The following is a 72,089-nucleotide window of genomic DNA, read 5'->3' on the forward strand; positions in this document are numbered from 1 at the left end:
GCCACAATAGGACGTGCATCAATACCCTGCACAATGTTCCATAACCCCTTTGCTACCAATACATGTCGCATCATATATGCCCACAATGGATAGTTGGTGCCATCCAACTTATCCTCAGCAGCCAACATGCGGAATACATCATTGTTGTCAGCCATGGCCAATGACTGTACTACTAGATGTAAATGCTGTCTGTAAGAGGTAAACCTGTATAAAATCGACCTGTGCTATGTAGCACAGCCCAAAACAGACGAATGGGCACCTGTCCTGCAGATTTTAATCTTGACAGAAAATCTGCACAGTAGGACGATTTTGCCTGCGCAGTACTTGGAATGCAAAAACGGAGGGCGAAATGACTTCAGATCAAAATTCTGAAACGAACGAGCCCTACGGGCTCGCCCACGGCATATACTAACCTGCAGACGCTCGTGAAACCTCGTCGCAATCGGAGGAGATGAAGCGGCAGGTGCCGGTGATGCTGCCCGGGAGGAGGAAGCCTGCTCTGATACCAATTGTTGGAATTAGGGTTGCAGGAATGCACACACAACTTCAAGAAGATGAGGAAGCTTGAGCACAACACAGTAGTGTATTATGAGTGCCAAAAATGAAAGATAACAAGCCCTAGAAGATAATGGGCGTATATACAATGCACGGGGGAAAAAACCTCCTAGTGAGGGAAAAAGTGCCCCGGCGGTCCTAAGTGTGTTCACACACATCACTACTATAATATGGTAACATGTTTATCCTAGATGATTGATTATTGCATAAAATCAAGTTTTTCATAATGTTCTCTTAAATAAGTAGAAAATGTTACATTAGAATGATTTAAATACTCTTGGTGAACTTCTAATTAATTTTAGTGAGTTAAAAATTAAAAAATGGTCAGCCATACAAAGGAGGTTATGGTAAATTTTTTTGAAAATTTGTGAAATAAATTTCATCTTTTATTAATCAAAAAGAGTAATCCCCATCGTTAGAGTATTCTAAAAGTGTCCTTTTTCATTCATGCATAGAAAGATGCATATTGATTAATTTTTAAAGAATGATTTTCAATAGAATTAAATTCTATGAAAGATACTTATTGATAATTTTTTATTATGAAAGTGTTACTTTCTTCATTATGGATTTTTATGCATAAAATAATGCATAGAAGTATATTTTGTTATTATTAAAGTGTTACTTTTATATTGATTTCTATGCATAAAGGTATGCATAAAAGAATTTTTTATTATTATAAAAGTATTACTTTTATCATAAATGATTTTTATGCATAAACATATGCATAAAAGAATATTTTTTATTATTATAAAAAAGTTACTTTTATCATTATTGATTTCTATGCATAAAGGTATGCATAAAAGAATATTTTTTTATTATAAAAGTGTTACTTTTATCATATATGATTTTTATGCATAAAAGAATATGTTTTAATTATAAAAGTGTTACTTTTATCATTATTGATTTCTATGCATTAAAAAAATTTTAATTATAAAAGTGTTACTTTTATCATAAATGATTTTTATGCATGAAGGTATGCATAAAAGAATATTTTTTTATTATAAAAGTGTTACTTTTATCATAAATGATTTTTATGCATAAATGGGTGCATAAAAGATAATTTTTTATATTAAAAGTGTGATTTTCATCATAAATGATTTTTATGCATAAAAGATATTTTTTATATTAAAAGTGTGATTTTCATCATAAATGATTTTTGTGCATAAACATATGCATAAAATATATTTTTTCATATTAAAAGTGTGATTTCATCATAAATAATTTGTATGCATAAACATATACATAAAAGATATTTTTTTATATTAAAAGTGTGATTTCATCATAAATGATTTGTATGCATAAACATATGCATAAAAGAAATTCTTTCATGTTAAAAGAGTGATTTTCATCATAAATGATTTTTATGATGATAAAAGTGTGACTTTCATCAGAATTGGATTTTATGCATAATTAGATGCATATAGAATCTTTATAATTGAATAAGGGTTCTCTTAATCCTCTGTTTAATTTCCGTAAAAATTGAAAAAATGAATAAGTAGATAATCTGTGAGAAGAAATGCTACAGTTTCATATTCACTAAGATGGTAATGAGAAAATTCAATTAAAGTATCGAAGTCGAAGATCGAGATAAATGATTATTTTATTCCTCATAAGAAATTCATGTTTTTAGAAATCTTTAAACAAATATTCGTCAAACAAAATTTAGAAAAAAGAGAAAATGAAATAGTACCTTTCGAGAAAGATAGTTTAGAAAGAATCTTTCCAGACCCAAACTCTGATTCAGACTATTGACCAAGACCTAATTCCTTTGTCAGTTTCAATCAATGACGATGTGCCCAGTTCAGGAAAAATGCACTCAAAACACCCATCAAATCCGAAACTAAGTTAACCTTTTGATTTTGATCTGAGGATCAAGTTAACAAAATTTGAAGAATTCTGTCTGGAATTCAGACCTGGATCTAGAAGTATTGGGATACGGATTTAAGATTTATTCATGGTATTCAAATAAAATCAAAATTGAAAACTTGCATAGAAACCCTATTTTCTTAAAGGACTGTCTTATGCCAGAATGCTTGCCAAAATGCTGGAGGGAGCATTTGGCATATGTGTTTAACTAAGGGAAGTTCGGTTGCAATAGCTGGCAGGGAGTGTTCGAGGGATAGCTCATGCGGCAAAAACCTTCCTAGGTCTTGACCAGCCTGGGTATGGTGAAAAATGGTGTGCTTCCGGTACGATGGGCGAGGGCCGACGAAGCGGTCCCTGAGTGAAGTACCACGACACTTAAGGAGGATCCTGGAGGGTTCTGACCAGGAGATACACGGGCTCACAGTGCTTAGGACACCCATACGTATGTCGAGGAAGATATATATATGTATGTGGACGAAGTGATTATTGTAATCTGTTACTGGATCTCGTTGTTTGCTGACCAGCTGATCAACAGAGAGTCCAGAGTGGTACTATTTTTGTGAAACAAGGGATTGAATGGAAATTCTGAATTATGAAATCTATGATCATATCTGTTTGGTCAATGGATTATTTTTATATTAAAGTTTTAAAGAGGAGTGTGTGCGTATCTGTTTTCTAAAGCTAAAGTTAAGAAAGGCATTTCAATTATGGGTGGGTGAGTACTTGTTTGGTTCCACCAATTCCAGTGATACGGTGGTGGCTAACCCATGGGCCGGATGGGGTTAGACTGGAATCAGTGGAGTTTTAATAATCAAACTAAGAAATCTTAGGATTACGCTAGGATTCGAGTAGCTAGTTAATTCCCTGATAAATTTCTCAATTGAGTGGATCAACGGCTATGCCTGATCTTGATTAGGAAAAAAGCGTTGAAATTACTCAGATGATCAAATTATATCAGTGATAGTTTCCTTCTATCTGGTTTATTTAGGTGAAGGATAGTTTAGAATTGATCTCGTTAAAAATTTTAGTTAAGAAAATTCAAAAAGGTGGAATCGTCCCCGCTTTTCGGGCATGGAAAATTTTCCCGGCTTCAACTTTTGAAGTGATCACGAGCCTAGTCTCGTGCCCGAACATTCATGGGCGAGGCCCCGAGTGAGAAACTCTGCCCCGCGCATGAGGGGGCTGCTTCTGCTGTTGTCAGCTACACTGGGAGTCGAGTGTGCGGAGGTGGCAGAGGGATCTCACACAAGCCCTTAGCAAGAGAGTTTAAAAGGGAGTATGTAATTGAGTGGGTAGTAGTGAAAAGGTGAGAGGAATCTACTGATGAGAGAATCAAGGGTAGCATGAGTGAATATAGGGGTGTGGAAAGGTTCTAGGAAAAGGTGTCCCCAAATGTAGGGCAGGTGGCACAAATCAAGGAGAAATCAGTGGGATTAGATTCGTGGCATCTTGTGGATATAAAACCTATAAATTGAGGCATTGGCCTAATGAGAAATTGCTGGTTTTTGAGTATCCATGCCTACATTATCCTATTAGATTAATTGCTCACTAATCTCATCTTAATCGTCATCTTAATCTTATTAGATTAATTACTCACTAATCACTTACTAGTTATGTTGATTCACCTCATTAGCCCATAATCATAATTTTTTGCCAGCCACCAACTTAAAGAATCTGAGAGGAACTACACTACGACTGAGAGAGAGGGATTAGCCATGGTTTACACAGTCAAGAAGTTTTGCCATTACCTTCTGGCTGACTAAGTTTGCTTTCTTCATAGACCATAAAGCCCTTTTGTACCTGGTAAATAAGCCCTGTATGACAGGAAGAATCACCCGATGGTTTCTTATCTTTCTCGAGTTTGACTTCATTGTTATGATGAGGAAAGGCTCTCAACATGTCTTTGCTAACCACCTATCAAGGATCCCCAATGGTGAACAGCCGGTGGGAGTAGATGATGATTTACCAGATGCCACCCTATTCCAACTATGCTTAATTCCTTAATGGGGCAAGGAAGTGGCTCATTTTTTAGCCAATGGCTTACCTGTTGATCCCCTCCTCAACAAATACTATGCTCGTCACTTAATCATACAAGCAACCCCCTACGAACTCATTTTGCGGGCCAGCTTTATAAGCAAGGTAAAGATAAAATCCTATGACACTATGTCCAGGAGGACGAGTATGTCTTCCTTCTTGATTAAGATCACTCTGCCTATGCTAGGGGGAACTTTGCAGCAGATATCACTACTTGTAAGGTCCTCATGGTTGGGTTGGGTTATGGTGGCCCACTCTTATGGCTAATGCTGTAGAATATGTCAAATGGTGTGATGAGTGCTAGCGTACAGTAATCCCCCGCTTCAAAGACCACATGCCCCTACACCCTGTTGTGTTATTACAACCATTCGAGAAATGTGGTGTAGATTTCATTGGACCTATCATTTCGACAGCCAAATACACTCAAGCTCACTACATAATTGTTGCTGGGTAGAAGCTCGTGCAACCCGCAAGGTCGATGTAAGGTCAACTGCTAAATTTCTATGAATCAGTCATCACACGCTTCGGCTGCCCCCTCGAGCTTGTCAGCAAGACAATGGGACACACTCCATTAATGAAGTAATCCAATTCCTCTTTGCAAGAGTTCCTTATCACCCACCATAGAAAGTCCTCCCCATATTACCTGCCCCGCAAGCGAATGGCCAAGCTAAAAGCACAAACAAAATCTTGTGTGCCATTCTAACCAAAATCGTGGAGGCCAGCCACAACGATTGGGAATAGAAGTTGTCGGGTGCACTTTGGGCTTATAGAGCTTTATATAAGGCAATGGCCAATGCTGCCCCTTTCGGTTTAACCTATGGTACTGGAGCGGTCATGCCCATGGAGTTCTTAGTCCCTAGTTTGCGTGTTGTAGTACAAGAAAAACTCGCTGGAAATGCCTTAGGCTATAGTCTTTTTGAGCTAGAAAAGCTCGATGAAACACACCTTTTAGCAGTATACATCATGACCTTTGTCTGTTTGTCCAACTAGATTCTTGGTGAGTTCGGTCAAAGAAAAAACTAGTTTAGTTCCGGTAGTCTATTCTTTGTATTTAGGAACTAGAATTGGTCTCTAAGTTTCAGATCGAGAGATGGACAAGTAGGGTTACTATCCATCCCTCTCGTAGTCTAGCCAAATTCATTCGATTTAGTTTTAACAAGGATTCCCTTCAGATAAACATCTAATTTTGGGTAAATATCAATTTAGTGATTTTTCTAATTAAAATATCCAAAGATGTTCTTTATGCCACATAATTTCTTGACCTTAATTCATTAGGTAGAATTATGGTGGAAATTCATCTTTTTTGACACTAAGATTTAATTCAAATCCATCTTTTCTTAAATATCATAAAAATTCTTCTTTTAACTAAATACCAATACCTATTTTTTTGAATAAACTTAAAATCCCTCTTTTTCTCATTTAATGAGTGCAATCCAATTATCATGGGAATTCCTCTTTTACCATAAATTAAATCTATCTAAATTTCTTCTTAAAAGTTGCATAAAAATATCCATTAATCCCATTAAGCTAGAAATTTCACTTTTCTCATTCAAATGATTGAATTCCAAATATGGTGGGAATTCCTCTTTCATCATTTAAATTTGTCTATGTAAAAAGATAAATTTAACTAAATTTTCTCTTAAAAATTAAGTAAAAATATACGTTAACTCCTTTACACTAGAAATTTCATTTTTCTTATTTAAATGGTTGAATTTCAATTATGGTGGGAATTTCTCTTTCATCATTTAAATTTATCTATGCATAAAAATAAATTTAACTAAAATTCTTCTTTAATTTTTAAATAAAATATCCATTATTTTAGTATTCTAGATTTTTCTCTTTCCTCATTGGAATACATGGATTTCTATTGTCATGGAAATTTCTCTTTTATCATAAAAATGAATTACTAGAAATTTCTCTTTTTTCTAATTAACTATTTATGTATAAACATAAAAATCAAAATTTCCATGGTTATGATGAGAATTATTCAATTAACCTAGGATGATTAATCCTAGAATATGGTAGGAGGTCCTCTTTTCATATTATGTATAAAAATGATTTGTGTTAATTTTTCAAAAATTTTAAAATTTTGCCATAGCTCCGCTGCTATTATTGATAATTTTTAATATTTTTGAAAGCATAAAGTTTTAGTAATACAATATGATAGAATAACTATCATTTGGATCAATATCCAATTATGGACTTGATTCCTAAGTTTTTCATAATTTAAATAACATAAAAGCATTAAAAGGCCACTTCTTTGGCTTCTAATTTCACAAGAATAGAATTTACTTTTAGATTTGAGAATTGCTTCATGAGAAGCATCATTCGAATATAGAATAGGTCATAGGAATGACCATTATTTGGGGGAGAGAGAGATATGCTTTAAAAACATTTTAATTTAAGCATAAATGGAAACATTATGTGTTTAATCACTAAAATTCATTAGAGAGCTTCAATTGCATTAAAGAGCCATTCAATTGAATACTTCTCAAGCTTGAGAGGGATTGAGAAGTGAGAAACATTTAGAGATCAAGAAAAAGACCATAAAGTTACACTTTACCTCTTATTTTGCTTGATTCTTTTGTCTAAGGAGAGGCCCCCAGTCATCAATTGGTTTAGTACGTTGATGAAGACTCCAAAGAAGGTTGAAGAGAGAAAGAGAGAAGCTCCAATCTCTCTAATTTGTAGAGGATTTTTAGAGGATAATAGAAAATATGTTTATTTTAGAGTAATACTGGCATGGTCTAGTTCACATATGAGAATACAAAAGAATGAGGGTCTATTTATAGGTGAGGGAGGCCACTAATTGAGTCCAACTAAGTTTTAGAATTTTTCAGCTTTAGTTTGGACAAGATTTGGACTAGTTTGGCTCCCTTTTTGATTTGGTTTGATCCAGGAGAGAGGAGAGATAAAAATATCTTATTATTTTTTAGTTTAAAACTCCTCCAAACATGTGACTTAGGTGCCTCCTTGACAGCTCCCCGTTTCCTTACCAAGGTGTCAAAAATGAATGATTACTCCAAAATATCTCATTTTTTTAGTAATATTTCATAATTTTTAACTAATAAATCTTGTACTCAGTCAACTCTTCATCTTATGTGGAAATTTACTCATTTTTGGGTATTTTCTTTTATTCATTGGATTTATCTCATCCCAACACTTAGATTAATCTTATTGGTCCATAGGAACCTTAATTGGACCATAATCCAAAATTTTCAAAAAATCTGGACCCTTAGACTAAGGTCTTTTAAATCATTTTTAATTAATTCCAATTGCACCTTGAAAATTTTATTTTGATTTTCTGTTTCTGAGAAACATATTTTTGATATTTGTAGAATTTATATATCTTAATATTGAATTACCACTCTCTAGAAATTTTCATCTCACTAGGCAAAAATGAGAAAAAATAATATTTTCTTGTATTCAAAATTATGGAATGATTACAGGGGATTGAAGTAAAGGCTTATTCATTATTCAAGCCGAGGAGGAATCTTACAGAAGTAAAGTGAATAATTTTGGTTAAACCACGACTGTGAGAATGGTGGTCAATAAACTACTTGCCCATCTCTCGATCTGAATCAAGCAAAAACCTCATGACCAATTCCAATTCTTGACACAAAGAATAGAATACCATTAAATTAGCATAGTTTTTCCTTAACCAAAATCACCAAGAATCTAAGTGGAAATTCAGTCAAATGATGGGTAGATTACCCTGATGAGAGATCAATGACTCTCATTAAGAAAATATGGATTAAGGAAAAAGGGTTTTGTGGAACCAATCTCGAACTGGGAATTCTACTTACATAGAACCTCTGTTTTCTTTTAAAGGACTATTTTACGTGCCAGAATGCTGGAGGAAGCATTTGGTATGTGTTTAACTAAGAAGAGACTCATTGCAACAACAACAGCTGGCGGGGAGTCGTTGAGGGACCTCGCTCGCGGCGGCAAAGCCTGTCGAGGTCTTGACCAGCCTCGGTATGGTTAAAATGGTGTGCTTCTAGTACGATGGGCGAGGACCAACGAAGCGGTCCCTGAGTGAACTGCTAGGACACCTAAGTAGGATCCTAGAGGATTATGATCAGGTGATGCACGGGCTCGCACAGTTGCTAGGACACCCATGCATATGTCGAGGAAGATACAGATGAAGGGAAAAGAATGACTTTTGTGAACTGAATTTTGATATTGGATCTTGTTGGTTGACCAGCTGGTCTTAAACGGAGAGTCCGAATAATATATTTTATAAAACAATGGACTCAATATTTTTGAGGATTATGATCAGTAATACTATGATTTCATTGAAAGATTATTTAAAGACAGTCGAATCTGTTATAATGGCAATTTTATATTGGGTGTGTAAGTGGTATGCCTACCTTAAATTTTGCCTTGAAGCACCGGCTAAGGGGCCTAGGAACTCTTTCTCTCGGTACCCGAGCAAAACATAACCAAATTTTTATAAAGGAATCCCACCAATACAGTGGTTGGACGGTTAGCTAACCCATGGACCGGTTGGTTAGGCTGGATCAGGGGATTCCTGTGATACAAATGGTTACGATTAAATTACGTTAATTAGATTAAGTCCTAGGAAGACCCTTGTTCTGTGTGGGAAGGAATCAGTGGCTTTCAGAGCTCGGTTTTTGGAGGAACCATCGGGCTAATCTCTTGTCCGGATATCTAGTGGCGAGGCCCCGAGTGTGGATCCTTGCCCCGCGTGAGAGACTGACGCTGCTTCCACCGCTAAGGCCCTCGGAGGGGGCATCGCGGAGGGGGCGGGGGTCTCACATGTCCCATTTTCATACTAGTGGCATTGAGCTCTCCATATCTACAGACGGTATTATATGGAGTGGAAGTGTGGGGGGGAGCATCTCCTCATCTACATGGAATGACATTGAGAAGCTGCAAAAAGCTTTTATTCGTAGACATTTAGGCATCAAAAGCACCACACCATATGTACTTATGCTTTTGGAAGCTGGCTGTTGGCCAATTGAGGTACATGCTATGATCCGAGAAGTACTAAGATATGCCACCCGACAGAGTACATCAAATGGATGACAGTAGGCTCCCCAAACGTGCATGGGATGCTAGTACACGCCTACAAAAAATGTAGAAAAGTTAAGTGCTTTCAACAGGATGGGTGCTGGATATGCAAAAATGGTTTAAAGGGTGGGGAATGGATAGATATCTAGATATGGCACCATAAGATATATGCATGGACACATTTCAATCAGACCTCTTACGAGCGTATCAAGCAAAACATCAAAGCAAGGGAGCAAATGGCAAACTTGCTTATTACAGTATGCATATCTATCCTTCATGTTGGGGATGCTACATGCAGGCAGCAGAGGCGCACACACAGCCATACATAGCCAACCCGCTCTCAGTGGTATTTAGACGGAGTATTGCACGACTTCGAACTCGATCACACACTTTATTGAGACAGGTTCATGGAGTGGACAAGCATGAGAGATGAGGTTATGCAAGCTGTGTGGACTACATAGTGTAGAATCAGAGGAGCACATGATTATGACATGCCCAACATCAAGAATGAATAGATACAACATCATGAATGAATAGATACAACGAGCTAAAAAGTGGCAACCCAAATCTATTAACAATCCTAAAATGGGATTGATCATGGTGATAGACATAGATTAAGCAACATAATTAAGGTGGATTAAACCACACTAAGAAATCCATAAGAGAGAGAGAGAGAGAGAGAGAGAGAGAGAGAGAGAGAGATTGCACACTCAACACAAGATCTCTATTTCATATCTCAATTGAAATAGACAATGATATAGGCTTTCTAGCTTTATCCCACTTTACACATCATCATCCATATGACAACTCCTTTTTCCACTCTTTTGGTCAATACTCACACACCATACAATGTTACATGTGGCATTCTTATCTTACCACAATATCTTGCAACTCTAGGGTGCTTTCCCACACACACATCACCATTTACATCTCTCAACACCCTCTCTTAATTGAGATGCTCCACAACTCACCCATCACCCATCACCCATCACTTGTGTCAATGTAGCATTGCACAACCGCAATTGTCGCTACCTCTCAACACCCCCCCTCAATGATACATTGGAGTGTCCATCAAACAATATGTGTGCACTTGTCTACCATCTTAGACACCTAGTCCATTTTGAGCCGACTCGCTCACAACGGAACCACTGAGTCCGATTATTTGAGCATCAAAGTCCGGGTGGGAACCAACCCATGCGCATGCACCTCACACTCAACCAACCAAGAAAGGAGGACCTCAACAAAATAATCAATGCAAGACTTCCAAGTTACAAGCTACCCCAAAATGAATCCCTAAACACTTACTAAAATCTCAAGGCTACTATGAGGGTAACCATTGTATTTGGATACCAAAACATAAAAGTATCTCACTGCTCGCCACTTAAAATTCCCAAACCTCCTCATCAATGATGGATAAAGGATTAAATAGCTTAAACTCCAAGAAAGGAAAAGCTATTTTATAAAATAACCTTCACCACCAATGCTTAAAAAATTCTAGATCCCAAAGAGAAACCCTATCACACAAGACATGGTTATTGATGGTGAAGCATCTACATCACTAAAGGTTACAAACATTGTTGGCTATCCAAGCCCCAACCCGATTCGTCTCCCTAGAGCGAACCACTATGCAAGTGTTAACTCCATTACCCATCTATAAGGGTGAACCCATAAGCTCCATGCAGTCTTCTAAGAGCCCTTTCCCACCATTAAAGCTAGAAGTTGACTTACCATAACAAGGAACAAAGAACGCTTCTAACCAGCAAACATTGATGGAGCAAAGTTGGAAGGGATGGTGGTTTCCAAAAAACCTACAATACCCTCTATGAGTTCAAGGCATGATAGAAAGCAGGAAGGGGAGACTTAATTATGCTAATATGATTACTTTTACTGTCCATGTTTTTCTCCCTAACAAAGTTCATGTCCATATCAAGAGGGAGCTTGTTGGAAAAAATCTAATCCATGACAATATAGCTTGAACCAATAGTGTTTAGCAATATAGCAAATATACACATACTAAAAATCCGACTAACCATACAAATTTTAAAATAAAAATTTTAAAAAAAAGGATGATGATGAGAAGGAGCACATATCAAATAGAAGAATGAAGTACGACTTTGTTGTGACTTCATGCCATGAGCATAGACTTTCATGGACCGACACAAGTGACCCTATCCTGGACCCAGATTGCTAGGAATGGTATTATCAAGGGCAGCTAAGTATTCCTCCTTTTCAGACCCACTCATGCTATTTTTATGCACCACTAGGGGAGAGATGTTGTGGAGCCACCTTTGTGGATTGGTTTTACCTATAGTTACATCCCCCCTTGCACCATGCCTTATCTATAGCCATCACATGTTGTACGCAACATCCTACTTATGTTGGCAATGTAGAACTTATTTTGGGTGCTATAGGACAGGACTATCATAGTCCATTACGAGAGACACCACAACGAAAAAATCACGATAGTGTACGTTCCCCAGTGGGAGGACCCCAACAAGATAGAACTCCACAGGAACAGCTTGTAGAGTAGTGGAGGAGGGTAAGAACTTATCGACTTACACCATCAATTATGGCATATATGTTTCCACTTCCTTGTCCCTTCTTGGGTATAGTGGGTGATTTCTTAGACAACTTAGCTCACAATAGCTACTTAGCTAACTTACCTATAGTACCTATGCCATATCACAAATGAGGATGCACGCACACCATTACCTAGTAGACTAGAGGATGTATATACATATATGTATATATATATATATATATATATATATCGATATCTATATATAGATATATCTATATATATATAGATGTCTATATATATATATATATATATATATCTATATCTATATATCTATATAGATAATATATCTATATATATATTTATTTATTTATATATATAGATATATATATATATAGATAATATAGATATATATATATCTATATATATATATATATATATATATATATATATATATCTATATATCTATATATCTATATCTATATATATATATATATATGGGGCACACCCTAGTGAGGGGAGAAATCAACCTAGTGAATGAAGAAGTAGAGCATGCTTATGAACTATGGTTATCTAATGATGAGCTTACTAGATGAGTACGATTTACAAGTTATTGAGGTGGTGTCATGTAGACCAAATCCAAATTTACATGTAGTGGACGTGCATCCTCAATATGGATAGGATTTTCCTCTTGCCTAAGTGTATTCTAACCCATCCTCACCTTTTGCTATTTGTTTTGACCTTTTTTATGATTCTCCATTTAGTATTTTTTTTTTAATTTCTTGTTTGCATTGTTAGGTATCTGGTCTATCAATTTTCTAGTTATTACTTGGATAACCATTTAGGCTTTGGTCCTAGTTCAATCTTCCCTGAGATTGATCGTAGAGTATGCCAAAGGATTATGCTAAGTACTCCACCTTCCTTAGTATGCCCTCTTTAGTTAGAATAGAGCCTCCTAGGTGAATTGTGAAAGTGAAAGGGTAGTTTCTTTAAAATAAAAATAAAAACAAAAACAAAAACAACAAAAAAACCCCACAAGAAGATAACCATGACCGTGTGCGATCTAGGTAGGACTTTTGGCTCTTAGTGATGGAGCCTTGGGACTGTAGCCTTGATCTCCATGGGACGGGGTCTTGTGGCTAAAAACCTATCAATAAAGGGCTTTAAAAAACATAACAAACACCTAGCGGTTCTTAGATACTCTTATATGAGGTCTCGGTTCTTAGATACTTTTGTATGAGGTCTTTGGACCATTGCTTGGGTCTCTATAGGGTGGTGCCCTACTTTTATATTTTTAGAATAAAAATAAACCCTTATAATGATCACCTAGCAGTTTCATTTATGAGGCTAGAGAATAGCTAGGATGGTTTCACCAAAGTGGTAGTGTGTTGAGACTAAGGTCATAACCCGAGGTATGCGTTTTGCTCAATCTTAGTTTGGATTGAATCTGGAACAAACTTAATATTACCCTTGTCTTAACCAAAAAATTTGACTAGTCGTAAATAAATTTGATTAGTCGTAAATAAATTTGACTAGTCGTAAATAAATTTGATTAGTCGTAAATAAATTTGACTAGTCGTAACCAAAAAATTTGACTAGTCGTAAATATATTTTTTCACTGCTTGATTGTTGGTGTTTGCATTATGCTTAAATGCGTGGTAGCATGTTGCCTTGTAGACCTTCTAGGACCTCCAACATTTCATGCATCTAGCAATATTCTCGACCAATCTTCATTGAGATATTTTGAGAAAAGAATATGTATCAGGAAGGGGGCCATGTTAACCCTCATTGGACACCTCTCCAGTGTCATTGTATGTTTTATGTGTGCGATCACCACTTGTCTATGAAAGGCGTGCTACGGGATTAATTATGGAGATTGTATTCTTAAATTAAGTATTTGCACAACCCTAGATGGCTGTGGATAGCCATGGACCTATGTTTTAGGTATGGTCCCCCAAGGTGCGAAGGCTGGGGGGGCCAAGATAAGGGTCATTTTGTAGTCTCACCACTCATACTCTTATGATAATTCAATAGAGTGCTCTTCTTCTCTACTCTCCTATGCTATTGCTCTCTATCTGTCACACCTCTCTCTTCCTCCCCTCTCTCTCTCTCTCTCTCTCTCTCTCTCTCTCTCTCTCGCTCTCTCTGTCACAATAGGTGTGTAGATGAGGAGTGCTTTAGGAATACAAAACATTATTTTTCTCTCTTTAGGAACTAACAAAACTATTAAAAATGCCATCTAATGTCCCCTATATCTCTATCTGTCACACCTCTCTCTTCCTCCCCTCTCTCTCTCTCTCTCTCTCTCTCTCTCTCTCTCTCTCATGATACACTTCACAACTCTCTCTCTCTCTCTCTGTGTCACGGTAGGTGTGTAGATGAGGAGTGCAACATGTATACACTTGATAAGTAATAATAAGTAATGATGCACTTGTTGCGGTTGTCTCACGTTCGATAATGTATTGCATGATGTTGAGTTCAGTAATATTGTTTGATATTCCGTTTTTGTTTGATCATTGATAAGTAATGATACACTTGTTGCGGTTGTCTCACGTTTGATGATGTATTGGATGATATTGATTTCACTAATATTATTTGATATTCCGTTTTTGTTTGATCATTGATAAGTAATGATACACTTGTTGCTATTCTCTCACGTTTGATGATGTATTGCTTGATGTTGATTTCAATAATGTTGTTTAATATTCTGTTTTTGTTGTGTTTAGTGATATTTGCTAGATTTACAAAGACGACCAACATGCTTTCCCCTGGACCTTCAGAAGAGTATCACCAAGCGAGCTGCCATTATAGTATGGGAAAATAGTGATCCAAGGAGATTCTTTTGTGAAGGCAATACACCTGACAATTGATGGGTGTAGAACCTGCATGCCCTGCTCTGCCTGGAAGCTCTCAAACTTGGCGCTGCCTTCTCCTTTGTAGTGCTTTCCGCAAAAGTAATGTGCTCTGGCAAAAATGATATACCTCTAACTGTATACTCTTTTACTATGCTAAAAACACCAGAGCCTATTGTTCGCCCTTCGAGTAGAGTCTCGTGTGGGACGCTAATGAGGTGTGTGCACATAGAATTGTAGATTGTACGATTAATGGCACCTGTCCCACTCGCATCTGCCTCGCTGGACGTTACAGCGACGTCGTGCTTGTGGGTTTAAAAGGCATTACCAGTTATGTACCGATTTGATAGCTGTGCAGCAACAACCAGGGCTCTACCCATTATACGGACACCATGATGTCCCTCGTATTTTTCTTTCAATCCTCGGAGGATGCTAATGGTATCAGGCACACTAGGCTCTGCTACAAAGACCTGAAACAAGGAGTAACAGTATTACAAAACTCATTTCCTATTTGCAATCACATACAACCCAAAAAACCAATGTGAGATTTCAAATAACATACATGAATAGTTCATTGCATCTTCAGCAAGAACTCTCCAGTACATACCTGTTGAAAACGTCTTTCAAAAGCTGCATCCTTCTCCACATATTTGCGGTACTCTTCTAGGGTCGTCGCTCCAATACATCGTAACTGTCCTCTAGCAAGCATTGGTTTGAACAAGTTTGCTGCATCCATAGATCCTTCTGTGCGTCCTGGAGTAACAGCAACATGTGTTAATGATCCCGAAAAAAACAATCCACGCAATAAATGAACTATATTAAGCAAATGGCAGACATTCCACCATGGTCTTTACCTGCTCCAAGCACGAGATGGATTTCATCAATAAAGAGGATCACTTTCCCTTCTGCCTCCTCTACCTCTTTGAGGACAGCCTTCAGTCGTTCTTCAAACTCACCACGGTACTTTGCACCAGCAATCAAGGCACCCATGTCCAAGGCTACTACTCGTACATCAGACAGATTACTGCAAAACAATGGCAGTTTAGATGTTCTGTGAGACCTGATTTCTACACTATCTGGTGACTTGCTATCAATATTTTAACATAAGGTCTACATAGACAGTAATGTAGAGCAAAAAGACAAAATCAGCTAAATGTTTTTATGTCAGAAGACGTGCCAAGGCAGAAATGGCTGGATATGGCATAGCAAGGGCAAACACAGATGTAAGGTATTGATGGCAAACAGAAAGTCCTACAGATGTCGCATTGTAAGTGTGGGGGATGGATGGCGAAGAGAAAAATCTACAGATGTGGCATTGTAAGAACTCATGTGCAGTACACATGCGGGATGTATGTCGCAGTTGCCAGAACAAGCATTCAGTAAAAACACAAGATTATTGGACACATTCGTGAGTGAATGCACATGTGAAAGAGTACCTCGGCACAGAGCGTAAAATCGTTCTACGAGCAATTCGCATTGAAGCAGTCACATCACAGTGTCATAATGTGCAGATGACGTCGTCAAAAAGATCAATGAGTCTGAGATACTCATGCAAGATCTATTAGAGCAGATATGAGAAAATGCACAGCGTCGACTTCGAAGCGGAGGCAACGCTGAGTTGCTTGATAGACAAAAGATAGCAGACTTCAACCATCAACATATAACACGAACTATTTTGGGAAGCATGCATGTAGCATGCAATGATCTTAGAGATGCTGCCCCGCCTGAAGCTAATATGCATCGTCTACAGTTATAGGACACTGTATGGAGCAAGCAAAGAGCCAAGAGCAAGCGCATGAAGGCGCTGGATGCAGAGTCACTCCCCAAAAGAGTGCGCATTGCCCAGACGGAAGCTGCATAGCCTCCAAATTATCCGTCAATAACACCGCATAGTCTTCGAAAAACTCTTTGTCGAGCCATACCGCTTCATGGGTTCCTCGGTCCTAAAACTTCATGAGGAACTGTCATAGTCTTCGGCCTGAGCCATGCTTGAAATGGTTAAGAAGGATTTGTTCTGGAACCATAACTTCTGCTTCATCAACAATGTCTGGTTTCGCTTCGTCTTTGACCCCTAAAGGGATTGGATGGCTTTAACCAACTGACGTGAAATACATTGTGCATAGTCCAACTCGGAGGTAGCTTTAACTGCATAGACACCTCATTAATCTTTTTCCTGATGGGAAAACGTCCGAAGCTCCTGAAAGACAACTTTGGGCATCGTTTGCCCACATGTTTCAATCTTTGCTTCATAATCCGAAGATAAACCCAATCCCCTTCCGAAAACTTCATATCCCTTTGGTCTTTATTCGAGTGTAGGCCTCTTGCGCTTTAGCCAATCTGTCTTTTACTGACTCTAAAATCTCCTGGTAAGACTCCGCCACCCTGTTCGCTTTAGGTACTGAAGAAAGGTCTTGGACAACAATGACTGGAAAGGTCTTCCAAATGCTGCCTCATATGGAGTCCTGCCAATAGGTGAAGAAAAAGAATCATCCAAAACAGCTTGAATCAAAGGCAAATATGATTCCCACTTACCTTGCTGATCGTGGACATAACACTTCAGCACATCAAAGGCCAATTGGTTGTATATCTCTGTTTGGCCGTCTGTCTGTGGGTGGAATGCACTGGAAAAATTCAACATAGTATCTTTGGCCAGTGCAAACCTCAAAGTCACGCCTCATCTTTGGCCAATAGTATTGCCGTTCCAATTTCTCGAGAGTCGAATTCATGTCCCTATGACCACTTGTAATGGCGTTATGGGCATCGTGGAGAAGAGCTGCCCTGAACGCATTCATGACACACAGTTGGCCTTTGTAGAAAAGCCAACCATCGCGTATCAGAAAGTGGCATGGTCCTGTGGCATCCACCAATGCTTGTTCCCACTGTGTACCAAATTCCTTGAAATCCGCGTACGTGTGCTTTATGTCATCCAATCCTGTACAAACAAGATCAAGTCTAGTGGTTTGAATTGTAGACACTTGTCCCTTCTTGCTCAAAGCGTCGGCCACTGGATTGGCCTTTCCTGGAAGGTACTCAATCATACCACTGAATTGCTGGAATATCTGACTCCAGCGGTGTTGTCGATCACTCCATTGTGCACTTGGCATTGTCTGAATCTAGTGTAATGCCTGATGGTCAGTGCGAACCTCGAAGTCACAGCCATACAGAAAATGTTTCCAATGTTTCAAGGCCTGTATAACTGCTAGGAGTTCACGATCATAGACTGAGTAGTTCTTCTCGGCGGGCAGCAACTTACAAGACATGTAAGCTACTGGATGACCATTCTATTGCAATACACCTCCAATTACGATGTTACTCGCATCGGTGATCACCTGAAATGGGTCGTCCCACGAGGCAAGTGCTAAACAAGGCGCTTCTGACAAACCACCTTGAGGTTCTGGAATGCCTTCAATGCTCGTGGAGTCATTCGAATCTTTTGCCTTCTCGTCTTCACTCCCTTCAGTAGATCGATGAGATCTGCCGAGAGATCAGAAAACTTGTCGATGTGGGTGAAGTATGACTGGCATATACCCACAAAGGTTCTAATGTCATAGGCTGTCTGAGGTACTTCCCAGTTGACAATCTTGGCCACTTTAGCCGGATCAAGTCAAATGCCTTCAGCATTAATTATATATCCTAGGTAATGCACCTGGAACAGATAAAATTCCAACTTCTTTTCATTGACGTAGAGCTCGTTGCTTTCCAGCAACTTAAGGACTTTCTCCACATCAATGTCATGCTGCTCAACCGTAGCTGAAAATACCAGTATGTAATCCAAAAATATGAACACACACTTTCTAATCAAGTCCCGGAAAACACGCATCATCATGCGGTTAAATGTAGCTGGGCCATTCGTCAAGCCAAATGGCATGACCACAAATTCATAGTGGGCCCGTTCCCTATGGAAGGCTGTCTTGGGGATGTCCCCCTCCACAATCCGCACCTGGTGGTATGCACTCTTTAAATCCAGTTTCGAGAACACCTTTGCTCCATTTAGCCTCTCGAGAATATAGTCAATTCGAGGCATCGGGAATCTGCTCTTGATAGTTAGCTTGTTGAGTGCACGATAATCCACACACATAAACGGGAAGACCCATCTTTCTTCTTGACAAATAAGATCGGTGTTGCAAATGGTGACACGCTGGGGCGGATGAAGCCAGATTGCAACAATTCTTGGAGTTGGCGGTCCAAATCCGATTCCATTGCCTTAGAAAGGCCATACGGAAACTTGCTCGGGGGTTCTGAGCCTGGGAGGAGGTCAATCTCCTGGTCCTCTGGTCTGGACGGGGGGGAGCTGGGGAGGGAGACTGTCCAAAAGAAAAATCTTCCGGAACTTTTCATGGAGAACCGAGTACTTCTCGGAAGCACTGGCCACCGTCTGGTGGGTTGTCTAGATGTAAATCATCGCAAACTCTGCGCCTTTCCTCATTGCTCGCTTAGCCTACAACAAGTGGCTTATGAGCGAAAAGTTCGGAATTCCTAGCTCACACTGAATGGTCACTGGGGCGTTTGACACATTCCGATTGATCTGGAACATGCACTTGACATCAGGAAGAAACTTGTGAAACCACTGAATACCCAAAATTATGTCTGCTCCTGCAAGAGGGGCAACCATAAAATCACGTTCAAACTCTATGCCCTGAATCACTAACTTAGCACCTAGAGCTTTATACTTGACGCTCGTTGTCATGCCTGTGCTAAAACCCTCAACCTATTTGTCCATCGAAGTCAGCTCGAAACGAGCACGCCTAGCGGCCTGTTTCGTGACCACATCCTCCATGCTACCGCTGTCAAACAAGACAACGACTCTCTGGCCACCTATGTAGCCAAAGGACTTGAGTAATTCGTTGCGCTCATACTCCTGGTCATGGGCACCCTTCTGCTTATCTTCGAGCTCTCGGCTAATAATTGCCCCAAGTGAAACACTGGGGTTTGAAGAACTAAGCTTTTTAAAGTTAAATGTACATGAGATGAATGTGTTTTAGTCGTAATGATTGTTTGTGAAAATTTTGTGCCTTGTATTATTGTAACTGCAAGTCATCATACTCCATTGCCTGTAATTTTACAGGGCGTCACCTTCCAGATAAAGCCATAGATCTTGTCGATGAAGCATGTGCAAATGTGCGCGTACAACTTGATAGTCAACCAGAGGAAATAGATACTTTGGAACGCAAAAGGATCCAACTGGAAGTAGAATTACATGCTCTAGAGAAGGAGAAGGATAAAGCTAGTAAAGCAAGACTGCTTGAAGTAAGCTATGCGCGGTTCAATATTTTCTGTCTAATAGTCTGCTTGACAATCAAATTTTTTTTGGTTTCGCTCAGTTGCAAATGATGACTTTTTGGTGGTGTAAATGTAGGTTCGATCTGAACTTGATGATTTGAGAGACAAGCTGCAACCATTGAAAATGAAACACCAGAAGGAGAAAGAGAGAGTTGATGAGATAAGGCGTCTCAAAAAGAAGAGAGAAGAATTGTTGTTCACGCTGCAAGAAGCTGAGAGGAGAATGGACCTCGCAAGAGTTGCAGACCTTCGGTATGGTGCTCTTCAAGACATTGAAGGGACCATTCAGAAAATGGAGGCTGGTATGGATGAAAATAATATGCTCACCGAGACTGTGGGACCTGATCAAATAGCTGAGGTAGGATTTCTCTGCCATACTCGGTCAGTGGCTCACAACTTCTCTTCAGGTTAAATGTTTTGATGTCATTGCTAAACTCTTCTCAACTTGTATCTGCAGGTAGTAAGCAGGTGGACAGGTATTCCTGTTACTCGCCTTGGACAAAATGAGAAACAGCGTTTGATCGGTCTGGCTGACCGGCTGCACCAGCGTGTGGTGGGCCAAGATGAAGCAGTACAGGCAGTTTCTGAAGCTGTGCTCAGATCGAGAGCAGGGTTAGGGCGGCCTCAGCAGCCTGTAGCTGGTTCCTTCTTGTTCTTAGGACCTACCGGAGTTGGGAAAACCGAGCTAGCCAAGGCTCTTGCGGAACAACTATTTGACAATGAGAACCAGCTTGTGAGGATTGACATGTCTGAATATATGGAGCAGCATTCAGTAGCAAGACTTATTGGAGCTCCACCAGGGTATGTTCAGTTGTCATTCTTAAACTCTTTTGTGTTAACCTCCTTTGTATAACAAGTAGAGATTTAGTTGATATCATCATACAGTTCAGGTTGTCAAAGGTACTAGCTTTGTATGTTGTCTTAACACCTCAAGTAGTAAATGTCCAGGGGTTAGATAGAATAAACATATTACTTTTGGTACAATAGTGGGTATCTGATGTTGATTTCGCTGTTAATAACTGTTACAGTTACGTTGGCCATGAAGAAGGTGGACAATTGACTGAAGCTGTGAGGCGTAGGCCATATAGTGTGGTGTTGTTTGATGAAGTAGAAAAGGCACATCCTGCAGTATTCAATACCTTGCTGCAGATGCTAGATGATGGGCGCTTAACTGATGGGCAAGGCCGCACTGTAAGCTTCTCTGATACAGTGGTAATCCTGACATCAAATCTTGGTGCTGAGCATCTACTTGCCGGGATGCATGGACAACAAAGCATGATGGTGGCAAAGGAGAAAGTGATGCTTGAGGTGTGGTTTTGCCCCTTATACCCTGAAAGTTGGAATTTGACTACTGTCATACTGGTGGTTTTGCCCCTTTAAACCCGGAAAGTTGGAATTTGACTACTGTCAATCCTTAATCTTGCAGGTTCGCAGACATTTCAGACCGGAGTTGTTAAACAGACTGGATGAAATTGTTGTTTTCGAACCTCTTTCTCTTGAACAACTGTGCAAGGTTGCACGTTTGCAGATGAGAGATGTTGCTCTTCGTCTTGCAGACAGAGGAGTTGCATTGGCTGTAACTGATTCGGCATTGGATCTAGTTCTTTCTGAAGCTTATGATCCGGTGAGCTTTACTTTTTATGTTATCTTTCTCGGTTCAAGGGTACTCCAAATGCCATGCATGTCTAAAATTACACAATCTGAACGAAGAACTTACGCACAAGATGCCATGGTTCATTGAGCAGGTATATGGTGCAAGGCCTCTTCGTCGATGGTTGGAGCACAGGGTGGTGACACAGCTCTCACGGATGCTGATCAATGATGAAATAGATGAAAATTCCACAGTTTACATAGATGTGCAACCTGGCAGGAAAGAGCTTAGCTACCGAGTGGATAAAACAGGTGGACTTGTTGATGGTATGACTGGTCAGAAATCTGATGTCCTAATAGAAATCCCAGATGGCAGATTGGGGCCACATTCTACAAAAAAGTTGAGGATCGAAGAGATGGATAGTGACGATGATATGCAGGATTGATTTTGCTGTCTAACTTGGATGGAAGATGGAAATAAGAGGACAGTGTGATGAATACACTCCAACTTGCTGTGGAAATTTGGAGTCGATTGGCCCAAGTGCTTTTTTTTTTTTTTTTGGAGAGCGATATTGTAGTGGTTTTTGGATTTAAAAAAAACTTATTTTGATTCCAATGTTGTGACTATGATACTGTGGTATATGTATATATGTCTCTCTTTTTCTGCCCCAACAAGAGTCAGCCTCCCTATAGCAGGGAGGTATCCTTAGTAAACATTGACATCGCATGCACATCAATGAGATTCTCAGACGCTTGTGCAGCTTCTATATCTGGATGTATTCAACTCATGCAATACACTATCCCTATCCCCCCTACACTTTTGAGGAGGGTTGCCAAAATAAAAAGTTATACATGTAAATTAATTAAATTAACTTTCTAAAGAAGGGGGCTAGGCTGAAAATTTTCCCTTTAAAAAAAAAGGGCAGAAAGACTAAAATAGAGAGAGTTTTATATCATTGGTATGCTGATTTAATATCATTAATATGTTGTACATAACCACCGCCTTAAAGACTACAAGCTCTCTTTGTCTCTGAGAGTCTCTCTCTCTAGTCATGCATGGCATTTATGTTTAATCAACTCGAGTATAGGTTGCCTCGGTAGATTTCACAAAAATTCCATACTTTTGACAATCATAAGCACGGTTGTAGACATAACATACGCAGAGATGCATTTGTGTGCCAGCTCATGCACAAGAGCTTGAGGACTAAGTGGCATCAATCATCACTCTTGGTGAGTGAAAAGTGTGCATCACCCATCAATCCCTACACTAGTCACATGAAACGGCCGTTTCAGCCCCTAGAAACGTGTTTCTCTGTTTCAGGACCTCGTTCATTTCCATGGCCATTTCTTGTTTCCCAAGTGGTGTAGTCACAAGAAACAATTGTTTTCACCCCTAGAAACTTGTTTCCCTATTACGGTTCCTCAAGCGTTTTTGTTCCCGTAGGCTTAACTTGGAAAAATGTGTGCATCACCCGTCACACCCTACACCATAGTCACAAGAAACGGCCGTTTCAAGACCTCGTTTGTTTCCATGGCCGTTTCTTGTTTCCCAAGTGGTGTATTCAAAGGAAACAACTATTTTCATCTCTAGAAAACTTGTTTCCCTGTTTCGATTCCTCAAATGTTTCCGTTCCCGTTTCTCATTTTTGGTGACTGCGGTACAGCCATGCATGCCTAACTAAGCTAGCATTACATGTGCATGATTACAATTCATCTGGGATCAATAGGACTTTACCGAATTCCTTGGAACTGCTGTGGATCTTGACATCATATTCCTGTCCTATTCTTAAGGGAGAGAAGGATGGGAAGTTTGACTATCTTCATAACTAAAAGGATTTTCACTTGCAGCATAGTGTAGCAGATCAGCAGGAAAAACCCTTTAATTCCTTCCCAGCAAGAAGAGATGGTTGAGTGTGCGCCTCAAGATGGAGGATGAGTCACTATTTGGTCAGCGTGAGGCGCCTTTGCTTCTTTTAATATTGAGACGAGCAGCATCAGCAGGTACTTGAATTTGATCACTGAATTAAGAGAAATTCTTATTTGACTATACCAGTTTGGACAGAAAAACGTGGAGGAGCTCCATTTGCAGAGATTCAGCCGTTAATCTAAGGTCGAACTGTACTGCTGAAACTTTTGAGAGCTTGGCCGTACTGTTTTTTTCACAGTCGGAAGAAAAACAGAACTCGGCCACAATTACAGAGATTGATCTTGATCGTCCAAAAGGAAACGATCTCGGCCGCCTCTGTTGATGAGATCTTGGCCGTCCATTACAAGACGATCTTGGCCGTCTGAGGTGCCGACAGCACGTCCGTTTTGCAGAGGGTTGAGCAGGCCGATGGCTATTAGGATAGGAGAATGCAAGAGTTATACCAGTTTGCACCTCAAGCCACTCTTGGTAGAGTAACTCTCTCTTGTGGACAGTTAGGGTCCTCAACCTTGCCTCCTTTGCTGTCACTACAAAGGAGCTTTGAAAATAGGTGGGGAGCAAAGAGAGAGAGAGCTATGGAAAGCTCAACCTCCACTTCGATGCCATGGTGAGTGAAAGCATGAGAGAGTAGACAAGAGAAGGAGAGAGGGAGAAGAGAAATACATAAGCATGTATACAACAAAGAAGAAGAAAAATGTATACAACTTCAATCACATGAGCAAGAAGACTCAAACTCAATTGTGAGAATGGCATTGTGTATTTTCTCATCGGTCAAAATATCTTATATACAATACTCATTTGTATAGTGCCCAGCTAGTTTAGGCTCATTTCTTATAGCCTAAATGTATATCACCGCTAGCATTACACAAGTTGTAAGCTCAGTATCTGTGTCATAGCCACTTTAGAGTACTAGAGTTATGGCATTGTTATAACGTCACAGCTTATGTAGACAGGTTCACACTATGGATCGACCTTTGTAAGTTACCGTCGTAGGAGAGTACTTTTCCATATAGTATATACTATTATCTCTTTATGTTACTTGTTATAGAGAATAGAAGAAGATAGAAGAAAGTTAAGTCATCCATCTCTCTCTTGTGTCTTGCTTAATCTCTTGTGTGTGTGTGTGTGTGTGTGTGTGTTTACTTGCAAGGAACTCAAGCTCTTCCTCTCCCCTACATTCTCTTTATGCTGGAAGGCAGGGAGAATGTTGGAAAAAATTGGCAATAATTGGCTAGGTGCAAAAGGAATAGTGGAAAATGAGAGGGGGCCTCTGTTTTTATAGTATTTTACTTTGGAATATATGTATGTAGCGTGCATTTACAAGCCATTCTTGGAAATGTGCATACACAGAGTGATGTGTACGTGTGTGTTCAAAACTCCGAACATGCATGCATAGATGGAAACATGCGTAAACATATGTGAATGTGCATGTGCAAATGTGAACATGCATACACAACTTGAACATGGTTTTTTTTTCTGGTGGAGTGCTTGAGGTGGTGGTATTCTATCATGAGCATTCAAGGCGATGGAGTACTTGAGGTGGTGGAGTTCTATCATGAGCATTCAAGGTCTTTTTTTTGGGTGGAGAGCCTGAGGTGGTGGTATTCTATCATGACCATTCAAGGCGATGGATTGTACCATGGGCTAGGTTTTCACCCGCCACGGCCTCCCTATTCCAAGATATACTAAGAAGCCCAGTGATTAGAGAGCCAAGTGTTTGCATTCTGGTTGACTCTCCATCCCTCTGCTTCCTGCTATTTCTTTTACTTCTTTGCTCCTTCTCACTGCTTTCCTCCACTCTTTTTAGTGCTTTCTTTGACATTTTTCATGATTTTTTCCGATGGGTTCCCCTCTTCATCAAGGGTGAGGTATCTATGGCCTACTTGTTGGGGCTTGGTAGTAGTAGTAGGGAAATTTGTGGTGCAGGGCTCTCTACTACGACATGATAGGTGCTAAGTGTGAGTTGGAAGGAATATCATGTCCCAGGTATGTTTAGAGATGGTCCTAAGGCTCTATGAATTGGTGCTGAGTGGAAGGAATATCATGTCCCAGGTATGTTTAGAGATGGTCCTAGGGCTCTATGAATTGGTCAATTTTTTTCCTTAACCTTTGTAAGATTTGCATTAAGAGTTTTTGTGTTGCTGCAAACCTTGGGTTGCCAATTCCATCGGTCCTTGGTGCTTTATATTGTGATTGAAGAGGTTGGGGGAATGCTTCTGTTACCTTCGTAGTAAAACTCTTATTCCAGTAGAAGTGTGTCAAGAACCCACCATGTTTGGGGAGCACATTTTTGTGGAGGGTATCTTGCTCGAAGGGGCGTTGTGGGTCTATAGTACTTTGGGGAGCCAGAGGTGTTTCTGCTCAGCATAATAGCCCTGGTCCTCCAACAACTCCATTTTAACGAACCATATTTTTGGTTTGGGGTTGAGGTTCGATGTTTTGGTATATGGTACGTCGGTGGTGGCATGGATTTGACTTGCTTATGCAGGACCTTCCTCTTGGGCACCCAAATCTTTTGCTTCCCTTCATAATAACTTTGTGCTTGGAGCAATACTTTTCGTACCCACCACTTGTCACCCTTCCCATGGAAACATTGTTGTTGGGGACTGAGGGGTGTTCCTGATTCTACAAGGTTAGATATGCTAGAAAAAGTGACGTTAGTGGGGTTAGTTTTTAGAAAGACATCCAGGGGGGTACTTGACGGTGAAGGTTGATCCTGTTGTGCTCAGGTGACGTTTGTAATGGAGATTGGTCATGCACCCCTACAATCAAGTGTAGGATAGGTCTCTTTTAAGTGGCTTGACTAGGGTGTGGGGTACCTTTTGAGGTTTGCTAGGTGCGAGTACTTCTTTGATGGGAGAATGGTTCTTTGGTGTTGAAGTTAGACAAGAAATGGCCTCCTCATTTTTCATTACCTCCCCAACAGTTGGTTGCAAGGTAGAAGTTTGCAAGTCGAAGTCTATTCGGCATTGATTGTGCCCCATCCATCCTCGTCTGAGGAGTACATCTTCACACATGGTACCTACAAGCATAACATAAAACTTCCCTTCCAAGGGGTTATTTCCAATGTAAAATATAGCAGTGAATGATCCGATGCATGAGGTTTTGAATGTGTCTACTCCTTCAACTCACACATTTGTGGATGTCAACAAATGGTTGTGACATCGTATACCAAGTTGCATGGGACATGAGGTTATGGCTAGCACCCATTTCAACCAGTGCAAGGGCTTGTGTTCTAGGCCAGTCTTTGTGGTCATACCCAGCTAGATTTTGGTGGGCTTCACCTCCTATTGCTCCTCTTTCCAGGTTAACAACTTGGGCCATGTTTATCGAAATGTGGCGGTTGCATATTTTTTCTTGTCTTGCCTTGGCTTCTTGCTAGGCCTCTCATTTTAGTGCGACTTTTTTTATTTTCACTTCTTTATATATATATATAATTTGTTCAAGGAATTTGTAGTTAGAGGACCATAATAGCATCTAAGTTTGCTACCATTGAAGAATCCTTGCACTTCTACACCGTTAAGTGTTTCAATGCGTGCAGATCCATGCAAGGTGAGTTCCCACACAAGGAATGATCTTATCCATGCACCTCAGTTTTTCGACTATCATTCCGTAGAAATAGCACGCAATCTAGTTTCTTCCCAGCATTCAAGTTCAAACAATTGGTCGATCAGTACATTCCCTGATAACCTTTTCTTGATTTTAATTCTTAAGCTTGGTACTAAGATTTCCATGGGCATGACAGTGTTTATTTCGTATGTCAAGTTAAAAGATATTATGTGGATGGCTACTTTGTACACTATTCTGTAAGCCCAAAGAGTAGTTGTTGATAACTTTTGTTCCGTGTCATTGCATGAGTCTTTCATCATAGTCTTGTTCAAGATAGCACAGATAATCTTATTGGTGCTTTGGAGTACTTTGGTTTCATTTGATAGCTCCTATGCATTGATGGCCCTTCCATAATGGAAATCATGTGCTTGACCACCTTCGAAGGTGAGGGTGCATACAACACCATATTTTCCTTAGTTCTCGAGTAGCCTGTACAGCCATAACTGAAGGTGAGGGTGCATATAACACCATATTTTACTGAGTTTCTGAGTAGGCTATACATCTAGAACTGAGAGAGAACCCACCAACTACTATCATATGTGTGGGAGTACAGCTGATTTACAACCGTTTGTACAACCAGCAAGCGGCCAACTTGGAGTCGGCTAGCAGAAGCAAAGCATGGTTGTCGGTCAACCTGTAGATGACCAACAAAGAACAACATAGAGGAGAGAGAAGATAGTAACTATTGGTCCAACTTCTTTAAGCAAGCAGTAAGACGGCAAGAAAAATTTTGATGTCGGCCTTATTCACTTAAGCGCATGCTTTATAAAGGACAATCCTTCCTTCTTTTAATAGAGTCGAGACCAACTCCCTCTTTTTGTTCCTTTTTACCAAAAGTGGCCTTGGCTGCCAAGATTATCCCTCTTTTGCTTTTCTTGACTTGTAGCCCAAGCTTGTATCTAGGCACCTTCTTCTAACCAAGGATCCATGCCCAAACCACCCAATGTGTTTGGCCAAACTTTAATGATGTCTGAACACATTGACTTATAAACCTTATAAGTCACATAAATGATTTGAATCCCGTGACACATGCTTTGTGACCATATTTTAGGCCAATCCTTACATGTGAATGCTTCAGCTTCCTTCTATGAAAAATCCCCGTTCTCACCTTGGTTCTATTCTATGTGCAGGCTTGCCCCAAAACACTGATCAAGGCTAGTGAAGGGAAGAAATGGTGACATTGACCTAGGATGCAATCATAGGAATTAGGATGTTGAGAGAAGTTCATCACCACAAAAATGAGTGGTGAAAACTTAGGCCAAAAGTTTTAATTCTCAGATTTCACAATAACCCTGTGGGTTTTGCTATGGCTTCATCAACAAGCTTAACTATTAGAGGCTAGTAGTGTGTTAAGTGATGGTTGCTCTCCCACTTTTCCCAGCACTACCTAGTAATGATGCTGACCCCAGCCCCTCCATCTAAGATGGTGGTGACTTGGCTATCCTTATATATTACTACATGTAGGATAGCATTCATGTCATCACTTTCAAAGTAGTGGCCTAGCTTCGCCACCACCAGTACCTTTGGAAAGGTGTGATGAACTACCTCTCCCATCGTAGGTTTGTCATTCTCTAACTCATCTAAGGAGTCTTGAATCGGTTTTTCTTCCATTCCTACTTTCAACTTTCCATCCATCTAATCCTTCAAGTCCTTTCATAGGCTTGGACTTCCTTGAAGTAAGGAGCTAACAAAAATTTGCACTCGGGAGGAGGAAAGGAAGGTGGTGAGTCCAGCTATGTCTCTAGGTGTTTGTTCACATAGTTTTCAAGGCCGGTAATGGTGTATGGAATGTGTATAGAATGTGTATAGTCTCCTTTGAGTGTGGTACTACTCTATGATCATCAGCCAAGAGTTTGGAGGCCATGGCCTCAAAGCTTTTGTCCTCATCTCGTAATTTCTATTGTGAGTTTTCTTGGGTCATGGGACAGATTAGTTCTTTCCATGGTTTTCTCTTACGCAAGATCAAACTAGTCTTTGCATTAGCATTCTCTCCAATAGTGGGCACTACTTGAGGTTTAGCCTCCATTTGTGCTTGGCATGCTCTTACCAACAATTTCTAGGCTACTTTGAGCTTGCTTTTTTCCTCAATAGGATTGGGATATTTGCCAGCTTTTTAGGCATATTGCTAGGGTCTATGACTAGTTCCTCCATATCTCTAGCAAGTTGGGGATTCAATTCTTTCTCTCAAGAGGATGAAGAGACGTTGCAAAATTGTGTCCTCACCTAATCCCTCTTGAATTGTCACTCGCTCTTCACCTTATCCTATTTTATTAGTTATTTATCTTTTGGTTTTAGGGGAAACTCTAGCATGTTCCGAGACGTCATTGAGCTAGTAGGTACTCATGCCAACTTACGCGCCCTTTGAGTATGTGGGAATCTGCTTGTTTGACTTCATGAGCAATGGCTCTCTTCCTAGGCTGCATTCTAGTCACAACATTCAAGGGAATCGTTTGTAACAACCATCCCTGATGCTTAGCAAATTAAGGCTTGTACTTGATTTGTGCTCATGGACTGGACCTGGATTGGATACTCTTAATGGGAAATCCTTGTGTACATGTGGTCAATACCACATCCTGTGCAGAGTAAAGGCTATGGGTTGGTCGTTGTGGGCTAATGGACACTTTGCCACGCCCAATGAGGTCCCTTGCATTGATAGCACTATAATGACATACAAGATCCTAGGGCACAGATGTCCCTCCTCCTATTTGATTATACTACTATATATAGAGTAGACACTATAGCCATCTTGAACATAGTGGCTTAGGATTTAACTTGTAGAGCTCCGAGCCTCTAGTGTTTCTAGGTAGTTAGGATCCCCTCCTATTCCTTCTTCCTCCCCCTCAACAATTTCCGTACATCATGGTCGTTTGGTTCATAGGAGGGTCACTATGGGAATGGGTGGTTATTGTGGTAATACTAGGGCGGTAGGGGTAGTTTGGAACTCTTAGAACTCCTCTTTGGGGCACATACTTCCCTGGGCAAAACACTGAGGGGTGTAGGCTAGCTTACCTCCTAACCGTATGTATGCTTTGAACTACCCTCGAGTATGGGGCTAAGGTTTGACTCCCACAGATCCATGCCAATTTGTCCCATAGACATATTTTACATGCCGATCTATGCTCTGCCACATGCATGGCCAAAGTCTTTGCTCGAACTCTAATCAATAGTGAGGTTATGACAATAATACCACTGTTTCACTTATATATTGCGCACTACTACTATAAACAACCATATTGTTATAAATAGCTAGTACACATGGATTTATTAATAATAACCTTAACCACAAGTATCAACATGCTTTTTCTTAATCCTAAAGCTCCTCTAATCCTCCTAAATTAGACCATTAATCTCAAAGATTAGCACTAGGTACGTAACATACTACAAGGAGTATGCTGAACACTCCTTGAGACATTTTGATAGGTTTTTAGTTAAAACCAACTATTTCAAAGAGAAGGGGATGTCATTAGTTGATCCATGCAAAGACTTGTTTTATAGATAGCTCATCGAGTATGTTCTTAACACATGTCTATGTTTACTTAAGAGATTCACATGGGAACCATGGGTATGAATGTCTATATATATACCTAGATGAATCCAAGAACATGCCCAAATTCCCCTTTTAGGAACGTGCATGTTATATACTCATGGTAGTCAACCCACAAGACTATATAACGATCAACTCCATTGTGCATGGTATGGACTAAATACTACTGACATCCCCACTAACGTCATCAATGCCCAATAGTGAGTATGGATGTCTATACAGATGCCATGTTGTGAATGGGCACCTACATAGGGGTTTCATACCAATGTTTGGATCCATTGGATCTATAATGTTTCACCATACAAGACTCAAAGATGAAAATAACAATGATTAATACATTGTGCATAAATTGTTTGACACATGCCAGCACGCGTGGAACATGTATTTTGATGTGGACATGGCTTGGTTTTATTGTTGTGGTTGTCCATGAGCCTAGGTACCCCATGGACAAGTGTGCATGACTTTGTGTGTCTCCTAGAAACCTTGTATTTTAAGGTTTTTGTGTCCTAAAGTGTTATAACACGTACACACTATTTTTAATGAAAGCCAAAAAAAAACTTAATAAAACCAAGGTAAAAATGGTGACCCGCCACCTAGTCAAATGGAGAAAATTTATGCCTGAATGTGGGGAGAGGACTAACATCTACCCGACCAAGTGCTTTCCCCGTGTGCCAATGTTTGGAAAAGGTGTGCCTCAGGTTAACTTCCGGCCACCTGAAAATTGGAAATGGCCGTTAGATTCAGTGAGTTCACCAGAGCAATTTTCCGTTTGGATCGAGGATGGAGAAAACCCCTGCCCGATAATATTCCTTTAAGTCATCTAGAACTTTCTAAAATAAAACAAATAGTAATAACCATGCCACATATTATGCATGCCCTGATGGAAGGCCTAGTGGCAGCACATTTGGCAGGAATTGTACGTATCGATCTACATCCATTCAATGTAGTGTTGGATTTTACAAAAGAGTTGAAGCCACACGTAGGTATTATTGATTGGGGATTACTGCTGAGAGTGCCCAAAAAACAGGTGTCTCTCAATTTTGTATTTGAAGAAGACAAGAACCCTGAGAAGGTGGCACAGGCGATCTCCTACGCAGATAGAGAGCGAAATAAACGGCCGTGGATAGCCTCGAAAATTTATGATCCGTTTTTGGCAGATGCATACACTCCTGCATCTGATGTTTTTGCTTTAGGGTATTTATTACAAATTTTATATGACTTTTGGCAGAAAGTACAAGAGTTGTGGATAGACAATAGTTCCTATAACAAAGTTACCATGGATACTATTATTTATAGAGTCAAAAATTGGATGTGTCTGCCTAATCGCGAGATGAGCAAAAATCTGTTTTGCAAGTAGTAGAATTTTTTAGATCACTAAATACTGACCCAACGAGGACACAACATCCTCTTGTAGAGCTATCAGTGTCATTCACCCCAATTTTGTAATGATACAATATCAGGAGATTAAGTTTCAAGAATGGCTCTTTGTTTGTCTCTCTTCAAAATTTGATATATGCCCATTGTTTGATATATTATCTCATTGAGTCTTTGCAATATCTCTCTCCTCTTGTGGTGTTTAAGTTTATGTTTTCTCTTCAAAATTTGATGTGCGCGCATTGTTTGAAGTATTTTTTGAGTCAAGTGGATATTTCTCATTGAGTCTTTGCAATACATATCTCATCTCGTGGTGTTAAACTTTAAGTTTTTGAGGGTAATGGTCAATTTATCTTACGTTGATCTTTACAGTTCATTAAAATCCTAAAGTCATTTACATTCATGCAGATATGGTAGAAGCGCAAGCAAACGAGCATCAAGAGTTAGCCAAGAAGGCATATGAACGAATGAAGGCCCTTGCACATGGACTGACAGCCCGCGAAGCTACAAGAACAGCATGCAGGTTGTCAAAATGGATAAATCCTACTTATGCCCAATGGAAAGACATAAATAAACGCGTAACCACAGAGATGATAAAGGAAATATGGCCATGTCCAGATGGCGAGATTAAGAAGGAAAGATGGAAGGTTTCGCGTTGCACTCATAATGATATCGAAATTAATGCCGAGTGCATTTTCCTGGAGGTGTACAGTCATCCTCTCCATAATGCCGATGCTCCACTCTATTTTGCTAAGATGCTATATGCACAATTTATCCTAGAAACTCCAGTGGACTTTGTCTCTAGAGAGGCCACTGTCAACACCCACGACATACGTGAAGAGACAGTGACATTCACAAGGGAGGAACTTGCTCTCATGGTGGAGGGCGCTGGATTGGAGTTAAACAAGGTCAAAGAAAGCTTAGGGGCACAGCTAGCAGAGAAGGAGAAAGAAGCTGTACGATTATCTCAAGTGTCAACTCCTCCCCCTGCCAATAGAGGGATTCAAGAGCAGCTCACAAAGATCAGCCAAGATGTACAGACCATCTCTTCACGTATAGCTCCTGTGCGCCAAGGGAACCACATCTCTCATTTTTTGATACATCCCGATCTTGTGGGAGTTTCTACTGAGGCTACTAGTTCCTCCACCCCCCAATGTCCTGTATGTTACAAAGTATTCGGTGGGTGGAGCGGCCAGTATATACTACCCTGTGGACACTACTACCACTTAATATGTTTAGTGAGGCAAATGCAAAATATTTCCACATGTGCATTCTGCAGTGTCCCAATAAATCAAGGTATTTATACAATGTTCAGCATGGCTAGCAAATATAAACCACCAAGACCTTTAGATGTAACTCCTAGTGCAATTCGTAATTTATTTCAAGATGAAAGCTAAGAAAGACATATATCCTACTTTTGTATTGATAATTTCTCCAAATACAATCATTTGTACAAGTACTTTTTATGAAATTAATGAAATGACTTCTTCCTCTATGTCAATATCTTGCTCCAAAATTCTTTCACCGTTTACCCTCTCGTCTGCTAAATTAAGCTCATCTAAGTCAATGTCCAAATTGTCTTCTATCTCAAGAGTAGTGCATGACGTGCGTCCAACATCAAAGTTCTCGTCTACTATATCATCACAATCGTACATCCATCTGGGCATATCTTCTCCATACTCTTCGCTTTCAATGTCTCGCAAGATCTTTTCATTGCAATACATGTAAACAAGTTTATCTGCTTGATCTGCAAGAAGTCGATTGCGAATAGTACTGTGAATATATTTATACATGCTCCAGTTTCTTTCTGAGCCTGAGTTTGAAGAGCACTGACTTAGAACCTTCATCGCAAGAAGGTTGCGCAATAAAGCATAATGCTCACCACCATTCATCATCCACCACTTCCATGCAGGTTGCTCTTTAGCCATTTGTTGAACAAGGGAGTTGGAAAATAAACCCTCTTTCAATCAAAATGAGGTCACCTCCTTTATGCACTTTACACGATCATCAACATTATTATAAAAAGTGTTTATTACCACTTTATAAAAATCTTGCACCACCTCAACGTTGGACATCAAATCCATATTCCAATATTCAGGATCTAACATGTAAGCAGCAGTGTGTAGTGGTGAATGCGCTCCAATCCATCTAGCATGAAAGTACTTCAATAGGACTTTTCTTTGTCTATACTGGAGAATGGTACACGCCATTGCTTTTCCACCACTGAATGCTCTAATTTCTCAGGACACTCCAAACTCCGCTGGACAGTCCACCATTGCATCCATGCTTTCCCAAGATTAGGCGCTCTTTGATCAAGACTTCGTACAACATTACATAACAGGCATCATTACATGGTATGCATCCATCACATTGTTCCACCAACTTCTTCTTGTAAGCGCTGCCTTCAAGACTTTGATTTTCTCTTTCAATTTTTTAAGTTGGGTTCTCTCCCAGTCATGAAATGCCATGCATGTAAATGTTTCGCAAACTGCATCTTTATTTCGAAGAAGAGACTCAAAAGTGTAAAAGTGAGTGCAAAACCTAGTCTCCGCTGGAAGCTTTAACATAACTGACATGCGAGGTCGAAAAATATCTAACACTCTCTGTCTCTTGATTGAGCATGAATCTCACAAGCTGGCGAGCAGTGTCGACAATTGAGGCAAACCATTTGGTATCATCACTTTTATACCAATCTTTCAATACAAGATTCAAACTATGAGTATTACAGCCTATCAGAAAAACATGTGGATAGTGTCGCTTTAGGATTTTGGATGCATTCTTGCAATTCTTTGCATTGTCCATGATGATTTGGACTACATTTTTGGCACCCACTTCCTCTATCTCACAGAGCCAATGACTTGAGCAATGTAAGCCCTAGTTTTGATTGAACCAGCAGAATCCATGGCACGAATGAAAGTCTCACCTCTAGGTGAAATAACCATTATATTAATTAATGGTTTTCTTTGTACATTAGACCATCCATCACTTACTACATCCAGAAAGCTCTATATTGCTAAGAATTATTCTTTGTACACGTTCTTTTACTTGCGCATAACATTTCTCTAATAGATCATTTCGCATAGCATGGTACGTAGGCGGTGAAAACCCTGGTCCAAACTCACTAATTTTCTTCCATGGTCTCTTCCAATGCTCACTGTCCACCATCATCATAGCACTCCCAGAAAAGTAAATCGCTTCAGCAAGGGCGAGTTGTGCATCATCGAGCCGACCTTGACGTAGGCTTTCTTGCAATGAAGTTTGATGCATGGGTATATTTCCTACGTCAAAGTTCTGCTTGCAGGAAGATGCAGTGGGTAGATTACTTTCTGGTTGCACATTGACGTTCGGAGTACAAGCACGCGATGTAGCGGGAGTTTGATGATTAGAACAACAGTGTTCTTGCTGCCTTGACACATTAACGGTAGGAGTGTAATGTTTTCTTGAATCTTTCTTTTGAATTTCTTCTCTCATGCATTTGGCCACTACAGGTGCAGAGGGGTGGGTACATGACTTTTTCTTCGGTCCGCCTAAAAAGTGTTCTCTTAGTCGAGGCGCCCCACCTGATTTCTGCGTGGCATAGCTTATACTCCCAATCTATGAATCGATCACCAACGTTAATTGCATATTGCCACTCTATCCCAGGTGCCTTTTTTTTCCTACTATTTGGAATTTGGACTCTATTGGAGGTATCACTGGATCCAACATTGTCCTCCATCTCAACAAATAACCTATTCAACCAAGCATATAACAATGAATACACAAATAAAAAAACAACAAAGTCACTCACGTATTACGAAACATACATTAGCAGACAAACTACTTCAAAACTATCTTGACAAACACAAAAGATCATCACATAACACAAAACTACTTCGAAACTATCTTACAAGGTCTGACTATAAAACTACTTCGAAACTATCATGCACATTGTACGCCGAATGAAGGATGCCTTTTGTACCCAATTAAGGATACTTTACACAATCAAATGCTTGCCCAATACTCTAGTATAGGACAATAGACCTTCTCTAACATTCACAAAAAAAATCAAAGATCTATGCTTGCCCAATACTCTAGTATAGGACAATAGACCCTTGTCTACTCTAAACTATATCAAGTATCAAGAACCAATACAAGCCCCTAAGCAAGACTCTTGGCTCCATCAAACCATTCATAAAGCAGAATGAGGTAGATTACCTACGTAGCTCAAATGCAAAGCTGAATGACTCCAACTTTGTCCCTAAATCTCCGCAAGTATTAGCTACGAACCACACCCTGCCCCCAATTCAAAGAACTAAGGACAAGTGGCTCAATAGCCTTAGGAGTGCCTACAAGGAAAGACGACAACCCCTAAGATAAGGACGTTCTTCCCAAGAGGACACTTCTAGCAACTCGAGAGTTCTACAAGTACTTTGAGGAGAGATATCACGCCCCCAAAACAAGGACTATCTCCCCAAAAGTTCCACGATGGGTGTCGGGCAATGTTTATAAACAGAACAGAACCCCGGCGGGGTTCTTTTTTTTGTTTTCCTGACGGGCCCGCCGGGATATCTAATATCTCGGTAGGCCCGCCGGGAAAACAAGAAGCTCGGAGGTGTTACGGGAATAGTGAGTTCTGGCAGGTCATTGCTCAAGCCATGTGAATATACAATGTGATCACAAGTTTTAATATGTTAACAACAGGTTTTGTTAACGTGATCATGAAATTGTGAAGACAATGAAATCCCTGCCCCTCAGTAATAATGGAGTCAACAGCAAAGAGCAAGCTCTTCAAGGATGTGCAACACTCTCTACGAGGGAGCATTCCAACTCGTGTAGTAAAAATTATTGTTTACCTACCAATTACTATGTTTGTGGAACTTTTTAGCTTATTTCAGGTGAAGATAGCGAGAACCATGCTTGTCTGCAAAGATTTGGACACATTCCTCTTAGCAAGACTTCTTGATGAGGGATGGCCGAGTAAAGTTTTTGACGATATCCATTGTAACATTACATTGGAGACAGTAGTTGTGAAGTGCATGATTGCAACTTAAACTTTTATCTTGTCCTTCTGGTATAGCAGGTCCCGTTACATCTGGAGAGTTGGTACCAATGGATCAAGAAGCCGCAAGTGCAATGGACGACAAATTCATAGACATTGAAGTGATTGATGAAGCTTCAACACTGATGAAGCTTCAACACTGGTGACAATTGTTTCTATACGAGGAAAATGTAATTTACAACAACTAACGGAAGGATATTGTCGAAGAATCCTTGTAAGACACGCCGACACACTTTAATTTCATTCACAATGGAAGAAAGGTCCTCCTTAGAAGGGAGCGACTAATACAATGTAAAGAATTGGGTAACACAGTCAAGATCATTCCTACTTGACAATACCCACTCCAATGTACTCTTCTAACATAATTAATCAAGTCTATCTTGTTAATGACACTCCTACTTGACATTACAAATTTGAATGTACTCTTTTAACACAATTAATGACACTCCTACTTGACATTACAAATTTGAATGTACTCTTTTAACACAATTAATCAAGAGCCTTTTGTTCGATGCAGTACTTTCAAAAAACAATACAATGTATAGTATTTTCCAAGACACATTACTTGAGTGAAAATAGAACAGTTGAAAACATTACATTACAAAAAAGAATTTCTCATTACATAATCTTGTAAAGAGTCTTTTGATTTGTACAATCCATCTAAATATGGAATCAATTAAACATCATCTACATTACCTTCAAAAGGAAAGAGTGATATTCATGTTCCCATGGGATTGTACATAGCCTTCTTAGGGGTATCATCAATTAATAATGTATTTGTGGGAGTATATGGGTAATGGATATCCACATAGCGCTTCATAAGTAAGGGCACCCCAAGTTTTTTGGGATGAAAAACACCTGGGTCAATGTAACAGTGCCTTTGGTCATATACGAAATACAATTCTGTTTCCTCATTCTTAGATTCTCTCAAAACTAACGTGACAAGAGGCCTCAAATTATGCGTCATCATTGAGGACCATATGGCCAATCTAAAGTGCTTAGTTACAAAGTTGATAAATTGATACATTTTGGGCCTTAGCATGACATGCGTTTCTCCGAATTTGTAATTCCCTATAGCACTTGGTCCAAAGCTCTTGGGCTATCTTTTGAGCAGCAATCCATTAACATCCAAGATAATAAGCCTCCTCGGCATCTGGAACCATTATTGACATGATTCTAATCAGCCTGAATATGATTGAAGCTTATAATCATTGTTAAGGGACAAAAATAGCTAATAGAAATAATTCTTAAAATTGAATTGGTTACATTAGGTAAATTAGGCTTGGGATCTTCATCAAGCTTGGGATCCTCACTAGCCTTGGCATCCTCATCAGAGACTTAGGTTCTTCATTGTTTGCCTCCCTCTACTAGGTCCCAACTCGGCCTCTACAGTCTGCTTCTCGTCTGTGTTCTCTTCAGGCTTCGGCTCTGCCTCTTCAGCTTGCTCTACCTCATCAACCTTGGGATGTTCAATGTTGACCTCCACATTGGACCTTGGCTCTGCCTCTATGTGCTCAAAGGGCTTTGCCTCATCCCCTACAGCATAAAGGAGCACCTTGACGTCTACAGGGTCGAGGAATTTCGGATGGCTCTCCTCAGACATCTATGTGCTATTCTTTAGTATTAATCGTATCATGGTCACTTTGTACTGCTCCACATAGTTACTATTCATAATTCTGTAATGCAGTCTGAGAAAACAAAATTCAAAATGTCAGACCACAAATCTAGCTAAATCAATGTCCACCCAATGATTCTTCCACTTACCTTGGACATGAAGGGATTCATTTGGAGAAGAGACTCTAGAGAATATATTCTACATGTATCATCGATCTCCATCCACAGGAGTGTGAGTCTCCTTGCTTGGCACTTGAATAGGCTTGACCTCTGATTTGTACAGTTCATTGTCTCCATATAGGAAACCAAGAACATGAAGAAGCCTTTTTATACACCTGCATAATAAATAAGCTTTCACAATAAGATACATTGCCAACTTCAAGGAGCCATAGATACTAGAGAAAGGTGCTTTGAATGTTTACTTACAGGCCTAACTCAGAATGTGATCTTGATATTGAATTAAGAGTCCACACGATTCTCTTATCCAATTCTATAACGGCAAGGCTCCAATGGTTCCTACAAAAGCAGAAATATCTAAAACTAAGGCATCCCCTATCTATTAGATGTATATAACTAACAAGATAGAGGAGTACCATACCCTGATTCGTATGGAAAAATTAAGGTTTGTGTTGCAGATTATTCATTCGCTTGGAAAGAAATCTTCTTGCCTTAACACCTCTAATAATGGAGGGCTTCACTGGAATTTCCTTTTCATTTGATGACTTTTTAGTGTCCTTCAGAATATTACCTCCATGTAGTCCAATTTTTGATAGCACCTTCTCCAATGCATTGATGGCCTCTTTCCTCTCTGCTACATTCTTGATCTTCCAAGCAAAACCAATGTGGAGATATACCAGTTTCTCTATGGTACGACACAAAGCATGAAGTGTGCATATATGCACATTGAAAAGAGGAATCTCAAACACTGGTTTAAAGTTCTCATCCAAAATCTGTATGTTCGGTGGTCATCTCCACCACTTAGAGTCCATCACCCTTGCGGAGTCCATGCAGTAAAGGCATGGAGAATTTTCCCCTTTTCTCTACATGGAGCATCCTGTTTGCATTAATTTGTTCTTTGATGAGATTGGGGATATGTGTCTGATGAAATACCCAAAACAAGGATTCATGGTCCTCTTTCTTGACCTCAAATAAACCTTGCCACCAGATGTTCATCTCAGACTGCACACTAAAATACTTTGGATCATCCCTACTACAATTACAAAGAGCCCTATTCATAAGTGTTATTGTAACCCTTTCCGTCTTTTTCTCCTTGATAATCTCGCACTCATCAAGCTTGATGACAAACTGAAGTACACCTCCTACCTCCTCAAATGTAATATCATATAACTCCACCATTCTCTTTTTCAAGAGCTCCAAGTCCATGAATATATTGTTGTATTCATTGTAGAATATGTTGCCACCTTCTCCCTTAAACTCTCCTACAATGTGGTATGAGTGAAGCTGTTCTGTGTTTAATTCCTCCCTATGTCTCCAAACTTTTGTAGCTGTTGGAAGTAGCTTTGCTTTAATGCCTTTGGTCTAAAGGAGGGATGACACTGACTTCTAGATGGCACTATAATCCTTACGACTGACTCCACTTGAATCCATGGCGTCTTGAATATTCACAGGTAAAACTGTATTGTTGGTTACAAATTCATCCACTATATCTCATTGAAGCACCTTGAACTTCTTCTCTTTTATCATTTCTCTTGCCATTCTTGATGTCACGAATGGTTTTAGTTGCTTTGCTGGATTGAGATTGGGATTAAGATTCTCTTTGTCATCACAGGATGTATGACAACCCTACAAATATAGCACTACTAACGTAGAGAACATGTAAATCCCAAAGAAGCCCAACATATAAAATAATATTAACTACTAACACAAAAGACATGTGAATGGGAGTGCATTCAGTGCAGTCTTACCTTATGGCTTGGATTCTCTTCTTCAGGCCTCCAGAATCGAGCCTCAATTTCTCGATGTTTTTGAGCTTTCTTTTTCGTATGCGTCATCCAATGATTGTGTTTTTTTCTCTATATTTGCGGAGGTCACTTCTTAGTTTATTGATTTGGCATTTTTGTTCTTCCAATCTAACTTTCTGTGTCTTGCATTCACCAAACAAGCCAAGAAGCTCATTTGCTAAGTGTTGTGAATAATGCCTTTCTCTGTTGTATGTAAGAAATTGACTTGCAATATCCTAGTAAGCCTATGGTGCCATCACCTGCAAAACGTAAGAGAGTTGTGGAATTTGAAAAAAGGGAGGATGTGAAGCAGTACAGGGGTCAATAGGATAGATGGAGCCATCACACCAAAAGTCTATGTGTTACTTCCCCGACAACCTCATATAATCTTTAACATCTGATGAGAGAAATACTTGTCCACTTTTGCATTTTTGAATGGGCGCATATGCACTATCTAGATCAATGTGCAGATGGTACTTTCTCTTAATGCTTTCATGATTTGACTCTCCAATAGAATAAGTGTGTACATGGTTGTTCTCCATTGGAGTGTTCTAGGAATAAGTAAGTATACTATATGATGCAGAGTCAGGGATTTTATATTCACGTGATCACAAAATTTTTCTTGTTAATAACATGTGTGAACATGTTATTAACATGTTCACAAAAAAGCCGGTGGCAAGCGACCTGGTAACCGGGAAAAATCCCGCCGGGCTTTTGATATACCCCGGCGGGCCCGCCGGGCTTATGCTTTACCCGGCGGGGCCCGCCGGGGTCGTCACATATCCCGGCGGGGTACATTTTTCTATATATATGGGCTCGGGGGGCCCTTTGGGATTTCATTGCTGACAGCATACACAGGTAATAAAAACTTGTGTGTGTGTGTGTGTGTTTGTGTATGTGGGTGTGTTCGTGCGGACAGCCGCCCACTGTCGCAATGCGCGGCAAGATGTGGATGGTCCGCCACACGAGGGATGTGTGTGTGGGTGAGTTCGTGCGGGCAGCCGCCCATTGTCGCAATGCGCGGCAGGATTTGGGTGGCCCGCCACACGACTGGTGTGTGTGTGTAAGGCCATTCTTCGGAATGGTGCTTACCCTGGGGCACTTAGTCGGTAACGCGGCTAGTCTGTGTCCTATGGTAAGTATGGCACGCCGTAGCGGTACTAGTCAGTAACGCGGCAAGCATAGTATCGTTATGGCGATGTCACCTTCCCTTCCCTTCCCTTTGTCAAATGCGGACATATGGTCGGTAACGCGGCCAGTGTATGTTCGTATCCTATTGGTATTCCCATAGAATCGGGCGGCATTTTGTCGTTAACACGGCAAGTTGGTGTCGTCCGCTAGTGCATAAAATGTTTTTTGCATATTGCGGCATTTGATCGTTAACGCGGTCGAAAAAGTGTCGTAAATTTGCTTGTGTATTTCGGCATATGATCGTTAACGCGGTCGAATAAATGTCGTAAATTTGTTTGATTTGACTTGTATTGTTTTTATTGTGTTTGATCCATGCGATACTTGGTTGCTAACGCGGCATTAGTATTTCATGGATCAAAGTTTACATCATATTGTCTAACCGTTTTATTTTATAATATCGTGATTCGTAACTCGAAAAATATGAATCTCTCTCTTCTTACCCCCCTCTCTCTCATGATACACTTCACAACTCTTTCTCTATCTCTCTCATGATTCACTTCACAACACGATAGATGTGTAGATAATGATTTTTTTTCTCTCTTAAAATATACATACTTCTTAATAATTTCTTTTTTCTCCCTCTATTTACTTAAAAATTAAAACAATACATTATCTTTCTCTTTAGGAACTCCCAAAAACATTAAAAATGTGATTTAATGTTTCTTCTCTCTATCTGTCACAACTCTCTCTTCCTCTCCTCTCTCTCTCTCTCTCTCATGATACACTTCACAATTCTCTCTCTCTCTCTCGCAATGATACACTTCACAACTCTTTCTCTCTCTCTCTCATGATACACTTCACATCTCTCTCTATCACGATAGGTATGTAGATGAGGAGTGCTTTAGGATTACAAAACATTATTTTTCTCTCTTTAGGAACTCACAAAACTATAAAAAATATCATTTAATGTTTCCTCTCTCTATCTGTCACACCTCTCTCTCTTCCTCCCCCTCTCTCTCTCTCTCTCTCATTCGATAATGTATACACTTCGTAAGTAATAATGCGCTTGTTGCGGTTGTCTCACGTTCGATAATGTATTGCATGATGTTGAGTTCAGTAATGTTTGATATATTCTGTTTTTGTTTGTTCATTGATAAGTAATGATACACTTATTGTTGTTTTCTCACGTTTGATGATGTATTGGATGATATTGAGTTCATTAAAATTATTTGATATTCTGTTTTTGTATGAACATTGACGATATTGATATACTTGTTGCTGTTCTCTCACGTCTGCTTGATGTTTATTTCAGTAATGTTTGATATTTTGTTTTTTTATGTTTAGTGTTATTTGCTGGATTTACGAAGACGATCAACATGCTTACTCCCGAAGAGCGCAAAATTGTTCTGCGAGCAATTCGCATTGAAGCGGTCATCACAGTATCACAATGTACTGATGATGTCGTCAAGAAGACCAACGAGTCTGAGATACTCATGCGAGATCTCATAGACCAAATATGGGAAAATGCACAGCGGCGGCTTCGAAGCGGAGGCAACGCTGAGCTGCTGGATAGACAGAAGATAGCAGATTTCAACCATCAGCACATAACACGAACCATTTTGGGGAGCATGCGAGTAGCGTGCAGTGATCTTCGAGATGCTGCCCCGCCTGAAGCCAACATGCAACGTCTACAGTTATGGGACGTTGTATGGAGCGAGCAGAGGGCCAAGAGCAAGTGCATGAAGGCGTTGGATGCAGAGTCCCTCCCCAAAAGAGTTCGAATTGCCCAAGACGTCGCTGCAACGTCCAGTCAGGCAGATGCAAGTGGTACAGGTGTCATTAATCGTACCATCTACAATTCTATGTGCACACATCTTATTGGCATCCCGCACGAAGCTCTTCACGAAGGACGAACAATAGGCTCCGGTGTGTTTGGAACAGTAAAAGAGTATGCAATTAAAGGCATATCATTTTTACCGGAGCACATCACTTTTTGCGGAAAGCACTACAAAGGAGAAGGCAGCGCGAAGTTCGAGAGCTTCCAGGCAGAGCAGGGTATGCAAGTGCTACATCCATCGATTGTCCGATGCATTGCCTTTACAAAAGAGGCTCCTTGGATCACAATTTTCCCGTACTTTAATGGCGGTGCTCTTGGTGATACTCTACTGAAGGTTCCCTTCAGATTCAGTGAGTTCACCAGAGCCATTTTTCGTTTGGATCGAGGATGGAGACAACCGCCGCCTGATAATATCCCTTTAGGTCATCTAGAACTTTCAAAAATAAAAGAGGTAGTAATAAACATGCCACATATTATGCATGCCCTGGTGGAAGGTGTAGCGGCAGCGCATATGGCAGGTATTGTACATACCGACCTACATCCTTTTAATGTAGTGTTGGATTATACAAAAGAGCTAAAGCCACGCATAGGTATTATCGATTGGGGATTGCTGCTGAGAGCGCCCAAAAAACGGGTGTCTCTCAATTTTGTTTCTGAAGCAGACAAGAACCCCGAGAAGATCAGCCAAGACGTGCCGAGCATCTCTTCACGTATTGCTCCTGTGCGCCAAGGAAACCACATCTCTCATTTTTTGATACATCCTGATCTTGTGGGAGTTTCTGCTGAGGCTACAAGTTCCTCCACCCCCCAATGTCCTGTATGTTACAAAGTATTCGATGGGTGGAGCGGCCAGTATATACTACCATGTGGACACTACTACCACTTAATATGTTTAGTGAGACAAATGCAAAATACTTCCACATGTGCATTGTGCAGTGTCCCAATAAATCAAGGTATTTATACAGTGTTCGGCATGGCTAGCGAATATAAACCACCAGGACCTTTAGATGCAACTCCTAGTGCAATTCGCAATTTATTTCAAGATGAGAGCTAAGAAAAACAAATTCTACTTTTGTATTGATAATTTCTCCAAATATGATCATTTGTACAAGTACTTTTTATTAAATTAATGAAGTGACTTCTTCCTCTATGTCAGTATCTTGCTCCAAAATTCTTTCACCGTTTACTCTCTCGTCTGCTAAATTAAGCTCATCTAAGTCAATGTCTAAATTGTCTTCTATCTCAAGGGTGGTGCACAACGTACGTCCAACATCAAAGTTCTCGTCTACATCTTCACAATTGTACATCCATCTGGGCATATCTTCTTCATACTCTTCGCTTTCGATGTCTCGCAAGATCTTTTCATTGCAGTACATGTAAACAAGTTTATCTGCTCGATCCGCAAGAAGTCGATTGCGAATAGTACTATGAATATATTTATACATGCTCCAGTTTCTTTCTGAGCCTGAGTTTGAAGAGCACTGACTTAGAACCTTCATCGCAAGGTTGCGCAATAAAGCATAATGCTCACCACCATTCATCATCCACCACTTCCATGCAGGTTGCTCTTTAGCCATTTGTTGAACAAGGGAGTTGGAAAATAAACCCTCTTTCAACCGAAATGAGGTCATCTCCTTTATGCACTGTACACGATCATCATCATTATTATAGAAAGTGTTTACCACTTTATAAAAATCTTGCACCACCTCAACGTTGGACATCAAATCCATATTCCAATATTCAGGATCTAACATGTAAGCAGCACTGTGCAGTGGTGAATGCGCTCCAATCCATCTAGCATGAAAGTACTTCAACAGAACTTTTCTTTGTCTACTAGAGAACGGTACACGCCATTGCTTCTCCACCACTGAATGCTCTAATTTCTCAGGACACTCCAAACTCCGCTGGACAGTCCACCATTGCATCCATGCTTTTCCGAGATTAGGCGCTCTTTGATCAAGGCTTCGTACAGCATACATAACAGGCATCATTACATGGTATGCATCCATCACACTGTTCCACCAACTTCTTCTCGTAAGCGCTGCCTTCAAGACTTTGATTTTCTCTTTCACTTTTTCAAGTTGAGTGCTCTCCCAGTCATGAAATGCCATGCATGTAAATGTTTCACAAACTGCATCTTTATTTCTAAGAAGAGACTCAAAAGTGTAAAAGTGAGTGCAAAACCTAGTCTCCGCTGGAAGCTTTAACATAACTGACATGCGAGGTCGAAACATATCCAAAACTCTTTGTCTCTTGAGCATGAATTTCACAAGCTGGCAAGCAGTGTCGACGATTGAGGCAAACCATTTGGTATCATCAGATTTATACCAATCTTTTAATACAAGATTCAAACTATGAGTATTACAGTCTACCGGAAAAATATGTGGATATTGTCGCTGTAGGATTCTGGATGCATTTTTACAATTTTTTGCATTGTCCATGACGACTTGGACTACATTTTTGGCACCCACTTCCTCTATCACAGTGCTAATAACTTGAGCAATGTAAGCCCCAGTTTTGATTGAACCAGCTGAATCCACGGCACGGATGAAAGTCTCACCTCTAGGTGAAATAACCATTACATTAATTAATGGTTTTCTTTGCACATTAGACCATCCATCACTTACTATACTACATCCAGAAAGCTCTATATTGCTAAGAATTATTCTTTGTACACGTTCTTTTACCTGCGCATAACATTTCTCTAATAGATCATTTCGCATAGCATGGTACGTAGGCGGTGAAAACCCTGGTCCAAACTCACCAATTTTCTTCCATGCTCTCTTCCAATGCTCACTGTCCACCATCATCATAGCACTCCCAGAAAAGTAAATCGCTTCAGCAAGGACGAGTTGTGCATCATCGAGTCGACCTTGACGTAGGCTTTCTTGCAATGAAGTTTGACGCATGGGTATATTTCCTACGTCAAAGTTTTGCTTGCAAGAAGATGCACTGGGTAGATTACTTTCTGGCTGCATATTGCCGTTCGGGGTACAAGTAGGCGATGTAGCGGGAGTTTGATGATTAGAAGAACAGTGTTCTTGCTGCCTTGATACATTAACGGGAGGAGTGTCATGTTTTCTTGAATCTTTCTTTTGAATTTCTTCTCTTATGCGTTTGGCCACTATAGGTGCAGAGGGGTGGGTACATGACTTTTTCTTCGGTCCGCCTAAAAAGTGTTCTCTTAGTCGAGGCGCCCCACCTGATTTTACTGCATGGCATAGCTTACACTCCCAATCTATGAATCGATCACCAACGTTAATTGCATATTGCCACTCTATCCCAGGTGCCTTTTTTTTCTGCTATTTGAAATTTGGACTCTATTGGAGGTACCACTGGATCCAACATTGTCCTCCATCTCAACAAATAGCCTATTCAACCAAGCATATAACAATGAATACACAAATGAAAAAACAACAAATCACTCACGTATAACAAAAACATACATCTGCAGACAAAGTACTTCAAAACTATCTTGACAAATACAAAAGATCATCACATAACACAAAACTATTTCAAACTATCTTGCAAGGTCTTACTACAAAACTACTTCAAAACTATCATGCACATTGCACCCCCAATGAAGGATGCCTTTTGTACCCAATTAAGGATACTTTACACAATCAAAGATCTATGCTTGCCCAATACTCTAGTATAGGACAATAGACCTTCTCTAACATTCACAAAAAAAATCAAAGATCTATGCTTGCCCAATACTCTAGTATAGGACAATAGACCCTTGTCTACTCTAAACTATATCAAGTATCAAGAACCAATACAAGCCCCTAAGCAGGACTCTTGGCTCCATCAAACCATTCATAAAGCAGAATGAGGTAGATTACGTACGTGGCTCAAATGCAAAGCTGAATGACTCCAAATTTGTCCCTAAATCTCCGCAAGTATTAGCTACGAACCACACCCTGCCCCCAGTTCAAAGAACTAAGGACGAGTGGCCCAATAGCCTTAGGAGTGCCTACAAGGAAAGACGACAGCCCCTAAAATAAGGACGTTCTTCCCAAGAGGACACTTCTAGCAACTCGAGAGCTCTACAAGTACTTTGAGGAGAGATATCACGCCCCCAAAACAAGGACTATCTTCCCAAAAGTTGTACGACGGGTGTCGGGCAGTGTTTATATACAGAATAATACCCCGCCGGTGTTTTTGTTTTTCCCGGCGGGCCCGCCGGGCTTTTATTCTTTCCCGACGGGCCCGCCGGGAAAACCTCATACCCCGGCGGGCCCGCCGGGAATGGTAGAAGCCCGGAGGTGTTACTGGAATAGTGGGTTCCGGCAGGTCATTTCTCAGGTCATGTGAATATACAATGTGATCACAAGTTTTAATATGTTAACAATAGGTTTTGTTAACGTGATCACGAAATTGTGAAGACGTTAATGAAATCCCTGTGCAGAGTGAAAGAATAGGACTAGCTATGGTGAAGGTCACACACTATATAGCCTGGGGGATGAGGGGCAATCCTCATTCTTTCTCTGCGGGCTGGGTGGTGAGCCGGAGGCCACCGTCCCCTCCTGTAGTAGCGGCGCTACGGAGATCTAACATTGGTATCAGAGCTTGGCGTCGGGATCGCAAGTGGTGTGCAAAGCAAGCCCCCAGCCGTTTAATGATTGGCTCTCAAAAATCAAAATTGGGGGGATAACCTTATCCCAATGGTCTTCATCATCTTCTACAGCAAGAAGTACATAGAAGAAGAAGTTGGCCATAGCTGGAAGGAAGGTTTTCCTCTATTTTCTCTCTCTCCCCCTTACACACACTCAAGCTCTCCATTGCAGGTAAGCAATTTCTGTGTTTTTGCTTTGGAGCTTGTCAATTTTGTGTTTAATTCTGTGTGGGAGAAGAGGTCGACTGTGTAATAGCCCACTATGTGTGGGGGGAAAGACGACCAGTGAAGGGAAAGATAGAGCTCTCTAGCTAGAGAATAGTAAAAGACGACCAGCCAAGGTGAAGACGGAGTTCATCGGCTGGAGAATAGTGGCAGCCAGCAGCCTGCCTGATGCTGCCGCCGTCGACGGCTAGGCGGCCAACCAGGCCAGCACAGTCGGCGGCCCCATAGGCGGCCAGCCGACCAGCGCAAGTGGCGTGCGAAGCGGGACCCCAATCGTTTAATGATTGGCTCTCAATTAAAATTGGGGGGATAACCTTATCTCAATTAAAATTGGGGGGATAACCTTATCTCAAGGGTCTTCATCATCTTCTATAGCAAGAAGTTGTACACAGAAGAAGAAGTTGGCCATAGCTAGATGACCAGCGAGGGGGAAGACGGAGCTCTCTAGCTAGAGAATAGTCAAAGACGACCAGCCAAGGGAAAGACAGAGCTCATCAGCTGGAGAATAGTGGCAGCCAGTGGCCTACCTAGTACTGCCGCCGCCGACGGCCATGCGGTCGACCAGGCCAACGCAGCTGGCAGGGCCATAAGCGGCCAACTATGACCATCCCTGAGATGGGCGACCGGCCTCGCCGCAACCGGCGACCTGCCTGGTGCTGTCGACGGCCAGGAGGCCAGCCAGGCTAGCGCAACCGGTGGGGCCACATGCGGCCAGAGCCCACGACCAGCGCAACCAGCATGGCCAGCCCTAAGGGCGGCCGGCCTGGCTGCAGCCGGCGGCCTGCACAGCGGGCTTCTGTCTGGCACTGTCTCAGTGGCCAGCCCACACGCGGCCAGCCAGGCTTGCGCCGATGGTGGTCAGGCGGCCAGCCAGGCTAGCGCCAGCGGTCAGCCCCCAGATGGATGCAGGATTTAAAAATAAAATAAAATTTAGTCTTGGATGTGCAGCATAGCATCTCATTGGCCAAGCACCTTCAGCCCCTACTTGGCTTGCCCTCCCCCACGGCTTAGTGCGTGCGCCCGCACACAAGCCTGGCATCGCCTCACCATGTTTTCCATACTTTTTCTGGGTATTTGGAATGTTTTGGCTTGCACCGGAGGTGGTCTATCTTCTAGAAAGCAGAAGGTGCATTGGCATATCAACAAAAGACACGGCTAGGCTGCTCGTGCTCAAGTCTCTCAAGTTTCTAATGCAAACTGAAATGTGAATGTAGATTCATCTTCAGGCACCTTTCTCTCGGATCGGAGCATCCCAGAGTAGCAAAGCTTGAAGAGGCTCGTAGCGCAACACAAATCGGCTTACAGTCTCGCAGGCGACCGTAAGGGGGGTGACTATTCTCTCTCCACTGCTCATTTTATTAGCATTTTTTTTTGTAATTTGTGAGTTCTCGCATTTTTATTTGTGCAAGAATTAAAATATGTCTGCTAGGCGTAGTGTGTCCCCACCGCCTTCTACTTCTCTAGGGTTTTCGAGTCTCTTGTCCTCGTCGGTGGTGGGTTTGACCCCGATCAAATTGTCAGGCCGTATACACCCGACCGTTGTCTGGTTCAAAGTGCGCTCGTCGATCACGCATGATCCGCCAGTGCCCTCCTCGTCTGTTGACCCCGCCTTAGGACCCAGAGCGAGCCCACAGCGGCCGCAGTAATAGCAGATGACCCCTTTTTGGTCAATGAGCGAGATGACAGGAACACCGACGTCGTCGAGGGGACTGAGGAGGACTTCTTGGAATATGACGACAATGATTATGACCTATTGGATCCTGGCGACATCGTGACAGAGATGGAGCTCTAGTGGACTTTTTAAATATCTTAATGCAAAACTGAACAATATGGGTAAAGTCCAGGCTCACTTAGTCACGATGCTACAGAGCATCTCCACACGATTAGATGCACTGACAGCCGCCTCGGCTAGTACTCCGACTCCTCGTGATAGATGAGCTCTTATGGCATGGGTGAGCATAGCCTCACCAGTGGTTGCAGGAGTACAGGCCGTCCCTAGAGACAGCTTCGTCGTTATTGAAAGGCTTGAAGCCACCTAGTTTTGGTGGGGAGGAGAAGGAGAGAAACAAGGACTCGATCAACTTGTTTCTAGCAAAGTGGTCAGACTTGCACGCACTACGATAGCAACCTAGTCGGGTGCAGCCCGTAGAGGCTAGCCTCTCATTAACCGGCAAAGCGTACAAGTGGTGGATGAGTTTGACAGCTCGTCCTGCCACTTGGACGGAGTTTGAAACGATGTTTCGAAAAGAGTTTTTGCCTGTTAATGAGGCAAAGAGAAGCTGGGAGTTATGGGACAAGTGCTCGATGGAGAACAAATCCCTGACTCAGTACATCTCAGACTATAGGGAGATAGTACTCAAGCTAAAGGGGATCAATGCATTCCAGACATTGCGAGGCTTTAAAAGAGGCCTCAAAGATAATTACCTTGAGTACGTAGAGCCCTTACAGCAGCCTAAAGACTTAGCAGAGGCAATTAAGTATGCATAGATATTTGATGACATCAAGCGCCGTAGTGCACGTGGTGGTTCAAGCAAGGCCAAGGGTAGTGAGAAAAGGAGGTCAGGCGCCTTAAAAGAAAAGGGTTCCGCAGTGATAAGCAGGGGGATAGGATGGACCAGGGAGGACAGGGTGGTCATTGGTCTAAAAAATCGCGACCATCCAAGAAGAAAAGAGACAGCGAAGTCCAAAAAAAAAAGAGGAGTATATTAAAGCACGAAAGGAAAATCACTGCTTTAATTGCAACGATGTAGGGCACACGAAGGCTTCATATCATGCATTAACCAAAGGCAATGTAGTAATGAAATCCATGCTTATGCACTCCCATTTCATCTGTGGAATATCTAAAGGATTAATTTTTCTTGGCATTTTTATCCTTTTGGCCTTTATCTTTTGACACATCCTTCTTAAGTCCAGGTCAAAAGAAACTCTTCTAATAACAGCCATGAAAGTCTCCACATAGCCAGGGTGTCCTGTTATAGGGCTATCATGAGCTTTATTTAGAATCCTCTTCTTAAGATCTCTATTTTCAAGAACAAACAATTGATTATTGAAGTACATACATCTATACTCTAACTTAAATCCTTCAACTTTCTTTAATTCCTTAGCCATCTTACTTTCTTGCCTAAGCAATGTGATGATAGGGTCAAAGAATTTATATGAAGTATTTATTATTATTGCGAGTAAGGAAGCCTTACTAAGCACATCTGTGACTATGTTCTCTTTACTTGTAGACCATTGGAATGGAATATCCTTCTTGAGAAGTGATATCAAACGGCATGCAATCAGGGAATAAAGATCCGATAATACCACCCTGCCAAACATAAAAATCCTTTGACTTCTTTTATTGTCTTTGGTTATAGCTAATCGATAATAGCTTGCACCTTGGCACAATCATCTTGATATACCTTCTCTTGACATTATGAACCCTATAAAATATTTAATCCGCTCAGTAAAGAAGGTACACTTACTCTTCTTAGTAGAAAAATTATGCTTTTTGAGGGTTTCCAAGACTACACACACATGCTTCTCATTATCAATAGTATTCTTGGAGTAAACCAGAATATCATCAATTTAAGAAGACTAAAACAAAATCATCTAGATTCTCTCTAAATATTTCCTACATCAATTAATTAAAGGTATAAGGGGAATTAGTTAATCTGAATGGAATTATTATGAACTCATAGTGTCTATACCAGGTATTAAAAGCCATCTTAAGAATGATCTAATAATATCCTAACTTTAAGTCAATATTTGTAAATATATGGGCTCCATGCAAATAGTTTAATAGCTCATCTATCCTAGGAATAGGATAATTATTCTTAACGGTGAGCTGATTTGACTCTCGATAATCAATGCACTTCTAAGAGTCCCATCCTCCTTCTAAAAAAGTTCTAGCATGATATACTGGGCCAAATAAAGCCTTGCGGCTCCAAAAGCTACCTCAGTTGTTCCTTGAGTTTAATTGCTTCTAGGATGACCAACTTTTAATCTCGCTTTGCAATTGGTTGGGATTCATGATCAATTCTATCTCTTGATGATTAGTAATCAACTAGAAATAGGGTGAACCAATGTAAGTGAAATTGACTAGGTTTAGAACTAACATTTCTTCCCTTTGATTCCCAAGGTAAAAAATTTAAGCTTTTGGTTGATTTGGACAACAGTCATTCTTTTATTTCACTAGGATGCTTGTGTAAGTTAGTAATCAACTAGAAATAGGGTGAATCAATGTAAGTGAAATTGACAAGTGGAAAAGTTCTTTTCACGCATCATGGGATGGATGTAATTCAATTCTCGTCCGGATGGGAACTTGATCAAATATAGGTTTAGAGTCTTACTCTTAAATATACACAATGGGATTCTTGGTATATATTGGCTCACATGGAATGAAGTTGATATTCATTATCACAAAGGGACCATTTACTCCATGGATCTATAAGAGAAAAACATGCAAGAGATTGGAGTAACTAGAGCTTCCACCCTACAACTTGTTAAGGTATCGAAGTTATTGAAGGGACTTAGGAAGAATCAACTTATGTTGTTAATCTTAATCCCATAGCAAAAGAGTTAGATATGAAGGAATCTAAATGTTTAAGTGAGTATGCTAATATATTTTTTGAAGATTCAACTAGATCTCTCATCCTGCAACTTGTTACTTGGTATCTAAGTTATTGAAGGGACTTAGGAAGAAGAAATTTATGTTGTTAATCTTAATCCTATATAGGAAAAGAGCTGATATGAAGGAACATAAATGGTTAACTGAGTATATGGACATATTCTTAGAAGATTTAAATTTAACTGAAAGGCCCCGACTTGTGAGGTTAAGTGAGTATGATACCAAGGAAAAGAGCTAGATATGAAGGAACCTAAATGGTTGCTGACATATTTTTTGAATATTTAACTGAAATTCCCCAACTTATGAGGTCTAATATGGTCCTAGTTAATATGGTCAAAAACAATGTAGTTCCTCCAACTATTAAGGGCTGCACCAATAATCTCCAATTTGGCAAGAGCCATCGTGCTCCTATTAAACTGTACCCCGTAATATCAAAGTACTTATCCATAGAATCTATGAATTCAATATTGCTATCGTTGCCTTGGAACGGTCCTAGGTGAGATCTATGGAGTGTCTCCTTGACATCATTATCTAATGCCTCAATTTTGGATATAATGTTTTGATCTTGACACATGCGCCTTGTGATTCTTCTTAAATAAAGGACTTGTCTTTAAATCAAAATCTTGGTAATGATGATGACTATACAAAAGAAAACATAATTAAATTACATTGCTAGGGAAAAATATCAATCCTGGGATCTAAAAACCTGAAACGATGATACTGGCCTATACTTAGAAATTTTCTACGAAGAAGCTACATACTAAGATGATTTGGCTGACTAAGTACTCATCTAGGGTAAAAGACTTCTTCCACGAGTTTTATACTCTTTTACAAAATCTAAACTCTCTGTCATCATGGCCAAGCTCATATTTGAGGTGGCATAGTATAGAAGATAATCTTTATCTCTCTCTAGAATAAACTTTTCTTCGTCCTCGTTTCATTGGTGATGCCACATGAATAACGACTGATAAGGCTACCCAAAATAATATTCTCAATAGCTGAGATAGAAATTTGCAACCATCACTTTGTGACTAGCCAAATGCTCAAAACAACTGAATAACATTTTATACCAAAAAGCTTTATTTTGAGTTCATTGGAAGGAGTGTGATTTTTGAGGGAGCTTGGTGGAGGGAGCTTTTCTTGGTTGTCCTCTCTCTCTAGTAGAACTATCTCTCTCTAGCTATTGCCACCACCATATCTCCACCCACCACCGCCCAGCCTAGCCCACCCTCCCTCTCTCTCCTCTCCACCCTCTTCCCTCTCTCTCTCTCTCCTTCTCTCACACTCCCTCTCTCTCTATCCTTCTCTCACACTCCCTCTCCCTCTCTCCCTTTCTCTCTCCCAACCTCCCTCTCTTTCTCTCTCCCAACCTCCCTCTCTCTCCTTCTCCCACCCTCTTCCCTCCCTTTAACTATCCCTCCCTCTCCTCTCCCTCTCTCCCACCCTTCCTCTCTCTCCTTGTCCCACCCTCCTTCTCTCTCCTCTCTCCCTTCCTTTCTCTCTCCCACCCTCCCTCTCTTTGATCTCTCCCACCCTTCCTCTCTCTCCTTGTCCCACCCTCCTTCTCTCTCCTTGTCCCACCCTCCTTCTCTCTCCTCTCTCCCTTCCTTTCTCTCTCCCACCCTCCCTCTCTCTGATCTCTCCCACCCTCCCTTTTTCTCTCCCACCCTCCCTTCTCTCCTTCTCCCACCCTCTTCCTTCTCTCTCTCTCTCTCCTCATCCCACACTACCCTCTCTCTCCTTCTCCCATCCTCTTCCCTCCCTTTCTCTCTCCCACCCTCCCTTTCTCTCCTTCTCCCACCCTTCCTCTCTCTCATCTCTCCAACCCTCCCTTTTGCTCTCCCACCCTCCATTCTCTCCTTCTCACACCCTCTTCCCTCTATCTCTCCTAGTCCCACACTACTCTCTCTCTCCTTCTCCCATCCTCTTCCCTCCTTTTTACTCTCCCACCCTCCCTCTCTCTCCTCTCCCTCTCTCCCACCCTCCCTCTCTCTCCTTCTCCCACCCTCCTTCTCTCTCATCTCTCCCGCCCTCCCTCTCTCTTTTTCTCTCTCCCACCCTCTGTCTCTCTCATCTCTCCCACCCTCCCTTTTGCTCTCCCACCCTCCCTTCTCTCCTTCTCCCACCCTCTTCCCTCTCTCTCTTCCCTTGTCCCACACTACCCTCTCTCTCATTTTCCCATCCTCTTTCCTCCCTTTCACTGTACCCTCCCTCTCTCTCTCCCTCCTCTCTCTCCCTCCCTTCTTCTCTCTCCTTGTCCCACCCTCCCTATACATAGTCTCTTCATCCAGATGTTATTACATGTGGATGTTATTGCATACGGTTGTTAGTATATGTGCATGTGATTCCATGGTACTTCATGTCCTTTGCACGTGACTTCATTGCATTTAAAGCCTTTGCATGTGACGGCATATCTTTGCATGTGAGTACAATTAACAAGGTGATGAGTACAATTAACAAGGCGAATAATTTCAAGATTTATACATACAAGCTATCTACTATTTCTTGTGTAAGAAGAAATGAAGAATGTAAATTTTTTAAGGTCAATAATTTTTCAATTATGATTGAGATCATGGCCTAATTATTTGAGAGGAAGAGAGAGTGAGAGAGTGAGAGAGATAAGAACACGACACTGCTATCCAAAACATACAATAAACCTAAAATCTAATATAATTAATCATAACAACAACAAACCTATAATTAATACAAAAGACATGGTGATCTATAGTTGAAACCACTTTATTCCAAAAAAAGGTTATAACATGGGAGCTATTGCAATCTAACATTGTTTAAAATTGAAAACATACTATAACTACTTACAAATCCTACACCTATACACTTTTTTGAGCTAATTTATTATTTAACTCCTCCCGTAAGGGGTCTTCCGTCTCTTCAAGCAATATATCCGAAACTTCGCCAAGTACCGATGGCGCTTCCAATCTTCATGTTCCACACAAACAAATCTCTATAATCAATAGGCTCATGTGCTCTAGCATCTTTGTCCAAAGATTGCAAGCCTTTGTCGTGATTCTGAGATGTTCTGTTGCATCTCCGCCCATTTTGTTGCATAAATCTTTGCAAACCCTTTCCAAGGTTTCCTTGCAAACCCTTTCCAAGGTTTCCTTTCGGAGTATAGCTCTAGGGCCATTAGAAGAAGCCATTAGAGATGAAAAAAGGTAGTTGATGGTCATGAGGGTTGTAAGGAAGAGAGAAATAGAGAGGGAGAGAAATACAATGAGAGGGTGAGGGAGGCAACAAGAGGGAGAGGAAGGCAACAAGATTTGGAAGTGAGGATTAGAGTAAGAGGCAAGGGTAAAATTTATAGATACACAAAGCAAAAAGCTACTTTGCATGATTAAATTTAGAAAAGTAGATGCTTGGTTTTTCCTAAATTGAGAAAAGTACATGCATGGCTTTTCCCTAAATTTAGAAAAGTAGATGCATGTCTATCCACTTTTTTTTGAAAAAGTAGATGAATGGAATGAACATATTCAAGGCATTGACATATAACCATATTAATTGTTAGGTACTAAAACATTTTAAAAAACGAAAAGTAAATAGTCAGACATTTTATTATTGCAACATGAAGGATCTTTTCTATATAATGATTATTCCATAACTAATTCTTAGATAATCATTATTCTTTTATATATCTGTCGTGATCCCAATTTAAGTTTTAACCTTTTTATCATCTCTTTTATGATTCCATCTATTTTTATTTCAAATAAAGAGTACATCTTTCTATTGCCCAACAATGCATGGGAGAATTTGAAAAGATTCAAATGCAACATCTGAGCATGTCTATCATCATCATGGTCATTGTCATCATCATAATAATAAAGGTCTCTCCTTTAAGTTTAGCCACAATTACAAAGTTATGCTTACAAAGTCAACTCGTTGTTGAAAGATAGAAAGTGGCAACTCCTCATCATTAGAGGAATGATGGAAGAAAATAATGTACTGCCTAATCCCTTAAGTACATGTTAAGCTGGCACACACAAGGAAGGTGGACTACTTGTTAAGCTTACCCACTAAGGGCTTAGTGGGTAGGGTAATGGTTGCCCTTAGTGGGCAGGCCCCACTAAGGGTAGACGTCACTATTACTTACACATAGGTGTCTTGAACTTCGGTTTTTTTTAAGGTTTTGAAGATTCTTTAAATTGATCAAGAGAATGTAAAGGAGGTCCATAGTTACCACTTGTTTTTTTATCAAGATACCATGGCTACATGGCACCATGGAACACATGTTATTTGGAAGGGGGGAGAGAGTGCATTATTTGGGGGGTGCCCCACTAAGGGCGACCCGGTCATCCTTAGTGGAGCTTGCCCACTAGGTCACCCTTAGTGGGGCACCCCCCCAAATAACGCTCTCTCTCTCTCTCCCCCCAAATAACGTGCTCTCTCCCCCCCTTCCAATAGGCTAGCATTCCACGCTCTCTCGCCACCTATTCCCTGGTGTGCAGACTTGTGCCTTACCCCTCTATATGAAGAGTGTAGTTTAGGTGCAAGAAGCTGGTAAGGGAATTTTATGCAAATGGCTATGTTGCCAATAGATGCAGGTTCATTTGCTCCATCTCTTCATCTCGTAATCCTGTTAGAGAAGTGACTCAAGATGATGTTATTGCATGGAATGACACCTGGTGATTGAAAAACGAGGAGTTCGAGAATATGATTAAAGGCACAGAGTGGAAATTCATGAGCAACAAGATGTTCTATGTGTGGGATGGCAATCATTGAGTTGTGGCATGGATGGAGGAGATTAATAGATGTGAGTCTACTTAAACTGCCTACTTTTTTGAATGCGATCTTTTGTTTTATAAAATAGTTTTGGGACTAATTAAATTTGAACTATCTAACTGTAGCATTCAAGAATGTCGCATCAAGATATCCTTGTGTTGACGCTATCCTTATTGAATTCAATGAGGATAGTGAGAGGGAGATTCTCACAGCAATCGCTCACTTAAACAGGTAAGAGAATATATGTTTTAAGACTCTTTAAATTAGGAATATTTGACGTACTATATTTTAATCTTTCATCATCATGACCTTAAATTTTTTTGTTGTAGCATGAATGAAGTGGGCTGTGATTCTTCTTCCTCCCTGGTGGACAAAGTGTGCCTCCTTAGGGAACTTGGACCTGGGAAATAAAGAAACAATTATGAAGCACACTAGAGAGGTGAACAAGGCATGGATGGATAAGCATGCCTCAATATAGAAAAAAAAGGGCTACCCATCCTGGTATAATTGCGAGCTTTCGAAAGTTTCCCAAATAGTATTCCAAGTAAACCTTCAATCTTTAGACACTTGCAATATATGATAAACATTTGCATATCATCCACTAATGTTGCAATTCGTGAATAATAGAATGAGTACCTCACCAGCCACCCGAGATATTGACCCCCTAGTAGATAGATTGTCTACACAAGAGTTTAAAGAGAGATTCAGAACGGCATTTTATAAAGATAAAAGAAAGTGGTGATTGCAAACCCTGCACAATGAAGGGGAAGGTTTCTTTGAGTAAGAAATCCTACACTATTTCCTCTGTCTATTATTTTGCAAGCAACAACATTTTATGGTTTTAATGTTGCGGTTTAATTATGGTGTTGTGTTGCAGATGACTAGTGCAATTGGGACGAGAAACCGGATTGTTTGACAAAGGATAGTCTATATAGCTTGGCAGCTAGCTCATTGCTAAATGACCACAAAGCACAGATTTCGGATATTTTGATTGATGACGATTTGCAGAGATTGAAGGATTCACAAATCCCTAAAAGTATGTAATAATAACTTCTCCTATCTTCTTGATATTTACAAAGTACTCTATTTTGTTTGAATAATAATTTCAATGAAAATGTAGCAAATGTAAGTTTATTCAAACACTTGCAATATATGATAAACATTTGCATATCATCCACTAATGTTGCAATTCGTGAATAATAGAATGAGTATCTCATAGCCACCCGAGATATTGACCCCCTAGTAGATAGATTGTCTACACAAGAGTTTGAAGAGAGATTCAGAACGGCATTTTATAAAGATAAAAGAAAGTGGTGATTGCAGACCCTGCACAATGAAGGAGAAGGTTTCTTTGAGTAAGAAATCCTACACTATTTTCTCTGTCTATTATTTTACAAGCAACAGACGAGCTAGCTTGGCAGCTAGCTCATTGCTAAATGAGCTAGCTCATTGCTAAATGACCACAAAGCACAGATTTCGGATATTTTGATCGATAACGATTTGCAGAGGTTGAAGGATTCACAAATCCCTAAAAGTATGTAATAATAACTTCTCCTATCTTCTTGATATTTACAAAGTACTCTATTTTGTTTAAATAATAATTTCAATGAAAATGTAGCAAATGCAAGTTTATTCAGACACTTGCAATATATGATAAACATTTGCATATCATCCACTATTGTTACAATTCGTGAATAATAGGATGAGTACCTCTCACAGCCACCCGAGATATTGACCCCCTAGTAGATAGATTGTCCATATAGGAAGAGGATGATAATGATGTAATGATGAAGGGAACGTCAGTACATGAAGAGGACGACTCTGATAACTCTCCATTATAATATGACGAAAGCAATTCTCTTGATAGCACATGCAATATTGAGACAACCCCAAAAGTTGAAGAAGTTGTTCATGCAGCAACACAGGCAGGACACTCTTTTACTTATGGTTCATTGGTATTATTGCTACATTGTTTGCATACTAACATAGATTAAGTTATGGATTCAGATAAGCTTGGCAAGAGGTGAAGCGCCAAATGCACCATTGCGACCAATTCAACCACCTAGCCTGGGTGACATGACTCTAATCCAAATGAATTTGCCAAGTATGATTTTACTCATTGGTAATGATAATGTAAAGTATTTGTGTGATATATGCACTTACAAAATGTACACTTTATATGAGCATCTCGATGTACCATGATAGTAGTCCTCAGTGTGCCCAGCGAGAACATTAAAGTGCCAGTTCCTCTACCGTCTCGGGTGTTAACAAGTATAATAATCAATTGTGACCACATGTGAAATGATTGTAAAGGTGTGTCTTTTATATCCTATAATAACAATTAATGTAGAACTCTACTCAACATGGTGTGGTAGGACATCATTCTACAAACATGATGTCATGTGTTGGGGATCCTTTGAAGATAGGTCGTGTACCAGTAGTGTCCACCGGAGCTAGAACATGTCTTTGATATGTTGCTCAAGGCCAACGTAGGAGACAGGACCTTTACTGTTAAAGGTACAAAGCATGTGATTATATTGTAGTGAGGTTGCCCATAGGAGGTTCTGTTTATGGTTTCCCCAATGACATTGTCCCACCATGGAATCTCTGCACATGTGAGTGATGAGATTATTTTCCCTTCATTAAGACCTTGTGTGTTGTTGTGCATATGTTGTGTGTGTGTGTATGTCATGCTTACGTTTTTTTATATGTCATTCTAATTAATGCCACATAGATGGAGAGGAGTATGCATTGCTTCAGAGTTTTGAGACCATCTTAGACGACAATGGCTCTATTATTATCATCGGTAGTACTGTGTATAAAGTGGCAACCATTATAGTTCATGCCGAGTGTTCTGGCTTCTCCTTGGACACCTTGGTGAATGTGCGATCTATAACACAGATTGGAAGGGCCTTTGGACAAGAGGTAAGCAACACAAACCATAGAGGTTTCCATTGAGCATCACTTTTTGCTACAAAAAATCACCCCCATACTTTTGTGCGCAGATATATACCATCGTTTTGCTGCTACGTAGATTCATGAGCATACTTGGGAATACACAACCTTTCTCACCTGATCATATCATTGATCCTTGCAACATGATGCACTAGGGCAAATGCCCAGATGGGACAGCATAGCGAGGTATGGAGTTAACTGCATAGCGAGGTATGGAGTTAACTCTTCATATGCTCCTAAATAAGGGCCTTACAATTTTTGGTGGAATTAAGAAAGGTGTTTTATTTATAGGTGGATCTCAGCGTGGATATGAATTTTGGGATAGCTTGTTGAGCCGTCATGTAAAGCAAGGGCAAATGTTAGTAGAGATTTATGCTGGATGTGGAGATTGTGCTATGGTAGCAAAAAAATTAGACATGAACATTGTTTGTATTGACCCCGATCAGGATGTAATGGAGAGTGTCTTAATAATGAAGATTTCATTATAGTGCAGTAAACATATTTATTTGTGAATATTCAAATGACTAGGACATGATCTTATTTGTAACAATTATTTATAATTGTTTCATGATCTTATGATTGTTTCAATAGAAAGAGGGCAACAGCCAACGCATGTTGGGGTTTTGCAACGATGTTTATATACGTATAAATCAATAAAGAATCAACATTTTCTATATTGTGTGGATGAATAAGATAGTGAAGCGTTCATAGACTCGAGGATCTGTACGCATCAGGTTGGAACTACTCTAGAAACAGATGTCAGCCAAGGTGCCACTGGAAAATGCTCAACGGATCAACAATTGCCATTGGACCAACAAAAACAGATAGGAATACGTAAAAGGCAGCTGGAAAATGAGCAGCAAAAAACAAAGCTGACACTATCCAAGGGGAAAGAACAATACAGCAACTGGAGCTCATAAATAAAATAACAGTTGGCACTATCTATGCCATAGATCAAATGTCACCAGACCATCTGAAAGAGAAAATCATTATCTTAGAGAAACAAATGTATGTGCAATACTGTCAGACAGACTACCATGCTAGAGCTAGAAGAGGCATTCAAAATCACACACAAGGCACTCACACAAGCTTATGCAAAGTTAGACAAGCAAAAAACAAAGCTAATTTAGCTAGAAGAGAAAGCCGCGAAGAAGAAAACCTCCCCAAAAACAAGGTCCCGGATAGAAGTTAGATGTAGTAGCAGAGCAACACGAAGCCATCAGTATAAAGAAGTTGCATAGCTACGCAGTTTAAAAGAAGAAAGCTCGAAGTTAAACTCCCAGCTTGTAGAAATTTAAACCCAACATGAGTTGAAAGCCATCAAGGAAGAAGCAAGCAAGTAACAGGAAAGACTGGATTAGCTGATAGAGTCAATCAAGAAGAAATTGGTAGAGCTATACAAAGAAATTCAGCTAAGGGATATGAGACTAGCCAAAGCAAATCAAGCAGATCTGGAGCTGTAAAAACGTGTACAGACACAGCTAATGCAAGAGCAAAGAAAACAAAGAAAGCTACACGAAGACGAGTTCACAATTGGTTGCTCGGTGCAAGTAAGACCAGCATGGAAACTGGGCCATATAATTTTATAAAGATCTAATAACATATATCACACTATATTCATGTCGGAAGATCTGCCCTAAAAGAGTGGCTAAGGTACTTACAAGTTACTACTCACTTGTTACTTGTTGCCGTTTAGTACGAAGAAAAAGCCGACGCGCCAATAATTGTGGTCCGTTACGAAGAAAAAGCTGGCAGATTAATGGTTTTATAACTAAAACTTTAAAATTGGGCGGTTTTTTCTGACACTGATTTTTATAATAACTATTATTTCTTCTTCATCATAATCATGGGTAGTTTCCCATAAAGTACCTTCATAAGAGAGCGATAACGTAGACGCATTGGGAGATGGATCGCCGGGGAAGAGCCAGGGTGGCATTGTCCGGCCTAATTCTGGCAACTTGGACCAGGCAAGAAGGGGTCTCTGCCTACCGGAACTTCACAGTGGGCAAGGCTGGACGGCTAACGTGGTGGACTATCAAAAGTGGGCAAAGGGCTACAACTTCACGCTGGGTGATTTTCTTCGTGAGTTCCGCCACCAAGCTAACCTTGATGTGTTAATAACTAATCGATCTCTCCTCTTGTCCTTGTGGTGATAACGGTGTGCCTGTGTACGTCGCACATCTTTCAGTGTTCAACTACCCGCGGGATGGGCACGACGTCGTAGTGACGTTCAACGAGACGGTGTACAAGGCTTGTGATTACGAGAGCAGCAGCGACAACGACTACGAGGTGTGGAACAGCACCTCCTCCGCCATTCCCCGTGGTGCGCACCGGTATGACCTACTTCTTCTGCGGCGCCTACAGCGGCGAGCACTGCAAGGGTGGCATGAAGTGCTCCATCAACGTTACGCACGGCAAGGGCCTCCCCGCTAGCCTCATGATGACTCCTATCTATAGAGCCGCCGGCAAAGGCGGGGGCGGAGGCGGGGGCGACGGTGGAGGAGGAAGTGCAGGCGGCGGTCGAGGAGGCAGTGGTGGCGGCTATGGTGACTCTGGCGGCTCTTCCAACGACACCAGCTTCATTTTGGTTCTCTTTGCTGCGGCCGCCTTGATGTGAATGATGTCTTGAGTGGGGTGTTGTGTGCACCTTAATTAATTAAATATTTTCATTTTTTAACTCATCGTTGGTCCCTCCCTATTGAGAACTTTTTTGTGTGCCATGGCGTTAATTATTAAATATATTAAAGTTGAAGGATACAAATTTAGAGATATCGAAACAAATATATTTTAGAATACTAGTCCCCCAACCTAGGACGAATGTATACCATGGAGACAAGCCTTAATTTGTAACCCATTGAGTACTTGTGCTCATCATTTATTTGATATGCATGTCCACCAAGGCATTGCCCAACAACCCTTGAGAGACAATTGCATTGGGAATTTATTTGTCCTTGTCACTTGCTCTTCTACCGCCCGCATGCCTAAGATGCAAGTGAAGTTGACCATGTTTAAACGAAGGCCCTCAAATTATATAACCGTTAAAAAAACTTCACTTTTCCTTGACCTCCTCCAATTGGGCACATTGTGTAAATAGTGCATACCAATTTTTACATCAAGTGGGTAGACCCATCTACCCATCTACAAAGAGGTAAAAGTACACATGTTATCTACTAATAACATCCAATAAAATGAGTACAAATATGCGAGTTTGGGCCTATTTATCTAACATAGGAAAAAACGTGCACGTGTATACATAGGAAGAAAACATACACACACACACACACTATATCAGATTTGGTCCCAAAGAAATCTTTGTTTTTGTAAAGAACTAGTTGTGGCCTCTCAAAGCAATGGAGTGACAACATGGGTGTAGGAGCACCATCCATGAGTAGGGAGAAGGGCAAGATTGCCATGAAAGTTGATTAACTTCTTGTAAATTTGATTCGTATGAGTCAATTGTGATTAGCTATTCACATTGGCCTATATACCATGGTCCCCTTTTCACACACTTATTAATGTCCACCCTACTTGGCCTTTGGCCCATAAGCCTATGTCCCCACTTATACTCTACCCTTTGGCTCTATACAACTTATGCTTGGTACTTGGACTCATATATACAACTTATATCCACCACTTTATTGCAAACCATCCCCACCCAAATATGTGTTGTCCTCCAAACATGCTCAAAGTAGAACCATAGCATAGATGGTTTGCATAAGCATCAACATTAATCACTTCACACTTTTTGCCAAAGCTATTCAAAACAGCATCATTTGAGTCTTTGAGACCTCCAAAACTTCATGAAATGCTCCCCAACACATTGACAATCATGGCTAAGAAGTGTATATGTCAATTGCATCCATTTAAGCCTCTTTTATGCCTAATAACAGGAAATTACAGCAAGTTGTTTTTTTCTGTTTTAGTTCAAGAATGCACCTTGGATGTATCAAAAAGGTGTTCTATCCCCTCCAACATAGAGGCGGGCTGCCATGTTGCTTCATCTTGAGGTAAACCTTTCTATTTGACAAGGTATTCACACAAAGTGCGGTTGCGTAACACCTTCTCTCTTTCTCCCAACACCTTCTCAGGTATGTACTCCACCATGCCATCTTCACTCATGGGAGAAAGCTCATCCAATACTTGGACCTTCGGCCCAACATATGCCTTCAAATGTGATACATGAAAGACATCATGTATTCTTATGGTAGTTGGAAGTAGCAATTAATAAGCCATTTCACCAACTCAAGCTTTGTGTTGATACTACCTTTGAGAGATCCATATCGAGTCTTAGGTATCCTTAAGAACACAAAGTCTCCTTCTTTGAATTCCAATGGCCTTCGATGTGCATCTTCATAATGCTTCATCTTCTCTTGAGACTTCTTGATGTTCTGTTTGCATGTTTGCAAAAGAGTTTGCATTCTTTCCACTTCATCCCTTGCATGTGAATTCGCATTATCTTGCTTGAATGCTACAATCAGTACATGCACCTTATAGCCATACATAGCCTCAAAAGGCGACATTCCAATACTATTATGATAGGTGCTATTATAGGCAAACTCTGCCAAATGCAATCGATCATCCCATGCATGTTGCGTTTCATAGCAATAATGCCTCAAGTAAGTCTCAAGCCACTTATTGACCCTTTTAGTTTGACCATCGGTTTCCGGATGATAGGCTGTACTAGGAGTCAACTTAGTGTCCATGCTATCAAACAATCATTAATATGGACTCTCCATTTTTTCCCTTAAGGAGTGAATAAAAAAAGATTAGCCTAAACAATAAGAGAGCTGGGATTCTAGATCCATGTAACATGGATCTTTTTGTCATATCTTTGCCCAAATCTCTTAAGACAATAAAATAATAGAGCCCATATCTTTTAAAAATAGAGAAATGTTAGATTTCATATCTTTCATGTCAGATGTACCTTGTGGAAGTTTGAAAACCGAATTTTTTTTTCCTTTTTTTATGTTTAACTTTTTACTTTCCCTCCTTTTGCATTTCACTACCTTTACATTTCACCCCTTTTTTTTACGGAATTCAATTTTGCCATATCTTGTGCAACTCTGCTTCTTTCTTCATGAAATTTTACAGGTATGTTGTTCTCCACCATAGCTCTCTCCTCATAAAATTTCATTTCATTTGGACAAAACCTCTATGAGTTATGTACGTTTTCTCACATGAACTTTCTCTTCTTTGCACCACAAATAGCTATCTTGATCTGAAGTGGCATCAAATTCTTATGAGTAATGATCATATGTTTAGGGTTTGTCTATGTTTTGTCTTGATGTAAGATAGGGTTTGTTTATGTTTTGTCTTGATGTGTTGTTGTTTATTTTCACAGGAGCAAGGTTGTGAGCAACAAGATTGTGCAAATCAAAGCAGTAAGTTGCTGTTTATTTCGTGTTGTTTTAATCTTTATTTGTTGCTTATAATCTTCTCTACACCACAGATAACTATCTTGATTTTAAGTGACATAAAATACTTGTGAGTAATGATCATAGGTTTAGGGTTTGTTTATGTTTTGTCTTGATGTGTTTATGTTCATTTTCATAGGTTGTAAGCAACAAGGTTGTGTGAATCAAAGCAATAGGTTGCTGTTTACTTATTGTTATAATGTTTATTTGTTGCTTACAATCTTAACATAGACATTTATTAATCATGCAGTCTAACTTTGTCAATTTGGTGCTTTGTTTTTTATTGTAAATATCTTCAAGGAGGAGGAATATCAGTAATCTTCACACAGTGGAGGTGTTTAATAGGAGAGATGATGAAGGTAATTGGATCCCTGATCAATACAGTAAGTTAAATTGGATTTTAATGAGACCAAGTACTCATCGGAGCTTCAAGGTCAAGATTAAAGATGTAACAGACCCCAACAAACAATGGAAAGGTAGAATCATAGAGTTCAGGAGACGTACCAATGGTAAAATAACAGAGGCTTTCATTCAGCATGTTTTTATGCACAAAGAGATTCGAGTGCATCATGACAACTTCAGTGCGAGACATAAGCCTAACAGTAAGTTTATATCTCTGTGCTTTGTGTTCTTGTGCTTTGAGTCCATGGTTATTAGATAGAGTTTTAATACAAGCATGTTTGTTGCTTGCAGCTTTATATCCATCAACTCTACATGAATGGCAAAATGTAGAGTGCTTAAGTGGAAAGCTAAATGTTTTACATGTAGAGATAGGTGCCTTGATCTATGGCAACAAGAGTGCAAGCAAATTGGCATCTCAAAATGTTTACCTTTATGATTCCACATATGTTGTGGAGAGACATAGTTTGGAGTACATTCCAATACCACCGTTGTCTAGTCACCAGGAATGGTATAATCCTAGCTTAAACATGTCAGAATCATGTAGGATAAAGATAAAAACTGATGTTCATGCTGCCATGAAACCCTCCACATACTCTAGAGATGTGCATCTCAGTTGGTTTGTTCCAGTTAGTTTGTTTGCACATTTGTTTGGATCCTGTGAAGTAGTAAAGAAAACTGAGATTACGTATCAATGCAAGTGCCCATCTGAGGATTGGATGACTCAGTTACTAGGTGAGTCATGGCATCTCAAGAGAACTCACCATGATGATATCATTGAGTGCAGAATCACTATGTCAGACGTTACCTTTAGGTAAGATTACACTGATGTTGATTGTTTATAGTTTTTATTCATAAGTACTTCATTACAAGACACCGATCGTTGATTGTTGTTGTTGTTTTTATGTTTTTATGTTTGTTGTTGATTGTTGATTGTTGTTTTTATGTTTTTATGTTGGTTGTTTGTTTTTAATGACAGGTACTTCATTACAAGACAAACTTTGTGCATTTGCTTCAAGTATAGGAGATGGCGACTTCTACGAGGGGAGTGGCTTAGCTTGGACCAAGACACGCGAGATGGCATGCATGCAGCACTCATTGATGTGAATATTCTTTGGGAGGGTCATGAACCTTTTAGCTTTAATGTAGAAATTCATTGTCCCCTTAGTTTTTTTAGGCAGGAAATCCAACTCATGTCCAATGATCCCCCTTGTAATTTTTATTTCAAGTTGGATGGTAAGAAGGTTGGGAGTCGAAGTGAACATTGCAAAACATGCAAGCAGTGTATTGCTCCACACATCCTTGATATTGTAGATCCATGTAATTCTTATTCTTCCAAGTGAATATTAAAAACTGTTTCTCTAAAAGTGTTGTAAATTTTATTTTATTTTATTTTCATAAATTATAGTGGTTTTTTTAAGTTTACTGTGTTTCGAACCCATTAATATGTAAGAAAATAAAGATAAGTATAAGTATAATTGTAAATATAAGTATAAGTAAGTATAATTGTAAATATAAGTATAAATATATATTTAAGTGTAAACAATAATATAATTAGTTATCCTAGAAATATAAATATGATTTATGATTTCCAAAGTCATGACCCACCATTAGCTTCATTGAGTGCATCACCATTGAAGGGGTGGAGTACCTCCTCATGCAGGATGTGTTGGAGCTCTTGGAGTTTTAATGAAATAAATATTACTCCATTAAAATTTTAATAAAATATATATTACTTTATTAAAGTTTTAATGGAATAATATATAAATTTATATTTATAAGTATAAGTAGGGGTTATTTTCATTCACTTCTATTGCATTCTCTATCTCACTTTCTATCCACCTTGCTTGTTGCTCCCTTTACACCTTCACCATGGATTCTCATCATGATGCGTTCGCACAGTGGATGAGTGAAACCCATTACGATCAGATGTGGGACCAGATTTACCCTAGGTTTTGTTATAGTGTTGAGCTAGAGAATATATTTAGGACTCTAAAGCTCGATAGCTTAGTGCTTGCATATTTTTGCATGAGATGTGATGATATCACATTTTTTATCCTTGACTCCACTACTCGGTGGTGGACACCCCTAGAGTTCCTCTTCTCCATGAGACGAGTGGTGACAACCATAGAAAGGTTATGCAAAGAGCACTTGCACGTGTTTCTGCCCCCCTTCCAATCTACCTTTGTGCCCCTCACTACCCGATCGATCTCATTAAGTGGGATATTGCCTTTGATATTTGTATATTATGCTCTGATTTTGAAGAGGAGAATGATGAGGAGCCAATGGTGCCTCTTCTCACCTATGAAGAGAAGGATCCATAGGAGACAGTCCTGGACAAGCAAGAGGAGGAGGCACATAGCTTGTCTTTGGACTTGTCGACTATCCACCAGGAAGTAGCCCATCCTACTGAAAATGCAAAAATTGCATCATTGAGTGCCATCACTATATATGGTGTTGAGTACTTGCTCATGCAGGATGTCCTTGAGGTCTTGGATTTGAGGGAGGAAGAGTTGTATTGCCACCTTGTCTAGGATGTTGATTGTGTACATGGCCTCTAAAAGGTTCCGTACAAGACATTAACAAACAATACTCACTCAACACCATTCAGAGCACAGACTCTGATTTATCATGACAGCATAATGATTGCACAAACATCAAGAAAGACATGATAAGCAAAAACATAGCAGAACTTCTCCTTCATTCATTAGGGATCAGAATCATCGTCCTTTCCTAGATGCAACTGTCAGGGAATAACCACTCGGTTCAGATCCCAAAAGGTACATCCACAGGTAACTAAACCCCAAGCCCTTTGACTAAGGTCTAAGAATTACATAAGAAAGCCCTAACACTTGGCACAGCGGTGGCTAAATTTGACCTGAACCCATCAATCCCTGATCAGCAAAATCTGATTTCTACAGTAGACCTCTGATCATATAAAGAGAGTGTCTAGAACAAAATGAAATTTTCCTAAAAAGAAAATGCCTAGTGTTTGTCTGTTTTTTGTTTTTTTTTAAACTAGTGTTGAAAAACACTGTGGTAAACATTCCGAGCATCACTATGCCTGACCCAGTTGGTCAGTCTGAATCTCTAAGACCTGCTCCTCCTGCTGCTGAGCTTCCACCTCCATTTGAACCTCCTTTGCAATGTTGATTACCGCCTCAGGGTTCTCATCATCTAGTAAAGCTTTATCCAAACCCATCAGCAAGCTCACGTGCTCATCAGAGCTCTTTTTTTGAATAGCTCCAGATGTTTGTCCTTTAGCAGCACCTGCTCCTTCTTCTTGTGTTTGAAAAAGGGCTCTAATCTTCTTGTGTTTGAAAAAGGGCTCTAATCTTCTTCAGCTTCCCTGCAGCAGCACAGCAGACGATTTCAACTTAACAAGCTTAAAAGGATTAGAACTAGGACTTTCTATCCCCATCATATGGGACTCCTCTGGCCTGATTATACCACTCGGCTTCTTATATTCCAGCATATCCTCTGTTTCATCTACCTTGCTCTGAAATTTGGACTTTAAGCTGTACCACCTCAGCTTCCAATTGAGCAATGCGCTTCAAATTCACCTCTTGCTCCATTGTGTTCACAACTCCTTTGAGGTTTTGGTATGGCTTGAAAACAAACTGCCCAATTCTTTCTCTGATCTCTTTCCATATCACTGATCCCCTGCTGAATCATTTCTGATTTGATTCTCCCCACATCTGCTTCAGAACACCTCCTACAGACAGTTGTTCATGCTCACTTAATATTTGCTCCTTCATCTGTTCTAAGGGTTCCAATCTATTTAAAAGCATCCTATTCTCTATTTCAAGTTCCACCTGTCTTTCAAGAAATCTTTGCATCTTTGACTCTACACTATCCTTCAAAGATGTTGTCCATTCTTCAAATAACTTCAGAGACAATCTATTCTTAACCAACTGACTAGTCTGTTCAAAGATCTCCTTGCCTGAAGAAACTTTCAACTTAGCCATGTCAGCATTCAGAGCTTTTATCTGATTCTGCAACATTTCAACTTCTTAAGCTTTTTCTGCAAGCATTAGTCTAAGTTGATCATTAGCCTTTTGCAATTGCTCTTCCACATAGGCTCTATTTTGATATTCCCTAATCTTTTCAACTTGCTGCTGCTTGCAGACAAAACTTTCTCAAAAATACAAGAGTATCTCCCACATTTTCTGTAGTGACAGTCCAAGACTGCTCTGAACCAGATTTTGCTGCCAACGGAGTCACCGTCGAAGAAGGCATCCCTTGCATCTTCAATAGGTTATATCTTTTGCTGCCTCCTGCCACATGTTCCTTTTCAATCAAATGTATCTTCTTCCCCAACTTGGTTTGAGAAGGAGTCGGAGATTGCCCTATCCTAGAGACTTTTGCCCCTAAAAATGGTTCATCATCTTCATCTATCGCAGACTGCAACACAGAAGTTGTAGCCTCTTCCAAACTATAACTTGCCTCCAAGAGACACCCCACTGTTTTCTGCTCCTCCTCTGTCAACTGTCTATCCCTAAGTTTCCTCTTCAGAGTCAGAGCCAATGTATGTGAAGAAAGTCTAGGGTCCACAGGCTTTGCAGGTATAGCTGTTTGAAAAGAGTCATAATCAAATAAGGCCTTGAGGAAAGGGCCAAGCCTACTCTTACTAACTGCTCTCCTTTTATCCTTCTCTCCCACTTCAATCATAATCCTCTGATGTACCACAGTGGCCCAATCCACATCCACTTCAATCATAATCCTCTGATGTACCACAGTGGCCCAATCCACATCCACTCATGCCTCTGTTCTGCAGCTAAAAGGGTATAAGATTCCTTTGACATGTAGTCAACCTTTTGAAGTAAAAGAACACGCTCCATGAACCATCGCAATTGCTGCTTCCTGGAGGCCTCTACTATCTTCAAATGATAATAATGTCTGCAGCCCACAGGTTCCCAAATTCTCTCTCCATATCCTCATCAGAAACTAAATTCAAAGCTTCTAAACTTGGGTTAAAAGGTAAGTCAAATACCTGAGAAATCAAAGCTCGGGTTACGCTTTATCTCCTTTGAGTACTCCCTCTGTCTTTCTCAGCAGAGCTATGTGGGAGCATAGATATTGTCTTGCCACTCAGCCCAAGCTAATCTTGCATATCCGATCAACCCAATTGAAGTAAGCCACTGATTATTTGCGTTATTCTCCAAATCCATGTTAGGGTGCAAAGTTCTCCATCAGGCTACCCACAGTAGTAGAAATATCCTTCGTAGAAGTCTCCTCCTGTTGTCCCGTCTCTTCAGAATCCGAGCTAAAACACTGCTCCACTTCTTTGCTTAGTACTGAATGCTCTCGCAGGGACCGTCGACGAACTGATGTGGTCTCCACCTTAGGTCGCCCTTGCTGCATA

At 40.3% G+C, this 72,089-nt stretch overlaps 2 protein-coding genes and 1 pseudogene across 2 annotated transcripts; 1 reads left to right on the forward strand and 2 right to left on the reverse strand.

The window, feature by feature from the left end:
- Nucleotides 1–15,173: 15,173 nt before the first annotated feature.
- Nucleotides 15,174–16,269, reverse strand: LOC147602660 (chaperone protein ClpB1-like). Its single transcript, XM_086797741.1, has 3 exons — nucleotides 15,717–16,269; nucleotides 15,470–15,615; nucleotides 15,174–15,332 (listed from the first exon to the last, which is right to left on the reverse strand). The coding sequence occupies exons 1-3, from the start codon at nucleotides 15,850–15,852 to the stop codon at nucleotides 15,177–15,179; spliced, it is 438 nt and encodes a 145-aa protein (XP_086653867.1). The 5' UTR covers nucleotides 15,853–16,269; the 3' UTR covers nucleotides 15,174–15,176.
- A 3,609-nt stretch (nucleotides 16,270–19,878) lies between these two features.
- On the forward strand, nucleotides 19,879–22,499 carry LOC147602661 (chaperone protein ClpB1-like; the record flags this gene model as incomplete). Its single annotated transcript, XM_086797677.1, has 6 exons — nucleotides 19,879–20,109; nucleotides 20,219–20,500; nucleotides 20,600–20,943; nucleotides 21,171–21,450; nucleotides 21,569–21,766; nucleotides 21,888–22,499. Coding segments are annotated over 6 exons (1,626 nt in total), but the record flags the coding sequence as incomplete, so codon positions are not given.
- A 16,389-nt stretch (nucleotides 22,500–38,888) lies between these two features.
- LOC147602662 (uncharacterized) lies at nucleotides 38,889–40,850 on the reverse strand (annotated as a pseudogene).
- Nucleotides 40,851–72,089: the final 31,239 nt, after the last annotated feature.

Source organism: Cibotium barometz, chromosome 66, assembly GCF_041138505.1.
Source record: "Cibotium barometz isolate CiBa-2024 chromosome 66, ASM4113850v1, whole genome shotgun sequence".
Taxonomy (NCBI): domain Eukaryota; kingdom Viridiplantae; phylum Streptophyta; class Polypodiopsida; order Cyatheales; family Cibotiaceae; genus Cibotium; species Cibotium barometz.

Bases quoted from the DNA above. Each gene is read 5' to 3' on its own strand.
- LOC147602660 (XM_086797741.1), bottom strand. From the start codon at position 15,852: ATGGGTGCCTTGATTGCTGGTGCAAAGTACCGTGGTGAGTTTGAAGAA. The intron at 15,616-15,716 runs GTAAAGACCATG...CTGTTACTCCAG, and splicing joins CCATCTCGTGCTTGGAGCAG to GACGCACAGAAGGATCTATG. The intron at 15,333-15,469 runs GTATGTACTGGA...TCCTTGTTTCAG, and splicing joins TTGAAAGACGTTTTCAACAG to GTCTTTGTAGCAGAGCCTAG.